A 72,089-nucleotide genomic window follows, 5' to 3' on the forward strand; every position below is an offset into this window, starting at 1 on the left:
TTACCACAGATAACACTGCTACTCCTACTGCTCTCTCCTCGTCTGACTACGTGTTCTCGCATACCCCTAGAGCATCGAGCCAGCGGGGTGGTGGCACTGGAATCCTCATCTCTCCCAAGTGGACATTCTCTCTTTCTCCCCTGACCCATCTGTCTATCTCCTCATTTGAGTTCCATGCTGTCACAGTTACCAGCCCTTTCAAGCTTAACATCCTTATCATTTATCGCCCTCCAGGTTCCCTTGGAGAGTTCATCAATGAGCTTGACGCCTTGATAAGTTCCTTTCCTGAGGATGGCTCATCTCTCACAGTTCTGGGTGACTTTAACCTCCCCACGTCTACCTTCGACTCATTCCTCTCTGCCTCCTTCTTTCCACTCCTCTCCTCTTTCGACCTCACCCTCTCACCTTCCCCCCCTACTCACAAGGCAGGCAATACGCTTGACCTCATCTTTACTAGATGCTGTTCTTCCACTAATCTCATTGCAACTCCCCTCCAAGTCTCCGACCACTACCTTGTATCCTTTTCCCTCTCGCTCTCATCCAACACTTCTCACTCTCCCCCTACTCGGATGGTATTGCGCCGTCCCAACCTTCGCTCTCTCTCTCCCGCTACTCTCTCCTCTTCCATCCTATCATCTCTTCCCTCTGCTCAAACCTTCTCCAACCTATCTCCTGATTCTGCCTCCTCAACCCTCCTCTCCTCCCTCTCTGCATCCTTTGATTTCCTCTGTCCCCTATCCTCCAGGCCGGCTCGGTCCTCCCCTCCTGCTCCGTGGCTCGACGACTCACTGCGAGCTCACAGAACAGGGCTCCGGGCAGCCGAGCGGAAATGGAGGAAAACTCGCCTCCCCTGCGGACCTGGCATCCTTTCACTCCCTCCTCTCTACATTTTCCTCTTCTGTCTCTGCTGCTAAAGCCACTTTCTACCACTCTAAACTCCAAGCATCTGCCTCTAACCCTAGGAAGCTCTTTGCTACCTTCTCCTCCCTCCTGAATCCTCCTCTCCCTCCCCCCCCCCTCCTCCCTCTCTGCGGATGACTTCGTCAACCATTTTGAAAAGAAGGTTGACGACATCCGATCCTCGTTGCTAAGTCAAACGACACTGCTGGTCCTGCTCACACTGCCCTACCCTGTGCTTTGACCTCTTTCTCCCCTCTCTCTCCAGATGAAATCTCGCGTCTTGTGACGGCCGGCCGCCCAACAACCTGCCCACTTGACCCTATCCCCTCCTCTCTTCTCCAGACCATTTCCGGAGACCTTCTCCCCTACCTCACCTCGCTCATCAACTCATCCTTGACCGCTGGCTACGTCCCTTCCGTCTTCAAGAGAGCGAGAGTTGCACCCCTTCTGAAAAAACCTACACTCGATCCCTCCGATGTCAACAACTACAGACCAGTATCCCTTCTTTCCTTTCTCTCCAAAACTCTTGAACGCGCCGTCCTTGGCCAGCTCTCTTGCTATCTCTCTCAGAATGACCTTCTTGATCCTAATCAGTCAGGTTTCAAGACTGGGCATTCAACTGAGACTGCTCTTCTCTGTGTCACGGAGGCTCTCCGCACTGCTAAAGCTAACTCTCGCTCCTCTGCTCTCATCCTTCTAGACCTATCTGCTGCCTTTGATACCGTGAACCATCAGATCCTCCTCTCCACCCTCTCTGAGCTGGGCATCTCCGGCACCGCGCACGCTTGGATTGCGTCCTACCTGACAGGTCGCTCCTACCAGGTGGCGTGGCGAGAATCTGTCTCCGCACCACGTGCTCTCACCACTGGTGTCCCCCAGGGCTCTGTTCTTGGCCCACTCCTATTCTCGCTATACACCAAGTCACTTGGCTCTGTCATATCCTCACATGGTCTCTCATATCATTGCTATGCAGATGACACACAATTAATCTTCTCCTTTCCCCCTTCTGACAACCAGGTGGCGAATCGCATCTCTGCATGTCTGGCAGACATATCAGTGTGGATGACGGATCACCACCTCAAGCTGAACCTCGGCAAGACGGAGCTGCTCTTCCTCCCGGGGAAGGACTGCCCGTTCCATGATCTCGCCATCACGGTTGACAACTCCCTTGTGTCCTCCTCCCAGAGTGCTAAGAGCCTTGGCGTGACCCTGGACAACACCCTGTCGTTCTCCACCAACATCAAGGCGGTGACCCGATCCTGTAGGTTCATGCTCTACAACATTCGCAGAGTACGACCCTGCCTCACACAGGAAGCGGCGCAGGTCCTAATCCAGGCACTTGTCATCTCCCGTCTGGATTATTGCAACTCGCTGTTGGCTGGGCTCCCTGCCTGTGCCATTAAAGCCCTACAACTCATCCAGAACGCCGCAGCCCGTCTGGTGTTCAACCTTCCCAAGTTCTCTTACGTCACCCCGCTCCTCCGCTCTCTCCACTGGCTTCCAGTCGAAGCTCGCATCCGCTACAAGACCATGGTGCTTGCCTACGGAGCTGTGAGGGGAACGGCACCTCCGTACCTTCAGGCTCTGATCAGGCCCTACACCCAAACAAGGGCACTCCGTTCATCCACCTCTGGCCTGCTCGCCTCCCTACCTCTGAGGAAGCACAGTTCCCGCTCAGCCCAGTCAAAACTGTTCGCTGCTCTGGCACCCCAATGGTGGAACAAGCTCCCTCACGACGCCAGGACAGCGGAGTCAATCACCACCTTCCGGAGACACCTGAAACCCCACCTCTTCAAGGAATACCTGGGATAGGATAAAGTAATCCTTCTAACCCCCCCCCTTAAAAGATTTAGATGCACTATTGTAAAGTGGTTGTTCCACTGGATATTATAAGGTGAATGCACCAATTTGTAAGTCGCTCTGGATAAGAGCGTCTGCTAAATTACTAAAATGTAAATGTAAAATGTGTGTCTGTTCTGGACAAGACTTAACACGTTAACAGATGTAATGAACACGCTTGTCTTGGTTCACTTCGTAAAGTGAGATTCAGATAAGCTGGAAAAATAATGGCATCTATATTATAGAAACACTAGAATACAAATATCTGATGTAGTCAAAAGCTATTCACCTGGGCATTTTTACAATTCATGGCACATAATAGATTTTACGGACAGGTAAGGTTTATGACTAAAGGTTTACGGTGTGAAATGAAGTAGAAATTAAAATATATGCAATGTGATAAAAATCTATTATGTGCCATGAATTGTAAAAATGACATGCCAATATTTTCTCCCGATAAGTAACATTTCCATTTTCAATCAATAATTATTGCTTCGTTACAGATTAGTAACATACAATATTTATCTTTACCATTATATATATTTTAAGGAAGGACCATTTCAAATATTTCCAATTTATTTTAAATCAAAGGATGGTGACGCATTCCAAACATACATTCAGATTGGTCAATAAGCAGGGAATGTATGAATTAATATCATATTTTACCAAGATGTCAATACTATACAATAAACATATCACTGCAATCATCTACAATATCTGTCACGGTTGTTGTAAGAGACGGACCAAGGCGCAGCGTGAGTTGAGTTCCACATATTTATTTAAAGTGAAACTTCTTCAACAAAACAAATAACAAGCAACAAAACGTGACTATGTGGTGCAACAAGCACAAAACCAAACAATATCCCACAAACACAAGTGGGAGAAATGGCTACCTAAATATGATCCCCAATTAGAGGCAACGATTACCAGCCGACTCTAATTGGGAACCATACAAAACACCAACATATAAATATTGAACTACAACACCCCCTAGTCACGCCCTGACCTACTACACCATAGAGAACCAAGGGTCAGGGCGTGACAATAACGTATTTTGCAAAAACTTGAATTACCACCAGTTAACCGAATAAAATAAATTATCTGTAGCTCTGCACTTAATACCAATTTCAAAATGTATATTACTGTAAAATGTAAAGGTGTTAGTAAGAAATAACAATAAATAATAACAAACCAACCTCTGATAATGGCAGTTTCTTTAATCAACCTATAAAAGTGATACAATTATAACAACACACCTAATAATTGTAATAGTCAATAGCTATTGGTCCTGTCTAGGTTATGAGCACACAACCAGACGTAAGTGTGTCAGTAGAAACACCAGGAGATGAGCTGACTGAGATGGTTGGGTTGTTGTGAGTATTAACCACCTTGATATGTCTCCTGCTGTTCACACCCAGCCTGCACTACACCATAACTACCCAGCCTCCACTACACTGTAACTACCCAGCCTCCTCTACACTATAACTACCCAGCCTCCTCTACACTATAACTACCCAGCCCCCTCTACACTATAACTACCCAGCCTCCTCTCTCTACACTATAACTACCCAGCCTCCTCTCTCTTCACTATAACTACCCAGTCTCATCTACACTATAACCACCCAGCCCCCTCTACACTATAACTACCCAGCCTCCTCTCTCTACACTATAACTACCCAGGCTCATCTACACTATAACCACCCAGCCTCCTCTCTCTACACTATAACTACCCAGCCTCCTCTCTCTACACTATAACTACCCAGCCTCCTCTACTGTCATGGTTGTCATAGAGAGGAGTGGACCAAAGTGCCATTCCACATTTTATTTATACTGTGAAACTATGCAATACATAAATAAACTTAATGACAAAAACAACAAACCGTGACGCAGAGGTGAAACATACACTACTCAAAATTAATCTCCCACAAATCCAGGTGGGACAAACACCACCGCTGAAGACTCTGGACTATGGAACGTCTCGGGAGGTTCCGGACTGTAGGCCGTCACCGGAAGCTCTGGACTGGGAACTGTCGCCGGAAGCTCTGGACTGGGAACTGTTTCCGGAAGCTCTGGACTGGGAACTGTCTCCGGAAGCTCTGGACTGGGAACTGTCTCCGGAAGCTCTGGACTGGGAACTGTCTCTGGAAGCTCTGGACTGGGAACTGGGAATTGTCTCCGGAAGCTCTGGACTGGGAATGCGCACTGGAGGCCTGATGCGTGGGGCTGGCACAGGTGGCGCCAGACTAGTGACACGCATCTCAGGGCGAGTGCAGGGAGCAGGAACAGGGCGTAACAGGCTGGATAGCCTCCTCGGAGCCCGGGGACGTGGGGCAGGCACAGGATATACTGGACCGTGGAGGCACACTAGAGGCCTCGAGTGTAGAGCTGGCACAACCCGTCCTGGCTGGATGCTTACTTTCGCCCGGCAAACGCGGGGAGCGGGCACAGGACGCATTGGGATGTGTATGCGTACTGGCGACACAGTGCGCAGAGCCGGCGCAGGATATCCTGGACCGAGAAGGCGAACTGGAGACCAGGAGCGCTGAGCTGGCACCACCCATCCTGGCTGAATGCTCAACCAAGCTCGACAAATGCGGGGCGCGGGCACAGATCGCACCGGGCTGTGAATGCGCACTGGCAACACAGTGCGCATCACCGCATAACACGGTGCTTGCTTCTTCACTCACTCCCCACAGTAAGCACGGGGAGTTGGCTCAGGTCTCCACCCTGACTCTGCCAATCTCCCCGGCTGCCTCTCGTGCTTCCGTCGTTGCCGTGACTGTTCCTCGTAACGTTGCCATTCCTCCCTCGCTGTCTCCACCTGCTTCCATGGCAGGGTCTTGTCCCCTGCCATTACCTCCTCCCATGTCCAGGATGTCCTCCACTCTCTCCTTTCCCTGGCCCAGGATCCCTGCTCCTCCTGGGCACGCAGCTTGGTCCTTTTGTGGTGGGAGATTTTGTCGTAGAGAGGAGCGGACCAAAGTGCAGCGTGTGTGTCGTTCCAAATTGTATTTATACTGTGAAACTATGCAATACATAAATAAACGTAATGACAAAAACAACAAACCGTGACGAAGAGGTGAAACATACACTACTCAAAATTATTCTCCCACAAATCCATGTGGGACAAACATCAACTTAAATATGACCTCCAATTAGAGACAACGATGACCAGCTGCCTCTAATTGGAGATCATCCCAAACACAGTCCAACATAGACATACAAAACTAGAACAACCCAACATAGAAATACAAAACTAGAACATAACAACATAGAAAAACTAAACTAGAAAACCCCCCTGTCACGCCCTGACCTACTCTACCATAGAAAATAACAGCTTACTATGGTCAGGACGTGACATCTACCTACACTAGAACTACACAGTCTCCTCTACACTATCAATACCCAGCCTCCTCACTCTACACCACAAATACCCAGCCTCCTCTACAATATAACTACCTAGCCTCCTCTCTCTACACTAGAACTACCCATCCTCCTCTATCTATACTACAACTTCCCAGGCTTCTCTTTACAATAGAACTACACAGCCTCCTCTCTATATACTACAACTACCCAGCCTTCTCTTTACAATAGAACTATCCATCCTCCTCTCTCTATACTACAACTACCCAGACTCATCTCTTTACAATAGAATTACCCAGCCTCCTCTCTCTACACTAGAACTCCACAGCCTCCTCTCTCTACACTACAACTACCCAGCCTCCACAACATATACCATCCTTTCTCCTCTCTACAATAGAACTATGCAGCCTACCTCCTCTCTCTACACTAGAACTACCCAGCCTTTCTCCTCTCTCTACACTAGAACTACCCAGTCTTACTACTCATCTCTCTATACTAGAACTACCCAGCCTCCTCTCTCTACGCTAGAACTACCCAGCCTTTCTCCTCTTCTCTCTACACTAGAACTTCCCAGCCTTTCTCCTCTCTCTGTTCTAGAACAACCCAGCCTGCCTCCTCTGTCTACAATAGAACTATGCAGCCAACCTCCTCTCTCTACACTAGAACGACCCAGCCTTTCTCCTCTCTCTATACTACAACTACCCAGCCTCCTCTCTCTACACTAGAACTACCCAGCCTTTCTCCTCATCTCTTTATACTAGAACTACCCTACCTCCTCTCTGTACACTAGAACTACCCAGCCTTACTACTCATCTCTCTACACTAGAACTAGCCAGCCTCCTCTCTCTACACTAGAACTACCCAGTCTTACTACTCCTCTCTCTACACTAGAACTACCCAGCCTTACTACTCATCTCTCTACACTAGAACTAGCCAGCCTCCTCTCTCTACACTAGAACTACCCAGTCTTACTACTCCTCTCTCTACACTAGAACTAGCCAGCCTCCTCTCTCTACACTAGAACTACCCAGTCTTACTACTCCTCTCTCTACACTAGAACTACCCAGCCTCCTCTTTCTACACTAGAACTACCCAGCCTTTCTCCTCTCTCTATACTAGCACTTCCCAGCCTCCTCCTCTCTCTATTCTAGAACTACCCAGTCTTACTACTCATCTCTCTATACTAGAACTACCAAGCCTGCCTCCTCTCTCTACACTAGAACTACCCAGCCTTTCTCTTCTCTCTACACTAGAACTACCCAGCCTCCTCTCTCTACACTAGAACTACCCAGCCTTTCTCCTCTCTCTATACTAGAACTTCCCAGCCTCCTCCTCTCTCTATACTAGAACTACCCAGTCTTACTACTCATCTCTCTATACTAGAACTACCCAGCCTCCTCTCTCTATACTAGAACTACCCAGCCTGCCTCCTCTCTCTACAATAGAACTACCCAGCCTTTCTCCTCTCTCTAAATTAGAACTACCCAGCCTCCTCTCTCTATACTAGAACTACCCAGCCTTTCTCCTCTCTCCACACTAGAATTACCCAGTCTTTCTCCTCTCTCTACATTAGAACTACCCATCCTCATCTCTCTATACTAAAACTACCCAGCCTTCTCCTTCTACAGTAGAACTACCAGCCTCCTCTCTACACTAGAACTACCCAGCCTCCTCTCTCTACATTAGAACAACCCAGCCTTCTCTTTCTACAATAGAACTACCCAGCCTTCTCTTTCTACAATAGAACTACCCAGCCTTCTCTCTATATATTAAAATTACCCTTCCTCCTCTCTCTACACTATAACTACCCAGCGTTCTCTTTCTACAATAAAACTACCCAGCCTTCTCTCTCTATATTAAAATTACCTGTCCTCCTCTCTCTACACTATAACTACCCAGCCTCATCTCTCTACACTAGAACTACCCAGCCTCCTCTCTCTACACTAGAACTACCCAGCCTCTTCTCTCTACACTAACCTACCCAGCCTCCTCTCTCTACACTAGAACAACCCAGCCTTCTCTTTCTACAATAGAACTACCCAGCCTCCTCCCTCTACACTAGAACTACCCAGCCTCTTCTCTCTACACTAACCTACCCAGCCTCCTCTCTCTACACTAGAACAACCCAGCCTTCTCTTTCTACAATAGAACTACCCAGCCTCCTCTCTCTTCACTAGAACTTCCCAGCCTCCCTGGTCTCTATACAATAGAACTACCCAGCCTTACTCATCTCTCTACACTAGAACTACCAAGCCTCCTCACCTTATTTTGCAACTACCCTGCCTCCTCTCTTTATGCTTAAACTACCCAGCTGCTCCTCACTATAATAAGACTACCCAGCCTCCTCTCTCTATACAGTAACTACCCGGCCTCCAATCTCTGCACTAGAACTACCCAGCCTCCTCTACACTACAACTACCCAGCCTCCTCTCTCTACAATACAACTACCCCCTTCCTTTACACTATAACTTCCCAGCCTCCTTTACACTATAACTTCCCAGCCTCCTCACTGTACACCTCAAATACCCAGCCTCCTCTACACTACAACTACCCAGCCTTCTCTCTCTACACTACAACTACCCAGCCTCCTTTACACTATAACTACCCAGCCTCCTCACTGTACACCTAAAATACCCAGCATCCTATACACTATAACAACTCAGCCTCCTCTACACTATAATTACCCAGTCTTAGTCCTCATCTCTCTATACCAGAACTATCCAGCCTTTCTCCTCTCTCTACACTAGAACTACCCAGCCACCTCTCCCCACTCTAGAACTATACAGCCTCCTCGCTCTACACTAGATCAACCCAGCCTTCGATCTCTACACTAACCTACCCAGCCTCCTCTCTCTACACTAGAACTTCCCAGCCTCCTCTACACTACAACTACACATCCTCCTCTCTCTAAACTACAACTACCCAGACCCCTCTCTCTACAATAGAACTACCCAGCCTTCCTCCTCTTGCTACATTATAACTACCCAGCCTTCTCCTCTTTCTAAACTACAATTACCAATCCTCCTCTCTCTACACTAGAACTACCCAGCCTCTCTCCTCTCTCTACACTAGAACTACCCAGCCTCCTCTTTCTACACTAGAACAACCCAGCCTTTCTCCTCTCTCTACACTAGAACTACCCAGCCTCCTCTCCCCACTCTAGAACTACCCAGCCTCCTCTCTCTACACTAGAACTACCCAGCCTCCTCTCTCTACACTAGAACTACCCAGCCTGCCTCCTCTCGCTACACAAAAACGACCCAGCCTTCTCCTCTTTCTATTCTAGAATTACCCATCCTCCTCTCTCTACACTAGAACAACACAGGCTTTCTCCTCTCTCTATACTAGAACTATCCAGCCTTTCTCCTCTCTCTACACTAGAACTACCCAGCCTCCTCTCCCCACTCTAGAACTACCCAGCCTCCTCTCTCTACACTAGATCTACCCAGCCTCCTCTCTCTACACTAGAACTTCCCAGCCTCCACTACACTACAACTACACAGCCTCCTCTCTCTAAATTACAACTACCTAGCCTCCTCTCTCTACATTATACCTACCCACTCTTTCAACTCTCTCCACACTAGAACAACCCAGCCTTTCTCCTCTCTCTACAATAGAACTACCCAGCCTTCCTCCTCATGCTATATTAGAACTACCCATCCTCCTCTCTCTACACTAGAACTACCCAGCCTCCTCTTTCTACACTAGAACTAGCCAGACATTCTCCTCCCTCTACACTAGAACTACCCAGCCTCCCCTTTCTACACTAGAACTACCCAGCCTCCTCTTTCTACACTAGAACTACCCAGCCTCCTCTTTCTACACTAGAACTACCCAGCCTTTCTCCTCTCTCTACACTAGAACTACCCAGACATTCTCCTCCCTCTACACTAGAACTACCCAGCCTGCTCTTTCTACACTAGAACTACCCAGCCTCCTCTTTCTACACTAGAACTACCCAGCCTTCTCTCCCCACTCTAGAACTACCTAGCCTCCTCTCTCTACACTATACCTACCCAGCCTTTCAACTCTCTCCACACTAGAACAACCCAGCCTTTCTCCTCTCTCTACAATACAACTACCCAGCCTTCCTCCTCTCGCTATATTATAACTACCCAGCCTTCTCCTCTTTCTAAACTAGAATTACCCAGCCTCCTCTCGCTACACTAGAACTACCCAGCCTTTCTCCTCTCTCTACACTAGAACTACCCAGCCTCCTCTTTCTACACTAGAACTACCCAGCCTTTCTCCTCCCTCTACACTAGAACTACCCAGCCTCCTCTCCCCACTCTAGAACTACCCAGCCTCCTATCTCTACACTTGAACTACCCAGCCTCCTCTTTCTACACTAGAACTATCCAGCCTCCTCTCTCTACACTACAACTACCCAGCCTCCTCTCTCTACACTAGAACTACCCAGACTCCTCTCCTCACTCTAGAACTATCCAGCCTCCTCTCTTTACACTAGATCAACCCAGCCTTCTCTCTCTACACTAGAACTTCCCAGCCTCCTCTACACTACAACTACACAGCCTCCTCTCTCTAAACTACAACTACCTAGCCTCCTCTCTCTACACTATACCTACCCAGCCTTTCAACTCTCTCTACACTAGAACAACACAGCCTTCCTCCTCTCTCTACACTATAACTACCCAGCCTCCTCTTTCTACACTAGAACTACCCAGCCTCCTCTTTCTACACTAGAACTACCCAGCCTTTCTCCTCTCTCTACACTCGAACTACCCAGCCTCCTCTCCCCACTCTAGAACTACCCAGCCTCCTCTCTCTACACTAGAACTACCCAGCCTCCTCTCTCTAAACTAGAATTACCCATCCTCCTCTCGCTACACTATAACTACCCAGCCTTCTCCTCTTTCTATTCTAGAATTACCCATCCTCCTCTCTCTACACTAGACCTACCCAGTCTTTCTCCTCTCTCTACACTGGAACTACCCAGGCTTTCTCCTCTCTCTATACTAGAACTATCCAGCCTTTCTACTTTCTCTACACTAGAACTACCCAGCCTCCTCTCCCCACTCTAGAACTACCCAGCCTCCTATCTCTACACTAGATCTACCCAGCCTCCTCTCTCTACACTAGAACTTCCCAGCCTCCTTTATACTACAACTACCTAGCCTCCTCTCTCTACACTATACCAACCCAGCCTTTCAACTCTCTCTACACTAGAACTACCCAGCTATTCTCCTCTCTCTACAATAGAACTACCCAGCCTGCCTCCTCTCGCTACACTATAACTACCCAGCCTCCTCTCTCCACACTAGAATTACCCAGCCTTCTCCTCTTTCTATACTAGAATTACCCATCCTCCTCTCTCTATGCTAGAACTACCCAGCCTTTCTCCTCTTTCTATACTAGAATTATCCATCCTCCTCTCTCTATGCTAGAACTACCCAGCCTTTCTCCTCTCTCTACACTAGAACTACCCAGGCTTTCTCCTCTCTCTACACCAGAAATACCCAGCCTGCCTCCTTTCTGTACACGAGAACTACACAGCCTCCTCTCTCTACACTATGCAAACCCAGCCTTTTAAATCTCTCTACACTAGGACTACCCAGCCTCCTCTCTCTACACTAAAACTACCCAGCCTCTTCTCTCTACACTAGAACTACCCAGCCTTTCTTCACTCTCTACAATAGAACAACCCAGCTATTTTCATCTCTCTACACTAGAGCTACCCAGCCTCCTCTCTCTACACTAGAACTACACAGCCTTTCTCCTCTCTCTGCACTAGAACTACCCAGCCTTTCCCCTCTCTCTGTACTAGAACTACCCAGCCTCCCCTCTCTATACTATAACTACCCAGCCTTCAATTTCTATAATAGAACTACCCAGCCTCCTCTCTCTATACTAGAACTACCCATCCTCCTCTCTCTACACTAGAACTACCCATCCTCCTCTCTCTATACTATAACTACCCAGCCTCATCTCTCTACACTAGAATTACCCAGCCTCCTCTCTCTACACTAGAACGTCCCAGCCTTTCTCGTCTCTCTGCAACAGAACTACCCAGCATGCCTCCTCTCTCTACACTGAACTACCCAGGCTTTCTCCTCTCTCTACACTGGATCTTCCCAGCAACCCTGCTCTCTATACAATAGAACTACCTGCCTAATCTTTCTACACTACAATTACCCAGCCTCCTCTCCCTATATTGTAACTACCCAGTATCCTCTCTCTATACTTATACTACCCAGCTTCTCCTCGCTATAATACAACTACCCAGCCTCCTCTCTCTTCACTACAACTACCCAGTCTCCTCTCTCTTCACTACAACTACCCAGCCTCCTCTCTCTACACTAGAACAACTCAGCCTCCTCCCTCTACAATAGAACTCCACAGCCTCCTCTCTCTACACTAGAACTACCCAGCCTCCTCTCTCTACACTAGATCTACCCAGCCTCCTCTCTCTACACTAAAACTACCCAGCCTTTCTCCTATCTCTACAATAGAACTACACAGCCTTCTCTCTCTACGCTAGAACTCCACAACCTCCTCTCTCTACACTAAAACTACCCAGTCTTTCTCCTATCTCTACAATAGAACTACCCAGCCTCCTCACTCCACACAATTACTACCCAGTCTCCTCTCTCTACAATATAACTACCCAGCCTCATCTACACTATAGCTATCCAGCCTCCTCTCTCTACACTATAACTATGCAGCCTCTTCTACACTATAACTACCCAGCCTCCTCTCTCTACACTACAACTACCCAGCCTCCTTTACACTATAACTACCCAGCCTCCTCTCTCTACACTATAACTACACACCCTCCTCTCTCTACACCACAACTACCCGGCCTCTTTTACACTATAATTACCCAGCCTCCTCTCTCTACACTATAACTACCCAGCCTCCTTTACACTATAACTGCCCAGCCTCCTCACTGTACACCACAAATACCCAGCCTTCTCTACACTATAATTCCCCATCTCCTCTCTCTACACTATAACTACACAGACTCCTCTCTCTATACTAGAACTACCCAGACTCGACTCTCTAATCTATAAACACCCAGCCTCCTCTCTCTACACTAGAACTACCCAGACTTTCTCCTCTCTCTGCAATAGAACAACCCAGCATGCCTCCTCTCTCTGCACTATAACTACCCAGCCTTTCTCCGCTCTCTACACCATAACTACCCAGCCTGCCTGCTTTCTATACTCTAGAACTAACCAGCCTTTCGCCTCATCTCTCTATACTAGAACTACCCAGCCGTTCTCCTCTCTCTGCAATAGAACTACCCAGCCTGCCTCCTCTCTCTACACTAGAATTACCCAGCCTTTATCCTCTCTCTACACTAGAACTACACAGCCGTTCTCCTCTCTCTGCAATATAACTACCCAGCCTGCCTTGTCTCTCTACACTAGAACTACCCAACCTCCTCTCTCTATACTAGAATTACCCAGCCTTTCTCCTCTCTCTACAATAGAACTACCCAGCCTGCCTCCTCGCTCTACAATATAACTACCCAGCCTTTCTCCTCTCTCTACAATAGAACTACCCAGCCTGCCTCCTCGCTCTACAATATAACTACCCAGCCTTTCTCCTCTCTCTACACACAACCTACCCAGCCTTTCTCCTCTCTCTACACACAAACTACCCAGCCTTTCTCCTCTCTCTACACTAGAACTACTAAATCAAATCAAATCAAAGTTTATTTGTCACGTGCGCTGAATATAGCAGGTGTAGACCTTACAGTGAAATGCTTACTTACAGGCTCTAACCAACAGTGCAATTTTTAAGTTAAAAAAAGGTATTAGGTGAACAATAGATAAGTAAAGAAATAAAAACAACAGTAAAAAGACAGTGAAAAATAACAGTAGCGAGGCTATAACAGTAGCGAGGCTATATACAGGCACCGGTTAGTCAGGCTGATTGAGGTAGTATGTACATGTAGGTATGGTTAAAGTGACTATGCATATATGATAAACAGAGAGTAGAAGTAGGGTAAAAGAGGGGTTGGCGGGTGGTGGGTAGCGGGACACAATGCAGATTGTCCAGGTAGCCAATGTGTGGGGGCACCGGTTAGTCGGGCTAATTGAGGTAGTATGTACATGAATGTATAGTTAAAGTGACAATGCATATATGATAAACAGAGAGTAGCAGCAGCGTAAAAGAGGGGTTGGGGGCACACAATGCAAATAGTGTGGGTAGCCATTTGATTACCTGATCAGGAGTCTTATGGCTTGGGGGTAAAAACTATTGAGAAGCCTTTTTGTCCTAGACTTGGCACTCCGGTATCGCTTGCCATGCAGTAGTAGAGAGAACAGTCTATCACTGGGGTGGCTGGGGTCTTTGACAATTTTTAGGGCCTTCCTCTGACCGCCTGGTGTAGAGGTCCTGGATGGCAGGCAGCTTAGCCCCAGTGATGTACTGGGCCGTACGCACTACCCTCTGTAGTGCCTTGCAGTCGGAGGCCAAGCAGTTGCCGTACCAGGCAGTGATGCAACCAGTCAGGATGCTCTTGATGTTGCAGCTGTAGAACCTTTTGAGGATCTAAGGACCCATGCCAAATCTTTTTAGTTTCCTGAGGGGGAATATGCTTTGTCATGGCCTCTTCACGACTGTCTTGGTGTGTTTGGACCATTCTAGTTTGTTGGTGATGTGGACACCAAGGAACTTGAAGCTCTCAACCTGCTCCACTACAGCCCCGTCGATGAGAATGGGGGTGTGCTCAGTCCTCCTTTTCCTGTAGTCCACAATCATCTCCTTAGTCTTGGTTGCGTTGAGGGATAGGTTGTTATTCTGACACCACCCGGCCAGGTCTCTGACCTCCTCCCTATAGGCTGTCTCGTCATTGTCGGTGATCAGGCCTACCACTGTTGTGTCGTCTGCAAACTTAAAGATGGTGTTGGAGTCGTGCCTGGCCACGCAGTCGTGGGTGAACAGGGAGTACAGGAGGGGACTGAGCACGCACCCCTGAGGGGCTCCAGTGTTGAGGATCAGCTTGGCAGATGTGTTGCTACCTACCCTCACCACCTGGGGGCGGCCCGTCAGGAAGTCCAGGATCCAGTTGCAGAGAGAGGTGTTTAGTCCCAGGATCCTTAGCTTACTGATGAGCTTTGAGGGTACTATGGTGTTGAACGCTAGCTGTAGTCAATGAATAGCATTGTCCCGTAGGTGTTCCTTTTGTCCTTGTGAGGAAGAGCAGTGTGGAGTGCAATAGAGATTCCATCATCTGTGGATCTGTTTGGGTGGTATACAAATTGGAGTGGTTCTAGGATTTCTGGGATAATGGTGTTGATGTGAGCCATTGCCAACCTTTCAAAGCACTTCATGGCTACAGACGTGAGTGCTACAGGTCTGTAGTCATTTAGGCAGGTTGCCTTAGTGTTTTTGGGCACAGGGACTATGGTGGTCTGCTTGAAACATGTTGGTATTACAGACTCAATCAGTGAAGACACCTGCCATTTGGTCAGCCCATGCCCGGAGCACAAGTCCTGGTAATCCATCTAGCCCTGCAGCCTTGTGAATGTTGACCTGTTTAAAGGTCTTACTCACATCAGCTATGGAGAGCGTGATCACACAGTCGTCCAGAACAGCTGATGCTCTCATGCATGCCTCAGTGTTGCTTGCCTCGAAGCGAGCATAGAAGTGATTTAGCTCGTCTGGTAGGCTTGTGTCACTGGGCAACTCCCGGCTGTGCTTCCCTTTGTAGTCTGTAATAGTTTGCAAGCCCTGCCACATAAGACGAGTGTCGGAGCCGGTGTAGTACGATTCAATCTTAGCCCTGTATTGACGCATTTCCTGTTTGATGGTTCGTCGGAGGGCATAGCAGGATTTCTTATAAGCTATTTATTTTCTTATAAGAGTCCCGCACCTTGAAAGCGGCAGCTCTACCCTTTAGCTCAGTGCGAATGTTGCCTGTACTGCATGGCTTTTGGTTGGGGTATGTACGTCAATGTGGGGACGACATCCTCAATGCACTTATTGATAAAGCCAGTGACTGATGTGGTGTACTCCTCAATGCCATCGGAAGAATCCCGGAATATGTTCCAGTCTGTGATAGCAGAAACAGTCCTGTAGCTTAGCATCTGCTTCATCTGATCACTTTTTTATAGACCGAGTCACTGGTGCTTCCTGCTTTAATTTTTACTTGTAAGCAGGAATCAGGAGGATAGAATTGTGGTCAGATTTACCAAATGGAGGGCGAGCGAGAGCTTTGTACTCATCTCTGTGTGTGTACAGGTGAGTACAGGTGATCTAGAATTGTTTTCCTTCTGGTTGCACATTTAACATGTTGATAGAAATTAGGTAGAACTGATTTAAGTACCTGCGGCCACTAGGATGGCACCTCTGGGTGAGCGGTTTCCTGTTTGCTTATTTCCTTATACAGCTGACTGAGTGCAGTCTTAGTGCCAGAATCTGTCTGTGGTTGTAAATAAACAGCCATGAAAAGTATAGATAAAAACTCTCTTGACAAATAGTGTGGTCTACAGTTTATCATAAGATACTCTACTTCAGGTGAGCAAAATCTAGAGACTTCCTTAGATTTCGTGCACCAGCTGTTGTTTACAAATATGCACAGACTGCCCCCCCCCTCGTCTTACCGGAATGTGCTGTTCTATCTAGCCGGTGCAGCGTATATCCCGCTAGCTGAATATCCATGTCATCATTCAACCACGATTCCGTGAAACTTAAGATGTTACAGTTTTCGATGTCCCGTTGGTAGGATATTCGTGATTGTACGTCATCTAAATTATTGTCCAATGATTGCACGTTGGCGAGTAATATTGACGGTAACGGCAGCTTTCCCACTCGCCTTCTGCGGATCCTTACGAGGCTCCCCGCTCTGCGTCCTCTGTACCTGAGTCTCTTCCTCTTGCCAACAACTTGGATGTTGGCCATGTCGGGTGTTTGGAGAATGTCCTGTGCCTCCTGCTTGTTGAAGAAAAAAATCTTTGTCTAATCTGATGTGAGTGATCGATGTCCTGATATCCAGAAGCTCTTTTTTGCCGTAAGATACAGTTGCAGAAACATTATGTACAAAATAAGTTACAAATAACGTGAAAAAAACACATAATAGCACAATTGGTTGGGCGCCCATAAAACTGCTGCCATTTCTTCCATCCACCATTTTATATGATCACTACCCAGCCTTTCTCCTCATCTATCTACACTAGAACTAGCCAGCCTCCTCTCTCTACACTAGAACTACAGCCACACTGTCTGACTAAAGGACTATGGGGCTACAGGACTACAGCACTACAGGAGTACATGACTACATGACTACAGGACTACATGACTAGAGGACTACAGAACTACAGGACTACAGGACCACATGGCTACGGGACTACATGACTATAGGACTAGAGGACTACATGACTAGAGGACTACAGGATTACGGGACTACAGAACTACCGGACTATACCCCACCCGGGGTTGGGAACTGGGGGGATTACCAGACAGACAGACAGACAGACAGACAGACAGACAGACAGACAGACAGACAGACAGACAGACAGACAGACAGACAGACAGACAGACAGACAGACAGACAGACAGACAGACAGACAGACAGACAGACAGACAGACAGACAGACAGACAGACAGACAGACAGACAGACAGACAGACAGACAGACAGACAAAGACCAAACAGACTCACTATCAACCTGCAGCAGGTGAGTAACTACAGTAGATGATCAAGGAAGCGGCTAGACCCCAGCATGTTGTGCTCCACGGTGTCGTTGGTGTATGCTTGAACCTGAACCTGGCTAAATGTGTCTTCTCTAAACATTTAAGAGTGGTGAAAAACAACCCATTAGAGGAAGTGCAGGTAAACAAAATAGGACTCCGGCGGGAACAAGCCTTGTTGAAGGGTTAGGCAGAAGGGGTTTGCTTTGAAGTGGCTCGGCACGGCAGTATTCCCCATGGCACCACACAGATACTTTATTTGAATAATGTTGCAGATTCACCCCAGTAAGCAGCAAGCACTGAGCTGTGTACGGTTGGGAAGATGACAGGTTTTAATTTTCACTTCTACTGAGACGAATGGAGAGAGAGGGGGAAAGGGGGCGAAGAGGGGTGTGAGAGCGAGAGAATGAGAGAGAAAGAAAGAAAGAAAGAAAGAAAGAAAGAAAGAAAGAAAGAAAGAAAGAAAGATGGAGAGAGACAGAAAGACAGAGAGACAGAGAAAGAGAAGTAAATTGGCTTTCCTTAAAAACATTTTGACACTTTAAACCCTGGATAGTTTCCACAGCAGTAAATAAAGAGGCTAGGATCAATAGCAGTCAGCAATAAGAAGATAAAACAGATAAATATGAAATACAGCCGTACAAAATGGTATGGATTTCCTATGAGGCCACGTGACACAAGCTGCTTTGAAATGCAAATAGCAACTTATGCACATTGTCCTTTTCAGGTGCAGGCACCTATTGATCGGCTAAAACAAATTCTATTGATCATTGAATATTTAATGGGGATAATTAAATCCAGCGCCGAGGTACTTACACCCATTTCCAGGTTTCAGCGTGTCTCTCGGGAGACCTGGCGTTGACTTGCTAATGCTTCAGGATCCTTCTCCGAGATATGGCACCATGGTTCATTACAGTAAAATTTGATATTGAGAGTTCATGTTCAGGATATTTCACAATGTCTTTCACCTCCATGACGTGAATGTTCTCTGTGCTCTGGTTGAACAAAGAGAAGGTTTATTTGTTTAATAATCAAACACAAATCATAACATGAAATAGTTATGTATATCTGTATACCCTTGTGGCCTATCAGTTAGGGCTGTTGCCTTCATAACACATGGCAACAACAACAAAAAATGTACAGACATACATTAAACTCAAAGTGAGGAGGGCCTAGTTTCTCCAGTGACATCAGCATGTCAGCCTGTGAGAGAAGACTAGTACTAGAGAGCACACAGGAAGCAGGAAGTCACTGTGGAACAGGAACAGGATGTTGTTTCAGACATTTCTGTTCTGTGTGATACACCACAAACAACCACAGAGTGCGTTGATCACTATCAGCTCTCAGGTCCATGTTCTCAACTGTTTGAGGACCTCCATCGCCTCAAAATCCTCTCTGCATTCATTCAGGAAAATCAGAGGAAAGAAGAGGAAGAAAAATCTCCCTAATCGACTGACATAATTTATGACATTAAGAAAGAGGGGAACAGGAAATTGTTGCTGTAGGAATAGCATTAGAGGGCAGGGCAAACCACACGGGCCAGTGTTAAACAAAGTGCCAATCAATAGCCCTTTTATTAGTAGTCACAATCAATACACTGGTGACGGAGCGGCCAATTAACACTATCGACCCACCGGCTGAGTGAGAAAGGGAAGGAGGGAGGGGTTATGAGAAAGAAGTGAGGATGAGGAGGAAGAGGAAGAGGAGGAGGAGGGGGAGGAAGGGGAACGAGGAGGAGGAAGAGGAAGGGGAAGATGAGGAGGAGGAAGAGGAGCACTCTTTCCCCTCAGGCCTGGTTTTCATTCATCTCGACTGAGGGGAAAGCAGCAGCGGGGAGAGAAAGAAAGCAGGAGGGTTGTGAGGAGAGAGAAAGAAAGCAGGAGGGCTGTGTGGAGAAAGAAAGAAAGCAGGAGGGTTGTGAGGAGAAAGAAAGCAGGAGGGTTGTGAGGAGAGAGAAAGAAAGCAGGAGGTCTGTGTGGAGAAAGAAAGAAAGCAGGAGGGTTGTGAGGAGAAAGAAAGCAGGAGGGCTGTGTGGAGAGAGAAAGAAAGCAGGAGGGTTGTGTGGAAAGAGAAAGAAAGCAGGAGGGTTGTGTGGAAAGAGAAAGAAAGCAGGAGGGCTGTGTGGAGAGAGAAAGAAAGCAGGAGGGCTGTGTGGAGAGAGAAAGAAAGCAGGAGGGCTGTGTGGAGAAAGAAAGAAAGCAGGAGGGTTGTGAGGAGAAAGAAAGCAGGAGGGTTGTGTGGAAAGAGAAAGAAAGCAGGAGGGTTGTGTGGAAAGAGAAAGAAAGCAGGAGGGCTGTGTGGAGAGAGAAAGAAAGCAGGAGGGCTGTGTGGAGAGAGAAAGAAAGCAGGAGGGCTGTGTGGAGAGAGAAAGAAAGCAGGAGGGCTGTGAGGAGAGAGAAAGAAAGCAGGAGGGCTGTGTGGAGAGAGAAAGAGAAGGCAGGATTCCCACCGTGGCGGGCATCCCAGGGGTCTGGTGTGGAGGTCTGGAAGACACCCTGACAGTTACCAGAGGTCTGGCTATCTCCCTGGAGGAAGTGTGGGTCAGGGGAGGCCACTGGCCTCTGTCTCCCAACATCCACATCTCCTGACTGGCCTGACTGTGTGGAGAGCCTTGCTCGGTCCAGTGTGTGTGTGTGTGTGTGTTGAGGGTGACATGTCTGTCCTGCATTGGAAAGGCGCTGTGCCTCCTCTTCTCACCATTGGGTCAGAATGACAATGAGATCACAGCACTAAGGTCCCCTCTATGTGGCCCTGCGCCCCAGGAGGCTGGCGTGTGAGGGGGGTTAGAAGTGGCGGCCATGCCTTCTCCAAAGACATTCATTCTGATATTGTGGGTAATATGGCTGGGGGGAGATGGTGGGTAAACGTTTTTAAATACCTTGTTAGGGTTAAGAGTGTACAATATAAAATGTTTCAACAACACCACTGCCATTGGCAAAGTCACAAAAACAGACTAGCAGCTCAAAATGCCTCACTACATCTTCCAGTCATTTACCTCAGCTCATATGTGTGTTTTGCAGCATCACATCACACCTTCCCAGGGACCGTCCAGTGTTGACAGTTAGCCCCCCCGTCTTTCCTGTTCCCTTTCCCCGTTCCCAAGGAGATAGGGTCAGAATGACATCTGGTCCATGTCAGCTGGCGGGGCAGAACTCGGTAGAGGTTATCATACACGGCAGAGGTTATCACAGCCCTGCTCTCTGACCACAGTTGGAACACAGACCCCTAACACACACACCAAACCAGCGTGCAGACAGCACAATGAGGAAGAGGTGTGACGGGGGGATGAGAAGGAGGGTGAGGGGGTTCAGGAAGCGACAGTCAGAGCAAACAGCGTGTGAAGTGATAAGCCTGGGGCAAGGACCCCCACACCCTAAGGGGGACCAGGGGCTATGAGGCTACTGTCTCAGCCTCAGACCCAGCTCTGTCCCCAATGACTATCCACCAATGGTCTGAAACACATACAGAAGCACACGCAGGCATACATGCATGCTTGCAAGGACATATGCACACGCACACACGCGCGCACACACACACAGGACACAAAACGGGGCTATTTGACACTTCAACATTAACCATCTCATCATTAGTCCTGTCTACTGTGCACCAAGTGCTTGGTTTCCGGTTACCTTCGATTCAGGTTCAAAGGAAGACACACTTCCTCAGTAACATCTCCTGCTATCTGACAGCTAAAAGAAAAGAAGGAACAGGGATCCACAGGCTCAGAGGCCTTTATTACACTATTTCCATAGACTTTTAACACGACTGATAAACTCACTGAGTCAAGTGTATTGAGGGGGAAAGTACTTCAAGTCCTCAGTACTTTATTGATATTAAAATGTCAAATTGAGTAAGTGATTGAGGCTCTTGCATAATTAGTGAAGTGAGTGAGAGACATGTAGTTGGTTTCCACAATCCTCTGGGCTGTGAGTCTGATATACCTGTCAGTGAAACATCTGAGGAATGGCTGTCTATATCTCAGTTAACACAACGATAACTACAGGAACATGGACCGTAAGATATTAGGGATAACCCCAACAATTACCACAAGAGTCATTGATCATCACTATCTACCGTCCTGACCATTCATGTTCAAGTGATGATGTTCAAAACATAATGAATTTCTGACCAGACCAGCCAATATGAGTTTTCAAAAATGTGTCTCTGTTTGTCAGTCTGTCTGCCTGTCAATCTGTCTGTATGTGTCTGTCTGTCTGCCTTTCTAACCCCCTATCTGTCTACACATCTCTCCTTATTCACCCTCCATTAAAGATTAACCAGCCCTTTCATGTAAAGGCCTGCTTTGATGAATTAAAGACTGTTGGGGTACACAAGGTGGGTAGGTTTCTCTCGGTCCACTGTGGTGTAAAATATTCACAGGCTGGGATGGGATCTCCTTCCTAGTTCTTCTGTAAGGCTTCATCTGTCCTCTCCTCTGCCCCGTCAGCCTAACAAAGAGCTGCTCTGTAATCTCAGACTGGAGTCCCAGTCCTCTAAAGAAAAATCTTTACATCTTAGAATTACGCTTCCCTTTACTTATTGATCATGTGGAGGCCTTTTCTGCGATGAGGGAGGGTGGATGGGAGGAGGAAGTAATTCCCCAGCAGCAGAGAACAAACTAGACATGCAACACACTGCTTGACCAGACCAGACAGAAATAATGGGATTTTCAGATTGATTCTCCCCATGTGATGAAACCACAGAGTAACACACTGGTCAGTATTCCTACAATGGATAAAACTCAGATTCATGTCTGTTGCTCATTTCACAGATTGAAGTTCCAGCCATATTACAACCCATAAAATACAATCCAAAAATGTTATACTGTGGCTAGTGTTCATAAAACTGTACATACATACAGTATGTGTGACTCAATCAAATGAACATGTGGATCTCTGTTAGAGTCATGAACCAAATACAGAACCAAGAGTGGACTGATTCACAGTGAATAGAGGCCAGGCCAGGCTAAACACACACAGAGACAGTCTAGTCTTGCTGAACACACACAGAGGCCAGACCAGGCTAAACACACACAGAGACAGTCTAGTCTTGCTGAACACACACAGAGGCCAGACCAGGCTAAACACACACAGAGACAGTCTAGTCTTGCTGAACACACACAGAGGCCAGGCTAAACACACACAGAGACAGTCTAGTCTTGCTGAACACACACAGAGGCCAGACCAGGCTAAACACACACAGAGACAGTCTAGTCTTGCTGAACACACACAGAGGCCAGGCTAAACACACACAGAGACAGTCTAGTCTTGCTGAACACACACAGAGGCCAGACCAGGCTAAACACACACAGAGACAGTCTAATCTTGCTGAACACACACAGAGGCCAGGCTAAACACACACAGGGACCTTCTAGCCTAGCTGAACCCACACAGAGGCCAGGCAAGGCTAAACTAAACATACTCAGAGACAGTCTAGTCTGGCTGAACACACACAGTGGCCAGGCTAAACACACACAGAGACCTTCTAGCCTAGCTGAACCCACACAGAGACCAGGCTAAACACACACAGAGACAGTCTAGCCTAGCTGAACCCACACAGAGGCCAGGCAAGGCTAAACTAAACATACACAGAGACAGTCTAGTCTGGCTGAACCCACACAGAGGCCAGGCTAAATACACACAGAGACCTTCTAGCCTAGCTGAACCCACACAGAGGCCAGGCAAGGCTAAACTAAACATACACAGAGACAGTCTAGTCTGGCTGAACCCACACAGAGGCCAGGCCAGTATAAAAGCACACAGAGTACAGTCTCTAGGCTGAGTGGGGTCAGTGCCAGGAGTGTGTGATGAGGGAGCTTGAGATGTAGTGAAGCACAGCAAGCTCCAAAGCCCGGGCTAAGTGAACAGATTAGAGGACCGCACAGCACAGTGGTGCAGCTCTCCTCTCCTCTCCCTCTGCCTCTGCACTCACATTGACAGAGGTCAAACACACTCACACATACACACATGTACCATGCACAGAGAGAGACACACACACACCGTACCACAGTCAGCACACAATGAACACTCCAGACATACTGAGCAGCATCCCACCAAGGAGAGACATAGACAGACTATAGTCAGCATAGAACATAAATCTCAGTCAAGTAAAAAGTCCATGGTAAGATCCGACATAGACACAGGGGGACCATGTGCAGAACACAGCAGAACACAGGACATAGTGTTACCAGCTAGTTCCTGACTCCACTTTCTGCTAGAACCCTGGTCTATGTCCCAAATAGCACCCTATGCCTATATGTAGTGCACTACAGGGCCCACAGGGCTCTGGGCAAAAGGGATGTATTATACAGGGGATAGGGTGCTATTTGCAACACAGCCCTGGTGATACACTCTTTTGTTGCTGAGGATTTTTCTGCAATGCAGGAAATGCACATTGGTAGCATATTTGAGTTTTAAAAAGGTGTCATTTCCACTTTGAAATTTCAGACTTGGTTTTCCCTAACAAAAAATGTATCAACCCCTTCACAAATGTCCATTAATTATAATCAACATAATAATTCACATTTTCTGTTGCTGAACGATTCTTTTAGAAAATGTCCCAGTCTGTCAGTGTGATGCGTGTTATGGTGAAACATGTCTACATCATGGGTGTGTGTCGTGTTCCCCCTACCAAGTAGCCCCAAGGTAACTCTATCTGTTTACTCTCAAAACCTCTGGGTGACAGTGGTGTTTGACACTTGGAATTTAAGCAGGGTACCAAAGAGGTGTTCTACAACCTCCACTGACTCAGACTGTGTCTGCTTGTTTTCCCATAAGCTAGGTAAACATGGCACTTGTTGAAGGAACTTCATTCACCATATATTTCAGAGGAATGCTAGGTACTCTCCCTTGTGCCTCTCTCCCTCTCTCCATTCATCTTTTCTTCTCTCTCCCTACCTCTCTCTCTTCCTCATCTCTCCTTCGCTCTCTCTCTCCTCCCTCTCTGCTTCTCTCTCTCTCTATCTCTCCTCCCTCTCTGCTTCTCTCTCCCTCATTCTCTCTCTCTCTCCCTCCTCTCTCTCCTCTCTCTCTCCCTCCTTCTCTCTCTCCCTCCCTCATTCTCTCTCTCCTTCTCTCTCTCCTCCCTCCTCTCTCCCTCCCTCCTTCTCTCTCTCCTCCCTCCTTCTCTCTCCCTCCCTCCTTCTCTCTCTCCTCCCTCCTTTTCTTTCTCTCTCTCTCTCTCTCCTTCTCTATCTCTGTCCACCCAAGAGTTGTCCACTAATATGCTCTTATCCTTGAGATAAATGGACAGAAATGTCTACAATCTAGATCTCTTAACTTCAGAAGAGAAAATATCTTGAACAGAATAACATGTTAAAAGCAGCGGTATTGCATTTCAAGGAGACTCCTCTTATTTGGATACAGCCATTGCAAATAAAGGCGGGGGGCCTTGAGATCCGATCCAACCCCTGCCCTCTCCAAACTAAGCTTGACAATCTGCAAATCAGAAATTAGCACTAACAACCAAAAGCTGAAGCTGGTTTTGAAATCTGATGATGTATTCGCTGTGAGGCCAAGGTCAGAGTTCAGGCTAGAAACCGATGTTCAGAAACTACTTTACAATAACCAGCAACCCCGGCATCAAAGGGATATGATTTCACCTTTCTTACATTTAGCAAGACCTTTTGATGTTGGCAGCTACGTAACATCTGCTTCTAAGTTGGATGGATTTAAAGGAGCCCTCCATTTTAGGCAGATCCAGATTTAACAAAGAGTGCAGGGAGCGAAATAACTTTGGTCAGGCCTTGTTGTAGACAGCGCATGTGATTTGAATGGAAAAATGTAACTGAAATGAAATAACCATGTCCAAGTGGCAATCTGACTGAACTGTAGCAGAGACTGGGAAAGGGAAAATGCATAACATTGTTCTGAGACAAAGGAATGACAGTCCTGCTGGATTTCATTAGCATAGAACCATGCCAGCATTCTGTTCAGAATTAGACAGAATTGGCCTACTCTCCCTGCTAACCTCCAGCTAGACACATTGGGCATGTGGAGTGATATGCAAACTGGTGTCATTTTATGGCAAGAAGTTCTCACTTTTGTCTGAACATTTAAATGCATGAGGTTTAGAGTGACTCTTTTAGTAACAATAAAACTGTACTGGTAGACGTTAAAAAAATTGAAATTCAGGCTTCGTTTCCAAACCATGCCAGTTGAGCAGAGCACATGTGATTAGCTCATCCCAGATGTCAGCCATGATATAAATCACAGACTACTATAGACAGCAGATCAGGTTGTCTTGGAGAGGAATGGAGATCATGTCAGACACAAGTGGGTAAAGATCCTAAAGACCAGACCCATTAGCTTATAGGGGGGGACAAGAGCAGGAAGTCAGGCCTTTGTCAAAAAACATGGAAATAAAGCATCATTAAGTTCTGTGGGTTGACATGACATGGGGGGAGACAAGCAGGAGACAAAGAGGAACAAATGTGTGGAGGAGCAGAGGAGGGAATATTTTTAGCACCATCTGGATCGAGTTTGAAGTCAACCATGGAGGAACCTCCTGTGCCTGTGTGCAGCAAACCAGGACCAGAGGCTTGGCCGATTCAACTGTCATTGGTATAGGGCTAGGGCTAAGTGTAGGGCTGGGGCTAAGTATAGGGCTAGGACTGAGTATAGTGTTGGGGCTGAGTATAGTGCTGGGGCTGGGGTATATGTCTGGGGCTGAGTATAGGGCTAAGGCTGAGTATAGTGCTGGGGCTGAGTATAGGGCTAGGCTGAGTATAGGGCTGGAGGTGAGGACAGGGCTGGGGCTGAGTATAGTGTTGGGGCTGGGGATTAGGTCTGGGGCTGAGTATAGGGCTAGGGCTGAGTATAGGTCTGGGGTATAGGTCTGAGGTCTGGGGCTGGGGTTTAAGGCTGATGCTGGGGGTGGAGCTTGGGTGTCTACATAGGGCCTACACAGGACTCTGTTGGTCTGGTAGCAGTTAGCCCTGAGCCGGCACACTTACCTGCACATGAAAGCAGTCAGGTCAGTTTTCTCAGACCTGTAAAATAACCACAGCAAAGTGATGATGACTACCAATTGGGTGTCTTGTACTTTTTTTTAAAACCACAACCAAAAATCAAAACGAAAATGTGTGTTGTGATAATGGAAGATAAATCTCTGCCTACATGTTTCTCCGGTGTAACTCAAGCCTAATTCACATCACTACATAACTCTGCCTACATGTTTCTCTTGTGTAACACAAGCCTAATTCACATCACTACATAACTCTGTGTTTTCCTTCCTTTGGTGTGTCTTTAACCTCAAAACCAAAATCAAAGAAAAGAAGGGATCAGAACTCTCTTTTAGGAAAATCATTTTTTTTCTTACATTGCCCTAACCTTTTTTATGGAAGTTTCTAGCATGTGTTAAAGTACCTCTATGGGATCGGTGTCCACCCACGGGACGGTTGAGCTGACGTAGGCTAATGGAATTAGCATGAGGTTGTAAGTAACAAAAAAAAATATCACAGAACATAGACATATCTGAGATGGGTAGAAAGCTTAAATTCTTGTTAATTTAACTGCACTGTCCAGTTTACAGTAGCTATTACAGTGAAAGAATACCATGCTATTGTTTGAGGAGAGTGCACAATTATAAACTTGAAAATGTATTAATAACCCAATTAGGGACACTTGGGCAGTCTTGATACAACATTTTGAACAGATATGCAATGGTTAATTGGATCAGTCTAAAACTTTGCACATACACTGCTGCCATCTAGTGTCTAAAATTGAAATTGCGCCTGGGCTGGAATAATGCATTTTGGCCTTTCTCTTGCATTTCAAAGATGATGGTAAAAAAAATATTAAAAAAGACATCTTTTACCAGATCTAATGTGTTATATTCTCCTACATTAATTTCACATTTCCACAAACTTCAAAGTGTTTCCTTTCAAATGGTATCAAGAAATGGTATGAGTTTCCCCTCAGGAGACTGAAAAGATTTGGCATGGGTCCCCAGATCCTCAAAAAGTTCAACAGCTGCACCATCGAGAGCATCCTGACCGGTTGCATCACCGCTTGGTATGGCAACTGCTCGGCATCTGACCGCAAGGCGCTACAGAGGGTTCCTGCAATCCAGGACCTATATAATAGGCGGTGTCAGAGGAAAGCCCATAAAATTGTCAGAGACTCCAGTCACCCAAGTCATAGACTGTTTTCTCTGCTATCGCATGGCAAGCGGTACAGGAGCGCCAAGTCGAGGACCAAAAGGCTCCTCAACAGCTTCTACCCCCAAGCCATAAGACTGCCGAACAGTTAATCAAATGGCCACAGGACTATTACATTGACCCCCCCCCCCCCATTTGTTTTGTACACTGCTGCTATTCGCTGTTTATTATCTATGCATAGTCACTTCACCCCTTATTTTTTACTTTAGTTTATTTGGTAAATACTTTCTTAACTCTTCTTGAACTGCACTATTGGTTAAGGGCTTGTAAGTAAGCATTTCACGGTAAGGTCTACACTTGTTGTACTCGGTGCATGTGACAAATAAAGTTGAATGATTTTAGATTTGAATATGCATATCCTTGCTTCAGGTCCTGAGCTACAGGCAGTTAGATTTGAGTTTGTCATTTTAGGTGAACATTGAAAAAAGGGGTTGGATCCTTAATAAGAGGTTTTTAAAGTACGTCAGTGATGTTATTGAAGCAAACACTGCCTCACTGCATGATAAGAGAATGAGTCGATCAGTGTCTATTGTCACGTCCCACATTCTAAACACACACAGCCTCTTCTGAAGAGTTCACGGTCCATCTCTTCCTGGAACCAGACGAATGAAGAAACCCAAAACAATATTTCTGAAAAAAGAAGAGTCTCAAAACTAACTGTCAGCTCAAGCGAGGATTATTTCCCCTCAGGCGGCTTGCCACTTTTCCTTGGTAATCTGCCCCAAAACTCCTAGTGAAGCCTTTCAAAACTATTTATGCAAACAAACATCATGCACAGCTATTTATATTGGCACCACTTCTCACTTAACCACCCTCAACCAGGACCAGATGGGGCCCCACTCTCTGTCAGTGGAGCAGAGGCAGCTGCAGAGGAATAGGGAGTTTAGTTCAGTAGGCACAGCAAACCAACGAGACCCAGCCCTGGCCAGACTGCACTGAACTACCTCCACTCATCCCATCTCATCATACTCCTGATGGAAGTACTGGACAGAGGACAGAGGTAAACAGCTCACCCCATGAGCTTCACCTTCAAAGAAGGATACGATAGAATTCATATCTTTGAGCAGGAAAGTGACAATTTTATATGTCTGTTGTACCTAAATGTAGATACAGTAACAGATTCCATCAATATACTCCTGTAATTTATCACGTTCCGTAGATTCTCTGAAATATTGACATTCAAAAAGTAAAAGATAGAAACAACTTTAATATGTACCATGCCTCCTATAGTGTTAACAGCCGTGGCTGTAGTGTGAAGGTTAATAGGAGTGACAGCAATGAGAAGCGTCTCCCTGCCTTCCTCAGTGGGCCAGAGAGCTGGACCATGATGCACTTCTCCTTCCTGGCTGCTGCTGGCCCTCTGCCGCGGGGGAAAGTTCATTCCAGAGCCAGCAGCCATCTTAGGAGAGAACACACCAGAGGAGGCTGGTGGGAGGAGCTATAGGAGGACAGGCTCATTGTAATGTCTAGAATGGAATAAATTGAACGTTATCAAACAGCTCAGTCATATGCAAACCACATGTTTGATCCATTCTATTGATTCCATTCCAGCCATCACAATGAGCCTGTCCTCCTATAGCGCCTTCCACCAGCCTCCTCTGGACCACACATACACAACCACATGAATAGCAACAGAGATGCAGCTACACTTGGCCAATAAGGACATGCACTGCACACGATGTGTGGACAAAAATAGATGGAACATATGCGGTATGCCCAAACATGAACGTTAGGAAATTTACGGAGATACACACACACACAATGCCACCACAGAAGCACTGGCACACCCAATATAGACATGTACTGTATACACCCTCCGAAAACAAACACACAAGACAGCCAGGGGCCCTAAGAAGTAAAGACGCTATATGACGTATACCAACTTCCACACACACACACACACACACACACACACACACACACACACACACAACCACAACCTTACGTAGACACAGCCAGATACCTCAAGGACAAAGTAAACACACAAACTGCACTGAGCAAGGCTCTCCATAAGCAGTTCTTTCCCAGAGTCACAGGAAGCTCTCTTAGTGACAAGCTACAAATCCCTGACACCACCACTGATGATAGCTTTATACAGCACAGCCTCCAGAGGCCTCTGCCAGGCCCAGGCAGCCTACACACTCAAACACACAGACACACTCTCACACTCACACACTCTCTCTCACACACACACACACATACACACACACACACACACACTCACACACACACACACACACTCTCTCTCACACACACACACATACATACACACACACACACACACATACACACTCACACACACACATACACTCACTCACACACACATACACTCACTCAAACACACAGACACACACATACACACACACACACTCACACACACAGTCCCAGGAGCACCAGAGTAGTGACTTGGGTTATTGGGATGTGCAGTTTATAGTACTGCTATACTAGTGACTGCAAAGACATGGATCCCCATCCAAAAGAACGTTCTTGCAGAGGTTATATGGTGTTTTGTAGTGGGACAGAGGGAGTGTCTGTAGCATCTGGGCAGCCCTTACTGGGCCTATTCTTACAATCACACAGACAACAACCGTGTGTGTCTCTTCTCTACCTAGGTATATCTTCTATATTGCTATATCTATATTGGGTTAATAAAGATTGAATGATTCCCACTGTGTGCCGGTAAATTTGTTCACTAGGCCCTCTAGATGTTTGTTTTAGATTTAACTGGGCACTGGTGTGTATGGCCACATCCCTGATCATCTGACCACTTCTCATTAGAATATTTATGACTTTTCTTTCCATTTTGGATAATTTAGCAGTAGTAATAACACATCCTGGATCAAATCAAATCAAATCAAATGTATTTTTATATAGCCCTTCGTACATCAGCTGATATTCTCAAAGTGCTGTACAGAAACCCAGCCTAAAACCCCAAACAGCAAGCAAAGCATGTGAAAGAAGCACGGTGGCTAGGAAAAACTCCCTAGGAAAAACTCCCTAGAAAGGCCAAAAACCTAGGAAGAAACCTAGAGAGGAACCAGGCTATGAGGGGTGGCCAGTCCTCTTCTGGCTGTGCAGGGTGGATATTATAACAGAACATGGTCAAGATGTTAAAATGTTAAAATGTTCATAAATGACCAGCATGGTCAAATAATAATAATCATAGTAGTTGTCGAGGGTGCAACAAGCACGTCCGGTGAACAGGTCAGGGTTCCATAGCCGCAGGCAGAACAGTTGAAACTGGAGCAGCAGCACGGCCAGGTGGACTGGGGACAGCAAGGAGTCATCATACCAGGTAGTCCTGAGGCATGGTCCTAGGGCTCAGGTCCTCCGAGAGAAAGACAGAAAGAGAGAAAGAGAGAATTAGAGAGAGCATATTTAAATACACACAGGACACCGGATAAGACAAGAGAAATACTCCAGATGTAACAGACTGACCCTAGCCCCCGACACATAAACTACTGCAGCATAAATACTGGAGGCTGAGACAGGAGGGATCAGAAGACACTGTGGCCCCATCCGATGATACCCCCGGACAGGGCCAAACAGGCAGGATATAACCCCACCCACTTTGCCAAAGCACAGCCCCCACACCACTAGAGGGATGTCTCCAACCACCAACTTACCGTCCTAAGACAAGGCCGAGTATAGCCCACAACGATCTCCGCCATGGCACAACCCAAGGGGGGGGCGCCAACCCAGACAGGAAGACCACGTCAGTGACTCAACCCACTCAAGTGACGCACCCCTCCCATGGACGGCATGGAAGAACACCAGTAGGCCAGTGACTCAGCCCCTGTAAAAGGGTTAGAGGCAGAGAATCCCAGTGGAAAGAGGGGAACCGGCAAGGCAGAGACAGCAAGGGCGGTTCATTGCTCTAGCCTTTCCGTTCACCTTCACACTCCTGGGCCAGACTATACTTAATCATAGGACCTACTGAAGAGATAAGTCTTCAGTAAAGACTTAAAGGTTGAGACTGAGTCTGCGTCTCTCACATTGGTAGGCAGACCATTCCATAAAAATGGAGCTCTATAGGAGAAAGCCCTACCTCCAGCCGTTTGCTTAGAAATTCTAGGGACAATTAGGAGGCCTGCGTCTTGTGACCGTAGCGTACGTGTAGGTATGTACGGCAGGACCAAATCGGAAAGATAGGTAGGAGCAAGCCCATGTAATGCTTTGTAGGTTAGCAGTAAAACCTTGAAATCAGCCCTTGCCTTAACAGGAAGCCAGTGTAGGGAGGCTAGCACTGGAGTAATATGATCCAATTTTTTGGTTCTAGTCAGGATTCTAGCAGCCGTATTTAGCACTAACTGAAGTTTATTTAGTGCTTTATCCGGGTAGCCGGAAAGTAGAGCATTGCAGTAGTCCAGCCTAGAAGTAACAAAAGCATGGATTAATTTTTCTGCGTCATTTTTGGACAGAAAATTTCTGATTTTTGCAATATTACGTAGATGGAAAAAAGCTGTCCTTGAAACAGTCTTGATATGTTCTTCAAAAGAGAGATCAGGGTCCAGAGTAACGCCGAGGTCCTTCACAGTTTTATTTGAGACGACTGTACAACCATCCAGATTAATTGTCAGATTCAACAGAATTTTTGTTTCTTGGGACCTAGAACAAGCATCTCTGTTTTGTCCGAGTTTAAAAGTAGAAAGTTTGCAGCCATCCACTTCTTTATGTCTGAAACACAGGCTTCTAGCGAGGGCAATTTTGGGGCTTCACCATGTTTCATTGAAATGTACAGCTGTGTGTCGTCCGCATAGCAGTGAAATTTAACATTATGTTTTCGAATGACATCCCCAAGAGGTAAAATATATAGTGAAAACAATAGTGGTCCTAAAACGGAACCTTGAGGAACACCGAAATTTACAATTGATTTGTCAGAGGACAAACCATTCACAGAGACAAACTGATATCTTTCCGACAGATAACATCTAAACCAGGCCAGAACTTGTCCATGTAGACCAATTTGGGCTTCCAATCTCTCCAAAAGAATGTGGTGATCGATGGTATCAAAAGCGGCACTAAGATCTAGGAGCACAAGGACAGATGCAGAGCCTCGGTCTGACGTCATTAAAAGGTCATTTACCACCTTCACAAGTGCAGTCTCAGTGCTATGATGGGGTCTAAAACCAGACTGAAGCGTTTCGTATACATTGTTTGTCTTCAGGAAGGCAGTGAGTTGCTGTGCAACAGCTTTTTCTAAAATTTTTGAGAGGAATGGAAGATTCGATATAGGCCGATAGTTTTTTATAATTTCTGGATCAAGATTCGGCTTTTTCAAGAGAGGCTTTATTACTGCCACTTTTAGTGAGCTGAGGATGAGGTGTGGGTGTAATAATTCAGGATAGGATCACTAGTGAGTGGGGTGTGGATTCATGGGGCTATATCAATCCACCTTAATGAGATTGCTCACCTCTACGTTTGTGCTCTCATCCCTTCCCCAGGTTCTCCCTCTCTCCATCTGTCTGGCCTTATTACCATTTCATAAAAAACTGAAATATCTTATGAAAACCCAGCAAAGCTTTGTGAGCTTCATTAAATCAGCATAAGAAATGTATTAAGTGAGAAGAGACGTCTTGGAGGCTTGGAGGCATGGTGTATAGCCCCCTGTGTTGACTTAACCTTTATCTTAGTGTTCTGTCTGATCCTGATGGGAAGAGGAACTGGAACTCAAACAGTCTGCTTAGTGCTTACCACAGGAACCAGGCTGAAATAACCAGAGCATCTTCTGCATAGCCTACAGTACATCCTTGGATATCTACTTTGTCCCTTAAGGGCTACTGTAGACATCTACCATGGATGAAGGAGATGAATGTAGTCTGTACACTAAATATTCTGAAGATGTTAATACAGGGACCATTCTACTGTACATCCCTAAGAGATTCAATCAGGGACCAAAACAATCCTACAGAGAGGAAATGGAGTGGATGGGTTTGTGTTAACAGCTCATTTGAACTCTGATTAAATTTCAAGGTGCTTCTCCAGACTGGAGGCTGAAATCGGACAGGACATGGTGGACTGATGTCTCTACAGCAAAGTAATGTTGTTGCTGTGTCAGCACCTGAGCTAATGCTCATGTCCTGTAAAATCAAACATGTCATCACAGGTAAAATAGGCAAAGAGTGGAACGTAACACACATTTACCTGACAAGCAACGTGAACAAAACAGTCAGACGTGGGATTCAAGTTGTTTACAATCCCCTGACAAAGATACAAAATTCCCATTGGAAATTGTAAAGGAAATAGGTTAATAGATACTCAGTTCAAAACATGTCTAAATGAACATGAAGATGGGGCGGTTTTAAAGAGTCGTTGCAAACTGGCCAGTTAGGTTTGCCATTAGAATTAGTGTTGATTTGGACCTGATGCAGTGAGATCTACAGTGACTGTTCCTAATACATTATGTATGAGGCTGTCTATATGCACTTGGGCCATCATGCATGCCCTTGTGAAAAGCACAGACCACAGCAAAGCAATCTACATGTCCTGCCCCCCTTACGTACACATATTCCTCTGTAACGGAGGAGGAATAACAACCTCCCATCTCCACAAGATTTAATTTCTTAAAGATAATAATTCATTTATAGCACAATAAATTGAGTATGAAACACAAATGTGATATGTATAAAAATGATATTAGTAATTGTGTATTACTATTAAGAACAGTAGGCCTGGAGTTACAGTTCTATTTTAAAGGACTATTGGTCCTTCTCTTATCAAGGAGAGCATCTTTATCCATCTCATCTACATAATGTTGTCATGACCACTGCTTCTTCAGTCAACACTCAATACTCATACAGTGGTCAACGTGCAGCCAGATACAATTGACCATTCCCACTACCCGTGTACCATCTGTAAAGGTATCCAAGGGCAATTCGACCACTGTGTCCATTGCCAACATACTTTATCTCCTTGGAGAATCTCTGAAGGGATCACAATCCATCTTTACTCGCGGCTCTCTGGCGCCACTCGAAGAGAAAGCCCGTAATCGCAGACGCATCTCCAGGGACAAAACACGCAATTACATTTGAGTGGAGAGGCATTGAAATATCCCTCTCATATCAACCATGACAACAACGAGCATATCCAAGATAGAAGGGAATGAAGCCGATCGCATTTGGTTGGTGACAGCGGGAGTCGTCACTCTTGTTATGGTCAATAGGAAATAGTTTGAACTTAAATCAATAAATAGTTATATATTTAGCTATTCGATGTATGTGTGTGTGTGTGTGTGTGTGTGTGTGTGTGTGTGTGTGTGTGTGTGTGTGTGTGTGTGTGTGTGTGTGTGTGTGTGTGTGTGTGTGTGTGTGTGTGTGTGTGTGTGTGTGTGTGTGCGTGTGCGTGTGTGTGTAAATGCTTGCGATAATTACATTTAATTGGGACTTGCGCGTGTGCGAAGGACAGAGAAAGAGAGAGAAATTCATGAACTTCCTTATTCTAATAAACCTTACAATTATTTATCATTTTATTCTCAGCGAGGGAGCTATATTTCTTCCACAACTTTCAACTGAGCATCATTCAATTAAAATGCAATCTCGTCGCCCGCTTTCCACTGGTATTTAATTAGAGTTGAGAGCGCAGGGTTTTCCACGTCGTTTTTTCCACACAGCTCTCGGGTTTTACCTCAAAGGCATAGTTTCACTGTGTTTGCGTCCCACCCTGTTCCCTATATAGTGCACAACTTTTGACCAGTGGCGGTTCTAAGCCATTTCAACTGGGGGGGGCCAAGCTGGGGCCAGTTGTACTGTTAGAGGGGCCAGTTACATTAGACGTTATTGTTGTCATATCGTTTTCTTCACTGCATTGCAGGCATTAGCAGGCAAAATACCATGTTCATAATCATCATCGTTGCCACTGTCTAATAACGGATGTAAAAAAAGAACGATAGCAAAAATGTGTTATGTAAAAATTATTTCATACTCATAGTGGGGCCACAAGGGGTCCCCCACCCAGAACCGCTATTAGCCCTGTTCAAAAGTAGTGCACTATATAGGGCATATGGTGCCATTTCAGACTCAGAAACTGTGTAACTTGCTGGTTAAACAAGGGCATGTATCCATTTGTTAATTGATGCAATTACGCATTACGCGTAATGGTCACGTAGGTCTCCAGGCACGCATCAATCACTCGTCTATTGACCTGCCAAAGCCTTTCCATCCGCTCCTACTGGGACCGATCCTCTCTTCCTGATTCACCCCCCCTCTCTCTCTAATAGAAAAGATGGGAAGATCATCGTCATTAAGTCGGTCTTACACCTCTGACCGGACAGATAGAGGCGCACAGAGGTCGTAAAACGCGTTAAATCCACGACTTTTTTCACTTTTAAATATTCATAATCCCAAAATCCCAATGTAAAAAAGACAGAATAAGTGAGTGAGGTATAGTGTCTTCAAATTAAGATTTTTTTGGTTTGGATAAATATGTATTATTGTTCAAGTGAGCACATGAGACTAACTAACTAAAATGATTATTTTATGATGAAGATGCTGATAAGAAATAGCAAAGAATCAGATATCCCAAATGAAAGAAAACAACTGAAGGCTTTCAGTTCAAATATTGTCCAAATAAATATGTATTATTCTACGCATAATAATAACAAAATATGCTTGGTGGTCATTTCAGTTGGTATTATTTTATAATTGGACATGATACGCATCAAGAGCCTTGATCTATCTGACAGTTCCATAACTGTACCAAAACAACCCCTTTCCTTTATACTCTTATCAGTGAAGCAAGTGAAGAAGACTACTGCACAAAGCCGAGGGGACACGGGGAGTGCACAGAACACCTTAAGAAAACGCGATGTTAGATGTGATTGGCAAAGACATTATTCTATCCTTGCTGTCCTGTCGTTCCGGGATTACAATGACGTCACACTGATACCCTTGCATGGGTGAATGCTAAAGAACTATAGAGGCACAAATAATAGCACAAGCAGAGTCCATATCTTGCAAGTCTTACGTTATCCTTTAAGCCTTCTTCAGCTAATACAACAACAATTTTTGTACTTAATGACGCTTAATTTCATTTTCTTATCATTTCCTTCGGGGGATTATTCATATATAAAACTATCTGCAGCTTTTGGTATCAGCCTCAACTCTCCCTCCTAAGTGCAATCATCTATTATTGAGCGAGAGGCCGTGCGTGGAAATGTGTGTAAGAAGGTGGATTTGAAGTAGAATTGGTTACAATCGATCAAGGGTGAAGAATATTCCTGATGTTAACAAAAGAAGCAGCTATGTCTTTCTCTCAGTTTGGATATCCTTACAATGCAACTTCACAGGTAAGACAATATCAACATGCTTTTTTCTCTCTCAATTTCAATGTGACAAATATGTAAACAAACTAGCATTATTTTAATTTGAACAGCTCGCTCTATAATCTAGATGCAGCACTGAATGGTTGCTTTCAAAATATTGACAGCTATTTTCAGGTGACGCTTTTGTTTAATCAAAATATCGACAGACATAAACACAGGTCCAATTTAATTGAATTATGAATGTACTCACGTGTTGTTTTGATCTGACAAAAGACCTGTGTTTATTACTACGCTATAGCTCCGTTGTGTAGCCTAATTGCGCTTTGAAGTTAACAGTGAACCTTCCAAACTTTCTCTTTCAATCAGAGATCTCTGAATTTGGTATTGACAATAACTATTATTTAGAAAACGTGAAGTAGCCGTTCGGATTTATCATTTAAATATATTTGTTTGGGGACAACTGGACAAATGTATGCAATAAAAGTTCTCAGAACTTTCATTCAACTAGAAATAAGTTATTTTCCTGTAAAAGTATTAAAAGTTTTAGATCCTTTGCTTTCATCAAATTTCAGTAGCCTACAATAGCTTAGTCAGGCAGTGTATGAATACTTTGGGAATTCCTTTTCTATAAAATAAAAAAGCTAAATTAACTGAAACACATTATTTCCAAAATGGTACCTTATGATTTCACCTGGATATTATGTAAAATGCGATTCTAAAACTGTTAATCAAATTAGGCAGACACACAGCACGCGTTTATATCTAGTCTCCATCTTACCTGAATTGTCCTGTATCTCAAAACTGTATATCAAAATATATTCTAGATATGAAGATAACAGAGCTCATGCGTCAAACACGAATGACATGTCTATCCTCCACAATTCTCTTCATGCAGTTTTTCGTGTCGGCAAACCCCAGTACGACTTGCTGCGATTCGATTTCCAGGTCGGTCTCTGACGGGACGAGCAGTACCCAGACTCCTGCTACCTTCTGCTGCCCTTCCTACGAGAACCGGCTCCTGGCCAGCACACGGACGGAGCTCAACGCGGCACTAGGGATGTATAGCTCGCCCTACGCTGCCGCGGCCGCCGCCAGCCAGAACTATGCCAGCTACTTCCCCTACAGCGCCGAGCCCTCCGCTGCTATCTACTCATCTCTGGTACATCCCGTTTCATCTAATAGTGGATGGGGGTGGCTGGGATGCGATCGATCAAGATGGATGCTGATCAAAATTACTCTCCAAGTATTTCGTTATTGAAATGACTTTGAGTAGCCTGCCTGCCTGATAGATGGGTCGAATAGACTTTGCAGTTTTAAAAATACTAATATTTAGGCTACCAGTAGCCTATTATGTTTCAATTTGGAAGGGAGTAAAGTAGCACACAATTTACATCAACTTTGTTTCCAATATTTAGAAACAAATAAAGTTACCTAAGTGCTTCATAAAGTTGTTTTCTTATTTCAGAATCCACAGTATGAAATGAAGGATGGCACAGGCACTCTGCATTCTGGCATAACTCAACCTGCCACCTACTATCCTTATGACCACTCACTGGGCCAGTACCAATATGACAGGTATGGTACCCCACACATTCCTTATCTGTAGTGCATCAGCTCAGCTATTCCTTGTTAGTGTAATAAGGCCATATAGCACCCTATCATGCATGAGTAATAACTTACATTCAAGGACTCTCACACCTCCAGAGCAAAAGTCACAATCTATGCAGCTCTATACTGCTAGATAGAGCAGAGCTGTATAGTCTATTTTTCAGACAACACTCCAGGAGTGCCATGGGCCTGGGTGAATAGTTTATGAGCTTATATGCTAATGTTGCTAATGGCTAATGTGTTGTCTGCTATTACGACCAGGTATGGGACTATGGACTTTAATGGGTCAGCCAGGAGGAAGAATGCCACACGTGAGACCACCAGTACCCTGAAGACATGGCTGTACGAGCACAGGAAAAACCCCTACCCCACCAAGGGGGAGAAGATCATGCTGGCCATCATCACCAAAATGACCCTCACCCAAGTTTCCACCTGGTTCGCCAACGCCAGGAGGAGGCTAAAGAAGGAGAACAAGATGACCTGGTCACCAAAGAATAAGGCTGGGGACGACAGGAAGGACGACCTGGATAAAAGTGACCAAGACTGTGTCACCAAAGGTACACATCCTCTCTTCCCTCTTCCGTCTAGCAAAGCACATAAAAAAACAACATCTTAAGAGTTTTGCACAATGATTTACAGTAGCTTGCTTCCTCTTAAACTTATCCACATCACCTACAATAACAAAAAATTTGAATTGATCAAAATGACAGCTTCTGCTCCTGAATATCACTACTATTCCACATATCATGTTGTGTGTATTTGACAATTCAGATTCCAGTGAATATGATACTGCTTCTACTCCTAATATCACCAGTAATATTCCTGTATATTTCATCATTCAGATTCCAGTGAATATGATACTGCTTCTACTCCTAATATCACCAGTAATATTCCTGTATATTTCATCATTCAGATTCCAGTGAATATGATACTGCTTCTACTCCTAATATCACCAGTAATATTCCTGTATATTTCATCATTCAGATTCCAGTGAATATGATACTGCTTCTACTCCTAATATCACCAGTAATATTCCTGTATATTTCATCATTCAGATTCCAGTGAGTGTAAAGATGAGAAAGACCTTCATCTGAGTGACCTGGAGGACATGGAGGACGAGGACTGTGACAAGCTGGACAGTGACTGTGAGAAGATGGCCCCCAGGGGCCCTGAGGAACAGCAGGACCTCCACAGGGCCATGTCCGGTGGTGGTGTTGGCCCTGGAGGCCCTCCAAAGAGAGACTGCAGTTCAGAGCTCTCCCTCTCCTTGCCCAACAGCTTCCACCACTCATTCCCATGTGGTATCAAGAGCCTACCCGCCCTGCCCTCTCTACCTGCCATGTCCTCGGACTTCCTTGATCCACTGGTGACGTCCAAGCCCCCCTCCACCACTACCACCATCCCCACGGGCACTCACACTGTGTCCCTGTCACACTTCGAGGTGTCGGACCGGGACAAACCGAGGATCTGGTCTCTGGCGCGTACAGCGGCCACGGGGGTCATCCTGGGCTCTGCTCACCACGGGGCCCCAGAGCTCCGGACAGGGAGCATGCTGGGAGACTGCCAGCTACAGGGGACCAGGCTACCAGTGACTGGTACCGGACAGTGTGGGCCCCACAGGGTCCTCCAGGATCCTACTAACATATCCAATGCTGAGAACCCTTTCCAGGAGGGCCCCTTGTTGCAATCTAAGGTCTATAGTGCAGGCAGCTACAACCACAAGGCCCTCCAACTGCACTGTTCCTCCTATCCTGCGCTTTCAGACTCATGCCAGTACTCCACTATCGAAGGTATGTACGTGTTGTGACACTTGTGTTAAATTTAGAACGATTGTAATTGTGAAATTACCCATGTAAAGTTCTACAATATTGAAATGCGTTTCAGAAATGCCCATTTCTTTCACTACTATCAAAAATAATATTGACAAATAAATGGCTATACAATGCAATATTACCTGGCTGCAGCAAGTTTCTTACAGTGTGATTTCTGTTGTTGTCTAGGATTCTCCAGTGGGAAGGCAGAGACAGAGCCCTCGGAAATCAGTGACACATGTGTGACCCTGCAGGATGACAAGGTCACTGCCTTCAGACCTGTGATGAAGAGGTGAGGAAGGTGAGCCTTACACACACACACACATTCAACTTGTATATCATTCAACCTAACCATCATCTGCTAATCCAATCATTTGGATTCCACCAGTTGTACTGAAACGTTTCTATACTAACACAGGTTGTTGGTATTACATATGTGATCTTGTCTATAAAGTGAATATGTTATTGGATTACCTGAAGCCATATGTTAGTCTATAGTTAAGCAAATACTTCTACATTTGACTAATTATTTTATATTAGAAGGTATGTTCCTTTACAAGGCTTGATATTGTAATGGATATCAATAAATAACGAGCTTTTCTTTTTTCTCTCTCTTCCCGTTAGGTTGATGGACACGCAGTTATTACACAGTGGGACTTTTATTTAGCCGGTATTAGGCTATGCACTATAAAGACTTGGGATGACGACGAGCATCGGACATCCTACCTACCTTACACCTGGGAACTGCGGAGCTCCGCAGTCAAAGCTCGATGAGCCCTGCCCAAACTGTGGAAGCTGCCATGATTTTGCACAACGTTGTTTTTATGGTGTTGACGATTACTTTATGCAAGACTTTGAAATGCAACGGTATGGGAACTGACGGTGAATTCATCATGTATGCAATGGGCAATCGTAGCGTAGCAATGTTATTTATTTATTTGTGTATTTATTATTTGATTCCTCATCTGTTCATTTATTTATTTCGTATGTGTCATTTAAATACTTTGTTACATGTATGTATTGTTTCAACTGTGGTTGTGTGCTATTTCTAACTGATTTAACGGAGAAATACTTAGCTTGTTGTTGGTCTTTCTGTTTGCTAAAAAGTGGGATTTATTGAGTTGGGATCGTAATTGTCTATTGCGTGTGTCGACCTGGAGAAATTGTTGATTGTGTTGTGTTCATCTCAAAGATAATTGTGAGCTTATTCTGTGTTTGCCATTCATGAAATATTTTATAAGAATGAATTTTTTCAAGAACTCCTCGTTTTTGTGTAAATATTATTTCCAGAACATTAACATTGGTTTAATCGGCCAATTAAAACCTTTGAGACTGTTGCACTAGATCAAAGTTTATCTTCTTAGCGTGGAGAATAATACTGGAACATTGTTGGAAGGTCATAATTCAGTAGAGAACGTGAATGAACGTTACAAGGCCAGGAAGAAAGGGGACATCATCTCTCCATTGTAATTATCTAATCAGTTCTGGCATCAAACACTTTGTTACTGTTCAGACAAGCAACGAGGCAGGAATACGGGATGAATGCTGCTTTGTCCGCTCTGTAGGGAGCCGCTGCAATAACTTACTTGTGTTAATTGAAAGGTCATTTGTAGTATCAAACCCATAAGGGAACATTCACATGGTTTGTGTGGGTTAGACTTTGGTTCTACTGTTTTTGCCTGACCCTTTTCTTTCATAACTGATTGATATAACACATGAGTATTAGCACAAGTATCAGGCCTGTGAGTTAAACTAAGCAATTGGTCATCAAAACTACTAACACGTAAAACTACTAACACGAAAGCACTGGTTTCTTATTCCTTTCAACTTGAACTTTGAAGTCAGTTATTTTCAGAAAATTATGAGAAAGTTCGTAGATTATATTTTACATGATTATGGGCATGACATGTAGTATCGCATAGCATATTGCTCACTCCACAGTAGAAAAACTTTTAAACAAAATGTTGATGAAAACACTCAAATGCAATGCAGAAATGTGGGCCTAGTCTGAGATGGATATTGTTCAGACTTTATTAAAAGAAAATGCTACCTCATAAACCAAAATAACGGTGTGACCTGCTGCGAATGACCCGCTGCGAATGACCCACAGCTTAGAGGCATGCAAATGAAGCCATCAACAGATAAACGTTATTGCAGGATTTGGAGGATTAGAGCTTGTAATAAGAGTATTAGGTCTCGTAGGTCTATTGAAAGGAGCTGTGGTCAACGTTGTAGGCCCGGCCTATGGATGGGGATGGGGACCCCTCAGTAATGCATGCAATGGTGTGACTTCAATGTAACAGGGTTCGGCGTAATTCCCTAGGAAATATCGTGATGAGGAATTATGATGACAATAATAACATAATATTTAGAGATCTTTAATTCCAATCGTCTCCTCTCAGTCTCTTATGAATTAAGCTGGTATGGTCTTTACAATGGACTTTGCATTTAGTAATCAAATTATACACATACAGGTAGACCTAGAGCTATTGTGTTGTCCACACATAACAAAATAGACCTACATAGAGGCCTGCGTAATAACAATGTTGTTACGTTTCTATCTGTTTTATCGACTATGAGTGAGAATTTTAAATAACATAAAACCTCCTCTGTAACTTATAGATAAGCAGAAGACACACGTTTTGATCAACTCTTATAAAACACTTTTAGAAAATCTAATACGTGTCATCAAATGGGCCTACTTTGCCACACTATTCAGGACAATTCATCTATTTCCATCTCTTCATATAGACAACCTTCCCTTCAGAAGAAATGAAAGGGACTTTTTGCCCACGAGGCCAGATAGAATGAAGGTGCGTGATGAACATCTGCTGACAGTTCAGATACGTGTTTTATTTTTATTAAAGGTCAACCGACCGTGATTTCAGATTATCCATCCAGATCACCAACTCAATGCAATCTGTCCATACAGCCAGGATAGATATGTTTCGGCAAATCTCTCTAAATATAATCTTGGGGAATCATATTCCGAATACTCTTTTGATTAAACAAATCTGAGCCTGGGCATGATGGGCGAATAACATGGACACAAATTTAAAGATCCCGGTATTAATGTTTGATGAAAAAAAAGTGGGTTTTGCAAATTCATTGTGCTGCCAAGATAATATTGCGTCATGTTTTGTGAGCGTCATGGATGACAACTCTCTGCTAGGACTACTAGGCTATTATGTGTGATTTTTCTCCGTTATAGATTCATATAGACCTCAAGTCGTTAACAAAAACAACATGCGTCCATTAGGCTATATGAGCGAGGACATTAAGACAATATTATCTCCCTAGTCTCGTTTAATAATACGTCTATTACTTACCATATAGACACGCGTCTCACCGATCGATCCCTATACATTAAGATGTGGGCTATAGCTGTGTATTAAATATTTTGCGGAAAGTTAATTAAAACGGGGGTTGTAAAGAAAAGCTGCCAAACATTATTGAAGGTAATGATGCATGGGCAATGGGATTACCACTATACCGGTATACCTCAGGGAAAGCAAAGCATGGATAATGACGTGGACTCAACTCATCCAGCGTCTGTCTTCTCTTCTGCAGCTAACAGATCAATTAGTCAGTTTTACACACTGTTTACACGCTGCTAACCCAGGACGACTAGAGGAGGCCTCACTGTGGCCTAAATGAGGCGTGTTGAAGTTTCAGGTTGGATTCTGACATAATAAAAGAACAAAAAATGTATGTTTTTCACAAATACATACAAATATGTTTTGAGGGGAAGCAATGCGTGTGAAGCTATAGGCCAATGCAAAACAAATTCCCCAAATAGCTAAAGCAAAATATTATTTGATTTCGGATGTGAGTATTAGGCGAATATGAGAGGGATGTTTGTGCAACATCATTAATCTTTGAGTAGACATATTTATTCAAATGAAATATATGTCCTTGTAAACAATGTTCCTTAGGTAGCCTATATGCACATCTAAATCGCCTTAATACATCTCATAATACACTTGTTCCTCCCACCCTCCCGATTACTTTTTCATTTGGGGAGGGGTCAGTTCTAGCCTAGGCCTCTTCCATAATCCAAAACAGATTTTGGGTAGCCTGATCTCTAATGATAATGGGAAAAAATGAAAAACAAGATTCAGAGTAAACAAGAATACTTAAATAGGTTTGACAAAATGAGCGTCTTATCTTCGGCTCAGAGATATGAGAAATCATCACTTAATGCCACAAGCATCTCTTATTAGAGTAGCGTTTCCCAAACTCGGTCCTGGGGACCCCAAGGGGTGCAGCTTTTGTTTTTTTCCATAGCACTACACAGCTGGTTCAAGTAATCAAAGCTTTATGAGGAGTTGCTTATTTGAATCATCTGTGTAGTGCTAGGGCAAAAAACAAAGTGTGCACACCTTGGGGTCCCCAGGACTGAGTTTGGGAAACGCTGTATGAGTGAGAGACATCCTGCGGTGTCACGAGAGTCGCAGGGCAGGCTGCGCGCTGTGCATGTAGAGCGCAGGCCTCACTTGGTGACCAGCTTACATAAAACACTTGATTTATCCACAAGTGTGCAGTCAGTCTAACCTCCTGCTGTCAAGCTTTCTCCTACTGAAGGCCTTTTCTAGGCCAACGGCCTTTTGGACATTGGCTTCAGTCTTTTCAAGTCTTAGCTGGCCCCTGGAAAATAACAAATATGAATGCAAAGGACAATATAATTTGGATTTATTATAGCTCTTTTTTTTTGCTTTTCAATATAGCCTTTTAAAATGTGATTATAGGGGAGAGTGGGGTAAGTTGAGCCATCTTTTACATTCAGATTCACTCTCTCAAGGGAAATATAGTATTATTTCTAACAAATATATTTACATATATTGCAGGATGTTGTGTATCCCTGGAAATAATCAGAATTCATGTAAAAATTACAGTTTTGAAAACATATCTTGTTCCATAAAAGTGGCCTCTTGGCACAATTTACACCGGGTATGTGGGAAGTTAAGCCACTGGACAGGGTATGTTAAAGCCCCCTACACATGTCTGTATATGCAGTGCATTTGGAAGGTATTCAGACCCCTTGACTTTTTCCCCATTCTGTTACATTACAGCCTTTTTCGATTTTTTTTTTTTTTTTTTTTAATCCTCAGCAATCTGTACACAATACCCCATAATAACAAAGTGAAAACAGGGTTTTCGAAATGTTTGCAAATTTATGCAAACATAAGACAGTTAATACCTTTTTCACATAAGTATTCAGACCCTTTGCTATGAGACTCAAAATTGAGCTCAGGTAAATCCGGTTTCCATTGATCATCCTTGAGATGTTTCTACAACTTGATTGGAGTCCACCTGTGGTAAATTCAATTGACTGGACATGATTTGGAAAGGCACACACTTGTCTATATAAGGTCCCACAGTTAACAGTGCATGTCAGAGCAAAAACCAAGCCATGCGGTCAAAGGAATTGTCCATAGAGCTCCGAGACAGGATTGGGTCGAGGAACAGATCTGGGGAAAGGTACCAAAACATTTCTGCAGCATTGAAAATCCTCAGGAACACAGTGGCCTCCATCATTCTTAATGATGAGCTGGCCGCCTGGACAAACTGAGCAATCGGGGGAGAAGGGCCTTGGTCAGGGAAGTGACTAAGAAACCGATGGTCACTCTAACAGAGCTCCAGAGATGGGAGAACCTTCCAGAAGGACAACCATCTCTGCAGCACTCCACCAATCAGGCTTTTATGATAGAGTGGCCGGACGGAAGACCTCCTCAGTAAAACGCACATGACAGCCCGCTTGGAGTTTGCCAAAAGGCAATCTAAGGACTCTCAGACCATGAGAAACAAGATTCTCTGGTCTGATGAAACAAAGATTGAACTCTTTGGCCTGAATGCCAAGCATCACGTGTGGAGGAAACCTGGCACCTACAGTGAAGCATGATGGTGGCAGCATCATGCTGTGGGATGTTTTTCGGCTTCAGGGACTGGGAGACTAGTCAGGATCGAGGGAAAGATGAACAGAGCAATGTACAGAAAACCCGCTCCAGAGCATTCAGGACCTCAGACTGGGGCAAAGGTTCACCTTCCAACAGGACTATGACCCTAAGCACACAGTCAAAACAATGCAGGAGTGGCTTTGGGAAAAGTCTCTGGATGTCCTTGAGTGGCCCAGCCAGAGCCCGGACTTGAACCCAATCGAACATCTCTGGAGAGACCTGAAAATAGCTGTGAAGCGACGCTCCCCATCAAACCTGACAGAGCTTGAGAGGATCTGCTGAGAAGAATGGAGGAAGCTCCCAAAATTTAGGTGTGCCAAGCTTGTAGTGTCATGCCCAAGAAGACTCGAGGCTGTAATCGCTGCCAAAGGTACTTCAACAAAGTACTGACTAACGGGTCTGAATACTTATGTAAATGGGATATTTCATTTTTTTTTTAATACATTTGCAAAAATGTCTAAAAACCTGTTTTTGCTTTGTCATTATGGAGTAGTATGTGTAGATTGATGAGGGAGAAACAATATTTAATCAATTTTAGAATAAGGCTGTAAGGTAACAAAATTTGGAAAAAGTCAAGGGGTCTGAATACTTTCTGAATGCACTGTATATATAATTTCTGAAATATGACCACTACCTTTTAAAACCATGTCTATCTTTGTTTCCCTAACACAATTCAACACATTCACAATAGCTTTTTTTGTCTTTTAATCATTGGAATCATCTTTTAACGTAAGCTTAACACCTAACAAAGACTTTGTACTTTTTAAAACAATTTTAACATAGGCCAGGCCCTGTTGTTACCTCATATCCCAGCAATAATGCCTTGCATTAGGCCGGGGATGAAAACAGTTCAATTTGCTCAACTTCCCATTGGCTCAAAAATTGGCTCAATTTACGCCATCGATAATGGCTCAACTTACTCCAAGGCAAACATTTGGACTATATTACCCCACACAGCTACAAGGATGCACTTTCATGTTAGGTTTAGGACCTCATATTGAAGCTTATAGAGACCCCAACTGATGTACAATCTTAAAATGATCTACTTTGGTATAGATACAAGCCTAATGAAACCTTTAACACAATACATTTATTTGACTTGGTGAAAATCCGTTTTTTGGACCTAACTTGCTTGCCACTTTTTCCATGTGATTTCTTCCTTCACATACTCCATGAAATGATTACCTCTTCCTAAATATTTCGTCAAATTATACATTTTGTGTATGGTTTCCTAGAAACAAGGGTGGCACAAGTTACCCCTTTTGCTCAACTATACCATTCAAAAATGCATCTTACGGTCCTATTGTAGATAAATATCTTGGAAAGAGAAGGCTCTGGTAAGTTATCTATTTTTGGACTGAGAGAAGAGGAAGGGATGTGTTAGGCTAGTTTTAGCACTTCTTTCATATGGGTTCAAGGACAAGTCCTTTGGATTATCTACATGGGTACACGTTTTCTATTTCCCTTGAAGTTACAGTCTATTTCTGTCTACAGTCAGAGTGCTATCCACAGGTTCATTACGTTGCAGATAGCATTAGAGTCAATTTAGACTGAAAGGTCAAAGTATTTATATGCTATCTCATTCAGTAGGTTCTTAGCAAGCCGTGCAAATATTCTACCTGAGTTTTATTATTAATTTTCCTGTCACAACTCAGTCCACTTAATGATTATAACAGGGACAAACCTCTCTAACAATGCCTGTCATTCTAGTCTGTTATGCTGGCTATGATACCAAAGGTCAACGCAGGGTTAACTTGCGTAGAAAGTGGGCTATCAGGGTTTTCCATCCATCCCATCCATCCATCCATCGGCACATCACATGAGCGTCCCCTCAATGAGCTATGTTTCTCTCTGTACTGGGAGGAAGGATGTTTTTAGATGGGGCGGCAGGTAGCCTAGTGGTTAGAGCATTGGGCCAGTAACTGAAGGGTTGCTGGATCGAATCTCTGAGCTGACAAGGTAAAGATCTGTCGTTCTGCCCCTGAACAAGGCAATTAGCCCACTGTTCCCCAGTAGGCTGTGATTGTAAATAAGAATTTGTTCTTAACTGACTTGCCTAGTAAAATAAAGATTTGTATCCCAAACCAGTTTTTAGAAAATCATGATGAAAGTGACCATTTCACGACCCCTTTTTAGACCTATACATGCCTTCTGTAAGACCCTATGATCTGTGAACTGTACATGATACAGACAACATCTTGGTGTCATTATACTGTAAAACCCTATGATCTGTGAACTGTACATGATACAGACAACATCTTGGTGTCCTTATACTGTAAAACCCTATGATCTGTGAACTGTACATGATACAGACAACATCTTGGTGTCATTATACTGTAAAACCTTATGATCTGTGAACTGTACATGATACAGACAACATCTTGGTGTCATTATACTGTAAAACCCTATGATCTGTGAACTGTACATGATACAGACAACATCTTGCTGTCATTATACTGTAAAACCCTATGATCTGTGAACTGTACATGATACAGACAACATCTTGGTGTCATTATACTGTAAAACCTTATGATCTGTGAACTGTACATGATACAGACAACATCTTGCTGTCATTATACTGTAAAACCTTATGATCTGTGAACTGTACATGATACAGACAACATCTTGGTGTCATTATACTGTAAAACCCTATGATCTGTGAACTGTACATGATACAGACAACATCTTGGTGTCATTATACTGTAAAACCCTATGATCTGTGAACTGTACATGATACAGACAACATCTTGGTTAATTATACTGTAAAACCCTATGATCTGTGAACTGTACATGATACAGACAACATCTTGGTGTCATTATACTGTAAAACCCTATGATCTGTGAACTGTACATGATACAGACAACATCTTGGTGTCATTATACTGTAAAACCCTATGATCTGTGAACTGTACATGATACAGACAACATCTTGGTGTCATTATACTGTAAAACCCTATGATCTGTGAACTGTACATGATACAGACAACATCTTGGTTAATTATACTTCTTATAGTGTTATCTCAAATATGGAGTATGTCTAGATTCTGAAATACAAATGTTCACATTCATTTAGTCAACATTAAAATTATTAATATAAATATCTCAAATGTACCCTTTTTGATAAATTTTTAGACATTGTTTTAAACAATTTACTCTACAAGTACATCAAACGTACACAGTGGGTGCTCTCCTACTACTGAAGTTGTGATACATTTTATGACCACCAACACAGTGAATTGGAAAATGGATTCAAAGGAATGCGCTCTGCTGGTGATTTGCTGAATTTAGTATTTATTTTTATTAACTTTTACTTATTCGAGTAGCCCAATTGAGACCATGGTCCCATCCCCAATGGTGCCCTGAGTACAAACTTTTTGTCACAACAGGAAGAACAATATACATTACAATTAAAACAAGAAGAATACAAATAGGCATAACTTCAACAACACAATTTCAACAAAGAAAACACTACAATCAATCGAAACAACTGCAATCCTCAATGAACTCATTCAACACTGCCCTAGCGGCACCAGGGAATCAAGATGCAAAGAATTTTGTAGGTTATTCCAACAATCGGGGGCATTAAAACTAAAGGAGGATTTACCAGAGGGACCTCAAGAGTTAACCAATACTGCGAGCAGGTTTGGTAGCTCATTCTTTTATACGTTAGCAATGAAGTTAGGTAAATTAGAAGCTTGTGTAGCAGATCTTTGTAAACAAACAGGGAGTAATGAATTGATCTACGGGACTTTAATGAGGGCCAGCCAACCTTTGATACAAGATGCAGTGGTAAGTATTAACACTGTCACCAGTGATAAAACAAATGGTGCTATGGTAGACGTCATCCAAAGGTTTAAGAGTAGTGGCTGCTGAAATCTGGTAAATGGTGTCACCATGAATGTGATTGGTTAATTACCTAGAATGTCAATTTCTATGTATAAATTGGGTCACATCTTCAAAAGTAGCAAAGAGCCCACTATGGAAAGTGTATATTCTTCCAAACAATATGTCTAAATATAAGCTAAATCAAAAAGGGTACATTTGAGATATTTATATTAATAATTTTAATGTTGACTAAATGAATGTGAACATTTGTATTTCAGAATCTAGACATACTCCATATTTGAGATAACACTATAAGAAGTATAATTAACCAAGATGTTGTCTGTATCATGTACAGTTCACAGATCATAGGGTTTTACAGTATAATGACACCAAGATGTTGTCTGTATCATGTACAGTTCACAGATCATAGGGTTTTACAGTATAATGACACCAAGATGTTGTCTGTATCATGTACAGTTCACAGATCATAGGGTTTTACAGTATAATGACACCAAGATGTTGTCTGTATCATGTACAGTTCACAGATCATAGGGTTTTACAGTATAATGACACCAAGATGTTGTCTGTATCATGTACAGTTCACAGATCATAGGGTTTTAAGGTATAATGACACCAGGATGTTGTCTGTATCATGTACAGTTCACAGATCATAAGGTTTTACAGGAGGCATGTATAGGTCTAAAAAGGGGTCCTAAACTGGTCACGTTCATCATGATTTTCTAAAAACTGGTTTGTGATATAGATCTATAAGGCGTATCAAACATCCTTCCTCCCAAATAGGTTTCTATGAGAATTGCCAGAACAATCTGAGACACCAAAAATATTTTCGGGTCTTCCTGGCTTGGAATCACCCTATGGAAGATGAATCAAACTGACATGACAGCAATGGCCAATTCATACTAACAAGACCCATAATAACAATAACATCCAGAACAACAATTTGTCCCTGGGCCTGACAAAAGAGCCAAAGTGGAGGTGCCATTTGATGTGTCCCACGCTGGGCTCGGAGGGCTCATAAACAAAGTCTTTGTGCTGATGGCTCAGGGTTCAAATGTTGATGAGGGGGACAATATGCACACTTCATTACATTTTGTCAAAGGGCGCCATGAAATGTGTGTGGGACATTGTTTCGGTGCATGTCCTCCCTCCATGAAATTCCTGGTCGCCGATGTCGCTACAAGGTCTCTGCTAATGAGTTTTGTCAAAGATAATTATGGGGCTCGGCGGAGTGGCCAGAGCCAGGGATGAAAAGCTGGCATTGTGCGGCTCAGGAATAGACGTTGCATCGCGACCCCTGCTACATCCTATGCCCCCTGGGTGACCTGCACCTCTCCTGGCCCATGTCCACTCACTACCCACTGCTCCATGCTGGTCTAAAACTCAGGCAACCGAGACCTCTGATCCACTCCACCATCGTCAGACCCAGGGCTGTCCTTTGGGTACACTGGCCTACTAGGACACCCCTCTGCCCCCTTCTTCAGTGTCCTTGTTCTGATCCTAATTTAACCAAATGGAACTTGGCAAAAGGTTATGCCAATACAGTAGGTTCCCAGGGACAGGCTCCGTGTCCCAAATGGCACTCTATTCCCTATATAGTGCACTACTTTTAACCAGGGCCCATAGGGAATAGAGGGTCATATGGAACTTACCCAGGGTCCTCAGGTCTGGTGGCCTTCCGCTCGGCCTCCCCTCTGAGACCGGGAACAGGGGTTTGAAGAGTCCTCTGACCTGACACATAGTGTAACTCTATAGGAATATAGGCCTCCTCTGTGGCTGGGTACAATACAGTAGGCCCTGTTCACTCCTCTCATCTCTCATCTCTCTGCTCAGTTCAGCTAGCCAGCTTCTGGGTCATTGTGAATGGGAGAACAGTGATACTATATGGAGAGTCACCCTGTAACTAGGCCTAATAACGGTGCTTTCATAACTCTGAATGCCTGTGTTGCATACTGATGCAATGACAGGGCCCGGCTGGGCTACAAAGAGTGGCCTAGATGTAAACTGGGGATTGGGGTCTTTATGCACAAGAGAAACATTGTTTTATTTTGGTATTAAACTACAGCACCTAAAGGGTCTGTTTTAAATGCCTTCTTAGATCATCCTCACACTCTAGATGGTTCTATATGGCCAGGTCAGCAAGGTTCTCAAATGCCACATTGGCTGTAATGTGTTGAAAGGCTGCACTGGTGATGGACTACATACGGTAATAGAAACAGTCAAGAAGTCCCAATCACAAGATATGAGAAGAACACAAAGGGAAACATTGGAAAAGAAAACCCCATGGAGGGATAGAACAAGAACAAGATAATCTCTCATTTGGAGAGGCTGGATCGCCACATTGTACCTGCTTCAAACACAGTGTTAGTCCCTAATGGCACCCTATTCCCTATGTAGGGCACTGCTTTTGACCACAGACCTATGGGCCCTATATAGGCAATAGAGTGCACTATATATGGAGTAGGCTGCAATGTGGGACACAGCCAGAGTCTCTTTCTCCTTCCTGTTGTCTTGATGTTCTTTTCTGTTTGTCTCCTTCCTGTTGTCTTGATGTTCTTTTCTGTTTGTCTCCTTCCTGTTGTCTTGATGTTCTTTTCTGTTTGTCTCCTTCCTGTTGTCTTGATGTTCTTTTCTGTTTGTCTCCTTCCTGTTGTCTTGATGTTCTTTTCTGTTTGTCTCCTTCCTGTTGTCTTGATGTTCTTTTCTGTTTGTCTCCTTCCTGTTGTCTTGATGTTCTTTTCTGTTTGTCTCCTTCCTGTTGTCTTGATGTTCTTTTCTGTTTGTCTCCTTCCTGTTGTCTTGATGTTCTTTTCTGTTTGTCTCCTTCCTGTTGTCTTGATGTTCTTTTCTGTTTGTCTCCTTCCTGTTGTCTTGATGTTCTTTTCTGTTTGTCTCCTTCCTGTTGTCTTGATGTTCTTTTCTGTTTGTCTCCTTCCTGTTGTCTTGATGTTCTTTTCTGTTTGTCTCCTGAAGTGGCAATTCTCAGCCAGTTGGTGACCTTGAGCAGACTGTCTCTGGCTGGCTGCTGCCTGCCGATGTCGGAATAATCTTCTGTGTCATTTTAATGCCTTTCAATAATCCCCCCATCTCTTATTTAATCTCCCCCTCTACTTCTGTTTTCTTCTCCTTTATGTCAGTCGTCTGTTGGGCTTGAAGGCCTGCTGTTGAGTCTCCATTTGACAAGCACGCAGGGTGTATCATGTCACAGCTCTCACCACAATCCCAGTACTATGTCTCTGTGCTCCTACGACTCAGGAGAAAGCCCCCTTGTTGTCTCATATCTAGTACACCATGGTAAAGCCTGCCAGGAACAGATACAAAACAATGTCCAGAGGAGAGGAGACAATCACGGTTATATAGGGGTACATGCACTAACAAGGTATTAACAACATACAACTAGTAATGTATTGAATAGGGCATTAGGCCGGGGGTGGAGTGACGTAATGTTGCTTTTATTAACCTGACTTATGAACGATCATACATTTGTGTGGCATGTTATATTCAAGGTAGAAATATATAAATATATAAATATATAATATACTGCTCAAAAAAATTAAGGGAACACTAAAATAACACATCCTAGATCTGAATGAATGAAATAATCTTATTAAATACTTTTTTCTTTACATAGTTGAATGTGCTGACAACAAAATCACACAAAAATAATCAATGGAAATCCAATTTATCAACCCATGGAGGTCTGGATTTGGAGTCACACTCAAAATTAAAGTGGAAAACCACACTACAGGCTGATCCAACTTTGATGTAATGTCCTTAAAACAAGTCAAAATGAGGCTCAGTAGTGTGTGTGGCCTCCACGTGCCTGTATGACCTCCCTACAACGCCTGGGCATGCTCCTGATGAGGTGGCGGATGGTCTCCTGAGGGATTTCCTCCCAGACCTGGACTAAAGCATCCGCCAACTCCTGGACAGTCTGTGGTGCAACGTGGCGTTGGTGGATGGAGCGAGACATGATGTCCCAGATGTGCTCAATTGGATTCAGGTCTGGGGAACGGGCGGGCCAGTCCATAGCATCAATGCCTTCCTCTTGCAGGAACTGCTGACAAACTCCAGCCACATGAGGTCTAGCATTGTCTTGCATTAGGAGGAACCCAGGGCCAATCGCACCAGCATATGGTCTCACAAGGGGTCTGAGGATCTCATCTCGGTACCTAAAGGCAGTCAGGCTACCTCTGGCGAGCACATGGAGGGCTGTGCGGCCCCCCAAAGAAATGCCACCTCACACCATGACTGACCCACCGCCAAACTGGTCATGCTGGAGGATGTTGCAGGCAGCAGAACATTCCCCACGGCGTCTCCAGACTCTGTCACGTCTGTCACGTGCTCAGTGTGAACCTGCTTCATCTGTGAAGAGCACAGGGCGTCAGTGGCGAATTTGCCAATCTTGGTGTTCTCTGGCAAATGCCAAACGTCCTGCATGGTGTTGGGTTGTAAGCACAACCCCCAACTGTGGACGTCGGGCCCTCATACCACCCTCATGGAGTCTGTTTCTGACCGTTTGAGAAGACACATGCACATTTGTGGCCTGCTGGAGGTCATTTTGCAGGGCTCTGGCAGTGCTCCTCCTGCTCCTCCTTGCACAAAGGCGGAGGTAGCGGTCCTGCTGCTGGGTTGTTGCCCTCCTTCGGCCTCCTCCACGTCTCCTGATGTACTGGCCTGTCTCCTGGTAGCGCCTCCATGCTCTGGACACTATGCTGACAGACACAGCAAACCTTCTTGCCACAGCTCGCATTGATGTGCCATCCTGGATAAGCTGCACTACCTGAGCCACTTGTGTGGGTTGTAGACTCCGTCTCATGCTACCACTAGAGTGAAAGCACCGCCAGCATTCAAAAGTGACCAAAATATCAGCCAGGAAGCATAAGAACTGAGAAGTGGTCTGTGGTCACCACCTGCCGAACCACTCCTTTATTGGGGGTGTCTTGCTAATTGCCTATAATTTCCACCTGTTGTCAATTCCATTTGCACAACAGCATGTGAAATTTATTGTCAATCAGTGTTGCTTCCTAAGTGGACAGTTTGATTTCACAGAAGTGTGATTGACTTGGAGTTACATTGTGTTGTTTAAGTGTTCCCTTTATTTTTTTGAGCAGTGTATATAACTTCAAACAGGCAAAATATGTCATTCTCAATTTGACTATCACTTTCCAAGGAATAATTTATCGAGTAAATCTAATGATGAGCTCTGTAATCGTTAAGATACTGTAGGGCCTATGTTTCTGATGTTATTGCACCTTTAGAAACATCATCTCTGAGGACATTGTAGCATACCGTACATAAAGTGTGCTGCTGATTTAAACGTCAGTCAGGTGAAGATCTCTCTATTAGATGGAACAATCATTTGACTTGCACCCCAGTGTCTAATCCTGGAGCCGGGGCTTCACACAGAGAGTTTCACACAGAGAGGCAGGCCCCAAGCCGAGACAGAGGAGAGGAGCGTGTTGAAGACATACTGTAACACAGCCCTGCTGTGACCATCAGTCAACCTCCTTATTCCCCCCACCTTCCTACATGCCAAACAAAACTAATGGAGTGGAAATACGTTCTGCTCAGGTGGGGATTCCATGTGTATTCTAGCAATGCTACTGTTGGTACGTTTGATTATTCTACACATCAGATAGCTGAGAGATACTACAATGATTGGCATATTTGGTTTGATATTGGCTGGAAAGGAGGAAACTGTGGTAGTAATCTTCAAGCGTATTATGTTAAATATGTAGGTGCCTTTGACTTTGACTTGTAAAATTATCATCAGGCCATCAGCACTGAAAAACATCACTGCTTGCAGCTACCACACAAAAACCAGGGTTCTCACAGAGCAAGAAATACTAAACAACCTCACAACAACAACAACAACAACAACAACTACGGTGGAAGAAAAATAATCAGGCGTTGTCATGGTAGCACGCCTGTAGTCATGACACAGTGTTGGAACCATCCACCTCCAGCCCTGAGAGGCATCTAAGATGGATTGTCACGACACGCTGCACATTCTAAAGGAGCAAGGTAAACAGCTAGCTCCTCACACACACACTGCTGGGGCCTAGGGGGGAGGAGAGGGGGAGAAGAGGGGGAGGAGGAGGGAGGGAGGTGACATACAGACAGACCACACATTGTCAGAGTTCGCTCTTAAACACAGCCTCAGCTCCTCATAAAAATCAGGTCCCATTATTCGCGGGTGGGATTTTCTCTCTCTCTCTCTCTCTCTCTCTCTCTCTCTCTCTCTCTCTCTCTTTCTCCCTCTTTCTCTGTGTGTGTGTCTCTCTCTCTCTGCACACACAGCTAAACAGGCCCAAAAGGACCCCGGGGCTGCGTCCAATGACGGAGCATCATAATTACACCTCCTTTTTTATTGGCCCTCTTATTCCAGCTATGACTGATGCGGCTCCCAACCTCTAAGCGTTTCCATTTGCCCCTTCATGTGGTAAGTGAGCAGAGAAGAAAAAGCCACGGCTCGCCTGCCTTTCAAAGGTGGCTGACAAATATTTACGGCCTGACTTTAAGTCACTTTTAATCAGTGCTCATGACCTGTTCCTGAGGAATCTGGTCCTGGAAGGAACAGTAACACATCATTATCTCCTCCATTATCAATGAGCCTTCAAAGTCCCACTGTGCCCCTTCATGTGGTCGTCTAAGAATATTAAGGGACACATTTCTTTGGAATTATTCATAATCAAGGAAGGACTAGGCTTTCAGAAGGCACAAGGCAAATGCTGCTGCCTTTCTGTGTTAAAAAAGGCAGAAATAAATCAATCATCTCCCTCTACTGGTCAGCGTGAGAACTACACTACAAATGACCTGCTCTCTCCCTCAGAAGTACTAGCAAAGGGTAAGACACACAGTACAAACACACAGAGGAGTGTTTTGAAGAAATATGTGGATAGCATAGTTGATCAAGGCAAACATATTTGCTAATGATGAAATTTTAGACAGGGATTTCTTAACGTGTATTCTCTGTCAGTCAGAACATGCTCGAATTTTATTTCCAAATAAATAAAACTTTAGCACGCATAAGAAAACATTTACGCTTTGCTGGGCTATAAAAACATACAGGGGCTGAGGGTGAAGGATAAATGTTTGAGTTTGACCACCTCAAAAGGTTTTGGTAACAGATCTACCACTGACAAAATCCAAATTCAAACATCATCGAATCATTCCCTACAAACATATAAATCATTAAATACATTCATTCAATTCTCACTCACTCACACTATAAACTCCAAAGAAAACTCATGCATATATCAGATATATTTAATAAACAGAAGACGATATGATTGATGATTTGGGCAATGGTACACAGAACAAAAAGGAAACAAGAGATCTGAAAATAAAGCACTGTTAATAAAATAAATTACTTAAACAGTATTAAACCAAACTTACTGTCTTAATATCAAAGCTAGAGTAACATCTAATCCCTCTGTTTCGTTTCTCTCATTCACAATTGGTCCTTCGGTAATCTCGCTGTGTGTTTTAAGCTGTCTAGTTTGAAATGTAGATTTATTGCACCAATATGTTTTTTTCCATGCTTTAACAGCCTATAAGGCGTTATGGGAGGGCCGCGTTACTGAAAACACACATTTACCCTGTATTAGGAGTTATGGTGGATAGTGATCCTTAAAATGAAAGCCATAAATCATATTTCCCAGCTATTATGTCATTAACAGGAGCATGGTTCTGTCATTTAGGTCATGCTAATAGTTTGGGGTAGCTGAGGTTGTGGTCATGCCGTCGGGATAAGGGGGATAGGGGAGAGGAAAACGAGCTTGGAGCAATGAAATGGGGACGTGTTCCCTTCTTCTCTTCCAAGTGAGGAAGGAACATATTGTGTGATCTGAGGCTCAGACGGCTTGTATTGTGTTGGTGGTCCTGGGTTAGCTATAGTCCCACTGCCCCCCCCCCCCCTCTCTCTCTTTCTCTTTGGATGTCATCTGCTCTGCATTTCACTGCTCTTTTTTCCTGTCTTTCAATTGACTTTCTAAACTCTGCTTCAGTCATTGTGGTCTTCCAAAGAGACCCCGCGACAATCTATCGGCACATTTTTGAACAGTGCCGAGGCCCCTCCGATGCCAGTGCAGAGCATATTAAATTTGTTACTAATTTTAATCCTGGCATGGCGGTCCGTGTATTCTCCACTAGCTTACTGAAGGCAGGCGGGTTCTGGGTTCAACCCCAACGCAACCACAACCACAACACAAACAAAGCATGAGGAACAGCAGCTCCCAGTGTTCTCCTGACAGTAAATGTTTAGAAAAGGGACTTTTAAAAATAACTCCATCGTAATAGAATTAGTGGGAAACTGGAGAAGCCCTGGTTGGCTACAGGATCTGCAGGATTCATGTTTTCCTTTTTTAAACTACTGTACCAGATTAAAACAGAGTTTTGAAAAAACATGACAAAATTGAGGGATGGGTGGATGGATGGATGAGACTTCTTTTGTATTTTAAAGATATTTTTTATTTTATTTCACCTTTCTTTTACCTCTTGTGAACTGTCAATGGGTGTATAATTCTAAAGAAATATTGTACCTAAGAAAAGTCCATGAAAGTGCTGTGAAATTTGAATATAGATACTGGCCAATGGTAAGAGTGAGAAATTCAGCTGCCTGCCGCAGAGGAAAAGACAGTGTTTCAATAAAAGGCCAGCTGACTTCCTCTTCCAATGTGCCTCTTAATATGAGCTTCATGAACCCACACCACTGATCCTGAAGCAGTGAGACTGGTTACACACTCCCTTCCAACCTCCCCCTTCTCTCATTGAGACCTGAGCTGGAGCCAGGTGCATTCTAGGTGTGTAAAAACCTCCACCGTTCAACCCAAGCAGCACTAGTTCATTTAGATTCCACTGATCTCAGAAGCAGCTTCTCCCCTGAATCTGGTGACAAGGTCAGAGGGTGGGGGAGTATGATCTGCGTGGCTGGCCAGTGGCCACCACTTGACAGTATTTTGTGGAAACACATTGGCTCTCTTTTTTCTCTCTCCTCTTTTCCCCTCTCCCCTCATCCCTCTCTATTGTCTAAGTGGCTGTGTTAGAGTGTGTGTGTGCGGTGTGCTGGCTGTGGCGGCCCCAGCTGTGTCTGTCACCCATGGAACTCCAGTGACCTCTAGAGACCGCTCCCTCCACGTACAATATGGAGGTTCAGTGACAGGTTTGGCACAGGGCAGGAGGGATGACAGCAGTGTGATTACAGCCAGGTTGAGACTGTAGACTGTTCTGCTGCTGGAGGCCAGAGACTGGATAGTGGATATGCCGTCACACACACAGACACTGCGTGCACACACACAACACACACACACACCACACACACGCACGAACACATGCAGACACTTACAGAGAAACGCATGTACATGTACACATACAGACGCGCGCACACACACACATTGTGGAGAGCATGGGCCACCCGGGTGCGTTGCTGAGCAGAGCAGAGTGAGAGAGCTGAGGTCTGATCTAATGTCTTTAGCAAACAGTCATTTATTTTGCCTGTTCCATAACACCACCCAGCCTGTGTTTATGAGCATGGTTCCGCTCAGTTCATCTGTAGTTCATCTCAGCTCAAACTTTTGAAACACACACAGAAATACACACACATGCATGCACGCCCACACGCAGTGAAACATACACACACACACACACACACACACACACACACACACACACACACACACACACACACACACACACACACACACACACACACACACACACACACACACACACACACACACACACACACACACACAGAGAGAAATATACACAAGCAAGAATTGACACACACACACGCAGAAACACAAACATTTATGTAGAATGAATTTATACCCTGATGTTTGATTGTTTGATGTTGCTGTCCATAAGCGTGAACTGAGACAATTCTCCTCAATATTAAATCAGAACTGCAGCCATTTTAGCAGTTTAGCATGACTCTGAAAGCCAAGTCAAAAGGCTATTGGAGCCACATGAATCAAATAGGAAAAGGTTGATTTTAAATCATATTTTCATACTAAATATTACCGTCTAGGGATGCCAGTTAAAACCTGTGACATTCTGTTGCACTAGGAGAGAGGCCAAATTATATTTTCTCTTTTTCCTTTCCGCAAATATGAAATGTTTTGATAAGCAAGCAGATAGATATACACACATTTCCTGCTAATGTAAATGCTAGAGAGAGAGAGAGAGAGAGAGGGAGAGAGAGAGACAGAGAGAGAGAGAGAGAGAGAGAGAGAGAGAAAGAGAGAGGGAGAGAGAGAGAGAGAGAGCGAGAGAGAGCGAGAGAGAGAGCGAGAGAGAGAGAGAGAGAGAGAGAGGAGAGAGAAAGAGAGAGAGAGAGAGAGAAAGGGAAAGAGAGAAAGAGAGAGGGGGGAGAGAGAGAGAGATTTACTAAACCATTATAGAACACTACCCTGTATGTACTGTACAGTACCTACATCATGTACCATGTAATGGAACTGCAGCAAAATCGCAACATATAAAACATCCTGAACAGGCTATATTTGACCAAAATCCCTGTATTAGATATATACGTTTCATTCCAGAGAATACTGTAAAACTCTGCTCTTGCCCTTTACGTCTGCAGAGAAACATTCAGTGTCTCATTCAGGCCCACATGTTGTAAAGGTATTTTATATGGTAGTTATTATTGTTATCATCATTATCATTCCGTATGTGCTATTAAAGACGGATGATGGAGGATGTATGAAGGAGCACAGCCATAAATAAGGGTTGTGGCTGCAGCCCTAAACCTGTCTCACTCCTCTGTGGGAGACTAAATAAAAATGAGCACCTCACCTTTCAGAGAACATTTACACCAGCATCAGGTCTGACTTCTCCTCCTGGTCGTATGCAGTCAGACAGAGGAGGAGTACAGGTCTGACTTCTCCTCCTGGTCGTATTCAGTCAGACAGAGGAGGAGTACAAGTCTGACTTCTCCTCCTGGTCGTATGCAGTCAGACAGAGGAGGATTACAGGTCTGACTTCTCCTCCTGGTCGTATGCAGTCAGACAGAGGAGGAGGAGTACAGGTCTGACTTCTCCTCCTGGTCGTATGCAGTCAGACAGAGGAGGAGTACAGGTCTGACTTCTCCTCCTGGTCGTATGCAGTCAGACAGAGGAGGAGTACAAGTCTGACTTCTCCTCCTGGTCATATGCAGTCAGACAGAGGAGGATAACAGGTCTGACTTCTCCTCCTGGTCATATGCAGTCAGACAGAGGAGGAGTACAAGTCTGACTTCTCCTCCTGGTTGTATGCAGTCAGACAGAGGAGGAGAACAGGTCTGACTTCTCCTGGTCATATGCAGTCAGACAGAGGAGGAGTACAGGTCTGACTTCTCCTCCTGGTCGTATGCAGTCAGACAGAGGAGGATAACAGGTCTGACTTCTCCTCCTGGTCGTATGCAGTCAGACAGAGGAGGAGTACAGGTCTGACTTCTCCTGGTCATATGCAGTCAGACAGAGGAGGAGTACAGGTCTGACTTCTCCTCCTGGTCGTATGCAGTCAGACAGAGGAGGATAACAGGTCTGACTTCTCCTCCTGGTCGTATGCAGTCAGACAGAGGAGGAGTACAGGTCTGACTTCTCCTCCTGGTCGTATGCAGTCAGACAGAGGAGGAGGAGTAGAGGTCTGACTTCTCCTCCTGGTCGTATGCAGTCAGACAGAGGAGGAGAACAGGTCTGACTTCTCCTCCTGGTCGTATGCAGTCAGACAGAGGAGGAGGAGTAGAGGTCTGACTTCTCCTCCTGGTCGTATGCAGTCAGACAGAGGAGGAGTACAGGTCTGGTGTGTTTAAGAGACAAAGTAGAATGTGAGTGAATAATATTTTTCCCTAACCATAATGAAATGACCTCAACACAAGGTAAAGGAACTCCTTTAACAACTATATGGAAACTGAATAAGATTCACAAACGCACACACGGGGCCATGCATATGCGCGCACACACACACACAAAGACATTACATTGCCCCCACACACACAAGTCCCCAATCGTCCCTCCCTGGCAAACTGTTTTGACTCTGTTCCGTCAGGTCCATTATTGACACCCTTGATAAAGATGAGCAAAAAAGACAGTAAAAAATAAATGTTACAAATGCTGAGCCTCCCCAGGTGAGGATAACGTCACTGAGCCTAGTTCTAAAAGGTTTTATGAGATTGGAGAACACGTTGGGAATGATCTTAGAACATTCCTCCATACAGAATCTTTCCAGATCCTTGATATCCTTCATCTGCTCTTATGGACGGCCCTCTTCAATTCAAACCACAGGTTTTCAATGAGGTTCAAGTGTGGAGACTTATTGTCTTGCTGGAAGATCCTTTGTGGCCAAGTGTCAATCTCCTTGCAGAGGCAAACAAGTTTTGGGCTAAAATGTCCAGGTACTGGGTAAACTTCATGATGCTGTTGACCTTACAAGGGCCCCAGGACTAGTGGAAGCAAAATAACCCCATAACATCAATGATCCACCACCATATTTTACCATAGGTACGAGGTACTTTTCTGCATATGGTTGTTTTTCAATGCCAAACCCACCACTGGTGTGAGTAGCCAAAGAGCTCTATGTTCGTGTCATCTGACCATAGCACCAGTTCCAATCCAAGTGCCAACGCCGTTTATCAAACTGCAGGCGGTGCTATGGTCAGATTACATGAAAATAGAGCTCTCTTAATTGTATTGGTATAAATTAATATAATTTCCACACAAAAATGGAGCATACAATATAGCTCAATATATCAGTGTTTTTTGCTCATCTTTATCAAGGGTGTCAATAATGATGGTCCTGGCAGTGTATCTCAGTATATACTGTATGTGGTTTCTATTAGCCAAATACTGTACACTTCATCAGACCACAGATGTCCAGTACAGTGCCATACGGCCGGTGGCTCATTAAAGCCCAGATCTAATGCATGAATCAAAGGGTGGAGGGGAGGAAACGATCAATCAGCCTAATGGGAATCCCCTGTGTGAGGAGCGTGGGCCGGGCTGTGGGGCCGGGCTGTGGAGCCGGGCTGTGGGGCCGGGCTGTGGAGCCTGGTGGTGGTGGTAGACCCAGCTGTAGTCTCTCAGTGTGAACTCCCAGACTTAAACACACACCAGCCACCAACGTGTCTGGAACGTCACTGTGTTAAGATACACTACTGAGACTCTGAGAACTACAAGGCTGTGTAGCACACACACAATAAAGACAGACACACAGACATGTGCGCCACACACACAGCCTGTGTGTGTGTGTGTGTGTGTGTGTGTGTGTGTGTGTGTGTGTGTGTGTGTGTGTGTGTGTGTGTGTGTGTGTGTGTGTGTGTGTGTGTGTGTTGATGTGGTTTCCAGAACAGGCTTAGAAGACCTGGCGTATCCCACGTGGCAGATGGAGCTGCCTGGGTCCTCAGAGTAGAGCGTCGCCAGGCTAGCTGCAGTCCCCACATGTGGCGGCCATATTCATCACGCCAGGCCAGGAAAGACCCTTGCTTAGTGCTTGATGTGGGGGACCATCAAAGAGGTGATAGGGACGAGATTTATTGGCCAACGGCGATTTTGGTTTGAGTCTGTGTTATGCATTGAGAGGATTGTATGTTTAGTTTATTCTAAGTGTGTGAGCTTGTGACCAGGCTCCATGGCTGGTATCCTGTGGTGTAGAATAACCTCAACTAAATGGGGTCAAGGTAAGGTTTGACACCCAAAGTCCAGTCCCTTCCTAGTCTCTCCAGACAGCTCTTTAATGCTTTGATCTCTTACAGTTCCCATATTGACACACACACACAGGCAAACACACACACACACACACGAGAAACACACACACAGAGACACACTACACACACCAATCCCTCTTGAAACACTACTTATCTATTCAGCGCTGGATTGCCGGCAGCCCGTTAAGAATCGAGTTATGCTAAACAGAGGTTGATTTAAACCAGGGGTTGACCTTTGAACTGGGCTTAGAGGATAATGTCTCAGGCAAGGAGAGCAAAGTCCTGTTACCAACCATGAATCAGGACCAGCCGACATTATTTCAAAATTGCTTAGTTGCATGGAACTCCCTTTAGTGCTGAACGGACTTTCAAAAAATTGATTTTCTGAGTACACCCTTTTAGTAGCTATAAGCTTGAAATATGAACCCTTCATTGCTGAAAGCATTTTATATTTTTCCTTTCCTTTTGCCCTCCCTGTGTAACTAATGATCTGGGGAAGAAGTGTGTTTGAAATTCTCCTCAGCAGCCATTTCCATAATTAAACACTGCTAATTATAGAGCTTTGGCTGACTTTAAACAAACAAGGCTCGCTGAGGCGCGGAGTGGAGCTGAGCAGGAGTGAGGCTTGACGCCTGACGCCTTCCATTTGGAAATCTATGCAAATCAGACCCCTGGCTAATGTGTTTTCACAGATGAAACTACTGACAACATTTACACACATTGCTCATTCACACTTAGTACAGTAGATCTGACGGTGGAATGTATTAGGCATTTAGAGGGAGATTCAACGACGATATTAGCTTTCAGAGGGAGAATAATAGCTATGCTATTGATGGTTTTTATGAAATGGCTTTCATATTGAATATTGGCTATGATTACTTAGCTGTAAAATAAGAATCGAAAAATTGTATAAGCATGAATTGATCATATTCATATTTATGTAGAGTGTGTGTGCGCACGAGCGTGCATGCACGTGTGCATTAGTGTATTCATTCATTACTATGAGTACCCTCTATAGAGAACGCTGAAGAAGATTACGTTTTTTTCCTTTGTCTGTGTCTTGGCAACCCACACAGCAAAACATTTCCGCATTGTCGATTTCAGTGCTGTGAAAGTGGTTGTCAATTTATCACCCTTTGACAGCAAGCCACTAGAAGCCATTATATCAGAGAAATGAAAATTATATATGAAGATTAACATCAACTAATTTGTTATGAAGAAAATAACCCAATTGAACCAAGCACAGAAGACTGAGAGCTATGCTGCCAGTAATTCACACATCAACAGCATTTACATTATTAAAAAGATTGGAAATAATAATTGGCCATATATTTTCTCCCCATTCTTCTGCACCAAATAGCGTTGCCCGGGGTACTTGACATTCACCAGTGGTTTATAATGTAAATGACAGAACAGAATTTTCTCCCTATCTCAAACTGTGGATGGAGTGATTGACTACAGAATATTTATAGAAGCTTATAAGCAGCTATAGGTGGAGGTCAATTATCATTTGAATAATGGAGTCGAGACGTCGGCTGCCTAGCTGCCTCTGTGAAGTGTGACACATTTTTATCTCTATGCATTTCAATGAAGTCAGACTGGTACATAAAAGGTTATCACCTAGGAAACATATTTGCCTAAGCGCAAGTTAAACAGGCAAGTGAGATCGGCATAGATATTCAATTTAGCCAGTCAACCCTGACCTATAAATATTTCAACAAAACCCGATGAGGGAGTCCCCCCCCCTCCTCCTCTTTGATCCAATTCCATCTCAGCAGCAGGAGATATGAGGGAAGGAGGGGAGGAGATATGAGGGGAGGAAGGGAGGAGATACGAGGGGAGGAGTGGAGGAGATATGAGGGGAGGAGTGGAGGAGAAAGGGATGGGGGATGGGAGAGGGATGAAAAAAGAAAGTCAAGCATACTGTATCTTATCTATTAAGTGGGTTGTTTAATGCATCTGGCATCTCTTCACCCAGGGGAGGGGGTCCGGAGGGGAAGGGGGAGAGGAGAGATTTAACAATCCTGCACTATAGACACTGGAGGCACCAGTAGCTCCAAAAGTTCAGCAGACATAAAATAATCTATAGTTGTGAGCTGACAAATCTGACCTGACACACTGCTCTATGGTGGACGGTGGTGTGTGTGCATGTGTGTGTATGTGTGTGGTGGGCTGTACACTGGAGATGGGCATTAATCACAGTGTGTTTGCTGCTGCCGAGGATGCGGAGGGAGAGAGACCAGGCACACCGGGGACACCTCAAAGTGAGTTGGAGGTTATACAGGCATGGGGATTAATCAATAAGGATCCCCATAATAACATGGGGTCCTGGCGACTCTTAAACCACTCTGGTACAAACACACACACACACACACACACAGTACACACACACACACATACTCACACACACACACACACACACACACACACACACACACACACACACACACACACACACACACACACACACACACACACACACACACACACACACACACGCACACACACAATCAACAGTCCTCCTAACATAACCAAGCCTCAGTCAGCCTCAGAATGTGTATGTGTCTGTCTGCTACAGCGCCACACTGTGCTGCAATTACAGCAGTGCCGCCCAGATACAAGACTGATAAGCCGTCTCAGCTGGGAGTTACAGTACAGTATGGCTGCAGACACGCACACACACGCACACGCACGCACGCACGCACACGCACACACACACACACACACACACACACACACTCAAACACACCATAAACCAGGAGGAGTATCCCGTCCTGTAAAGGCTGAGCCCAGGCTGGGCACCCGGCTCTCGGGCCCCCTCTGTTGGAGCCCGCCACCCAGAGAGACCTGGATCAGCAGCCTCCCCTCCGCCTCCACCCGGCCCGGCCCGCTCTGACAGCAGATCTGTCACTCCCTTCATACAGTCAGCACCAACTGATTTAGCAGGAAGCAGACAGTGTGGCAGGAGGTGAAAACTCCAGCTATTTGTCAACGTGGCGCCCCATGTCAAAGTGTCAGGCCCAGGGACATTCCCCATACAGCTGGCCTGTTAGCTAAAGAGACAGGCCGTATGGTCTGAGCAGCTAGGAGGACTGTTGACACAGTGTGTATGTGTGTGTGTGTGTGTGTGTGTGTTTGTGTGTGTGTGGGGGTGTGCGTGTTAGAGTGTGTGTGTGTGTGTGCGTGTGCGTGTTAGAGTGTGTGTGTGTGTGTGTGTGTGTGTGTGTGTGTGTGTGGGGGGGGGGGTGCGTGTGAGTGTGTGTGTGTGTGTGTGTGCGTGTGTGTGTGTGTGTTGTTAGCTAAAGAGACAGGCCGTATGGTCGGAGTAGGAGCATGGTGCTGTCAAAGACCACTCAAAGCTGCTGGAGAGCTTCCTTCTCTCCCTCTCACTCTCTCTTTCATTTTCTTTCCCACCTGCTTCCTCTCATTGACTATTGGACTGTCTCAGTCTCTATATTCTGTTCCCTCATATCTGTCTCGCTCTCGATCTCTGTCTCTCATTTTTACTGGCTTCTCTTTCCCCTTTTTACATTATTTGAAAAATAATATAATAAACAGGAATTCTGAGGTCTGCAAAATGGAGGACCAGCAGTTTAGTGCTCAGAGACAGTGTAGATGCATGCACTAACATTCAAGAAATGGACTATGACACTATTCAACAATAATACCCCCAAATCTTATATATTCTGTGAGATTATCAAGACTAAAATATCTTCATGTTTACGCACCTCAATGCAAAACAACTATGTTTAAGTAAAAACAATTTCATGAAAATCCCCCCAAAAAATGAACAACAGTATAACCCATGTGGTTTTAATGTTATGTCTAAAAGCCATGACAAAATGCTACTTCCCTTTTACTCTGGAGAATTCAAACCCATAAAAGATGAAGTGTCAAAAATAACAATAACAGAAAAGCAAATCAAGGAGCATATGAACTGAAAAAAACAACATTAACTGTATTCATTCATTGAGAAACAAATTCATTTCTTTATCTTTTCTTAAGCTTCTTTAGCTTTGTGTTTACTACTGGGTAGAGAGGGTAGAGAGGGAGATTTATGAGCATACAAACAGGGTATTTATGGGTCAAACACAGCCTAGCTGGCTTTATGGACAGATTATGACCATTTTCACAAATTCATTTTGATAACATTTTGGTAACATTTTATAGCGTTTCATAAATAAACCTTATTAGGGGCACATTGGCACACTGCTAAAGGTTTGGTACAGGGGATTGAGGAGAAGGAGGGAGGGGGGCTTTTTCTTTTTGCCTCTAGTGACCATGATGCAATTGTTGTTGTTCTCTCTCTTCTCGCTCCTCTTTCTGTCCGTTTTGTTTCCCTGTCTTCTGAACCCCCTCCTAGGATCCATCTGGTACCTCTACTCCCCTTCAGAACACGGCCGGCCTGGTGGAATTCCCTGGACTAATTAATGAGTAGACAGTCACAGACGGCCAAAGGGCCGCACGTGTCTGTCTCCCTACACCTCCTTCCCCCTGGAGAGACTTTATTGAAAAGAGAAATACATGAGATGGGCTGGCCAGAATGTTTCAGTCATACAGCACCAAAACATCATGTCAGCAATAACTCAAGTTTGGGGCCTTGTTGTTATTTAGAGGTGTGAAACCCCCCTGAACTCAATATAATATATTGATGAAAATACTGGTTAAATACTAGTATAGTAGCTATACTGTATACACTGGGGAGTGGGAACCCCCCTTTCAGTTGTATTAATAATACTGTGGGTTGTTTTATGAATTGCCATATGAAATGTCAGCAATATAAAATGTCAGTAACCACTCAACTTAATATATATGAGGAGAGACTATTAGGGACTACAGCAGCAGGGATAGGGAGCCAGCCAGTCAGCCAGCTAGCCAGCCAGGTAGTCAGCCAGCCAGTCAGGTAGTCAGTCAGCCAGTCAGCCAGGTAGTCAGTCAGTCAGCCAGCCAGTCAGCCAGGTAGTCAGCCAGCCAGTCAGTCAGCCAACCAGCCAGCCAGCCAAGTATCAGCCAATCAGCAAGCCAGTCAGCCAGGTAGTCAGTCAGTCAGTCAGGTAGTCAGTCAGCCAGTCAGCCAGGTAGTCAGTCAGTCAGCCAGCCAGTCAGCCAGGTAGTCAGCCAGCCAGTCAGTCAGCCAGCCAGCCAAGTATCAGCCAATCAGCAAGCCAGTCAGCCAGGTAGTCAGTCAGTCAGCCAGGTAGTCAATCAGCCAGCCAGCCAGCCAGCCAGCCAGTGAGCCAGCCAGCCAGTCAGCCCACCCAGAGAGTCTACAGGAGGCTTAGGGTCTACGACATCATACCTCCTCTATACTGACAACAAGGGCCCTAAGCCAGAACAAACTACTAACTTACAGTACAGTATATACACAGTTTGCTGTGCCACAGTGGCCAATGAAGGGTACTGTACTGTTAGCATCCAAACTACTGCCAAACAGTGCTGGAGAGCTGCTCACAAGAGTGAGTGACATCTCAGAGGGAGTGCCATAACTACAGTACTGTACTGTACATGGGCCAAACTCACTGCTGGCTGGGAGAGAGAGAAAAAAAGAAAATTAACAAGATGATATGTTTTTAAATATGTTCCTTCTCTTGTGCAACTTTGAGTCTGGACATATTAGTGGCGCGGGGCATCAATCATGCAAGAGTTAATGGCACATCCAGCCTATGAATCTTTCACCAGCAAGTCCCTCTCTTCCCCCAACCAGGCTGGGTGGAGTGGGGCTCTTCCTGTTCAACAGCTGGTAGAACATGGCGCTGTGATGAGTATGAGGGCCCATGTGGATATGCCAGCCCCATCGCTTTGATCTATGCTTGTGGAACAGATAGCTGTGAGGTTCTGGGCCTGGTTCCTGGGCCTGGTTCTGCTTGCTTCTGCTCCATCCCTCCTCCACACAGACCTGGGTTCAAATACCACAAACCCTGCCATCTGGCACTCCATACAGACTAAAGCAAACACTGAAAGTATTTCAAAGATTTCAAAATATAATTTGAGCCCAGGTCTGCCTCCTCCATAGGCCTTTCCCAGGCAGGGAGGCAGTCTGAGCCAGGTTGGGCTGGGTACAACACAGGAACCGCCTGGTGTGTCCATGGTCCCTGAGGCTCCAGTGACACACTTTCCCTTTTAATGGGGCCACCTGCAGCCCTGCGTCGGGCCCCCGTCCGAACGCTGTCAGAGGGGAAAAGAGCAGGAGCTGGTTGGGCAGGCTTGCAGTGTGGTGGGCATCTGCAACTGGCATGGACTTTAAGAGGCCTCTCAGTTGTTCGTGTTGGAGAGAGAGTGCCATGGGCACCCATGCTGAACTGGCCACGGATACATGGGTTCAGGCCAGGAAGGGTACTGACACATGTCAGGAAATGCTTTCTCTGTGATCTGGGTCACAGGGAGTAACTTCATGCTCTGTCTGTATTGGTGATGTGTCAAGTAAGAGGGTAAGCATGGAAGCTAGCTGTGTAAATCCCCTGAAAATAACATATCAGCTAATGGGTGTGATCATGAACTCATATGGTAACAATGGATTATATATTATGTACTTGTATGCACTCTTCTGAATGCATTTCAGTCAATTATGTATCTCCTGGCATTGTTACCCATGTCTCTTCTAAACACTGGATAACTGAAATGCATTCACATAATATGGAGTCAATCATCTATACTTTATCTGCTGGGCCTGGCCTGTCTTAAAAAAAAAAGCAATATCCCAAGGATAAATACAGTAAAGTACACACACTAACTATGTTTTGAGCAAAGTAGTGTTTTTTAGACACAACTGCAAATGTCAAGTATTAGGACATTCAAGGAGTTGGTCTGATGGTGCCCGCTGATGTCATCGGCTGCCCTCTTGCTTGAGGAACAATAGAGGTCAGGAGGCACCTGAATCCCCTATTGGGATTTGCCTTTTGTTCAGTAAATCAGGTGTTAAATGAGGTGAAAAGGAGACTGGAGTAGGACTTTAACTTTGTTTATACTCCTTTAATAATGGGGGTTAATCAAAAAGGGGTTTTGTCTTCCTCTCATCTGATGATAAGGTCTTTTCATCTCAGTTAAATGTCTCCACTAAACTACTAACAGATCCATCTCCATAGCAACCCCCTGCTCCACTCCACTCCCTCAACTCCCCCTCACTCTGCTCTGAGCTAAAACATAATAATGCTGTTTTAATGTGTGTATTTAAAGCAATAATTACCCAAACAAAGCTCGCAGTAGGAATCGTTGGACAACAGTGATGAAAAGGGCATGAATTAGCATAGAGCCTGGAATATGCATCCCAAATGGCACCCTATTTCCTATACAGAGCCCTATGGACCCTTTATAGTGCACTTCAAAAGAAGTGCACTATAAAGGGAATAGGGTTCCATTTGGGACATACTGGGAGTGTGTGTCTAGTACCTGGGGTGTAATTTCCTTAACCGCCATCCTACCAGGCAGTTAAAGAGGGGCGTTAAAGAGAAACAGGGTGTCCACGATGCCTGGAGGCGCCTGCAGTGGGTACATTTATGGGTGCACTTTGCTCATTACACCAGGGGATAATCAGCCTTTAAACAAACCTGTCATTTCCTCCTGGGCCTCTGACGCCTCTGAAGTCCACAGCCAGTCAGCCAGCCAGCCAGTCAGCCAGCCAGCCAGCCAGACAGGCCTATTCATATCATTTAGCCTCATCGTCCCTTTGACAGATCCAGTCAGCCCACACACGCAGGTACACACACACACACACACACACACACACACACACACACACACACACACACACACACACACACACACACACAAACACAAACACAAACACAAACACAAACACACACATACACAGCTCACTGACCTTCTGCTACAATAATAATGCACTTATCAGAGAGCAACAGATTTATAGTGACAAGACACTTGGTTAGAGGGTGGTGTAGAGGCATTAGGGTGAGGAGGGGGGCTCATTCACTGACAGAACTGTAGAGGGGGGTTGACCACACACACACAGTTCATTAGGGTTTATGTGGGATCCAGAGGAACAGGTGA

General features: G+C 44.8%; 1 protein-coding gene across 3 annotated transcripts; it reads left to right on the forward strand.

The window, feature by feature from the left end:
- The first annotated feature begins 36,849 nt into the window (after window positions 1–36,849).
- Window positions 36,850–41,857, forward strand: LOC106587615 (iroquois-class homeodomain protein IRX-6). 3 transcript variants are annotated; one of them, XM_045708955.1, is made up of 7 exons: window positions 36,850–37,203; window positions 38,075–38,338; window positions 38,645–38,754; window positions 39,049–39,344; window positions 39,843–40,577; window positions 40,788–40,899; window positions 41,223–41,857. In XM_045708955.1, exons 1-6 carry the CDS (start codon window positions 37,138–37,140, stop codon window positions 40,892–40,894), a joined length of 1,578 nt encoding a protein of 525 aa, XP_045564911.1. In that variant the 5' UTR covers window positions 36,850–37,137; the 3' UTR covers window positions 40,895–40,899; window positions 41,223–41,857. The 3 variants fall into 3 exon arrangements, with proteins under 3 accessions (XP_045564911.1, XP_045564910.1, XP_045564912.1); XM_045708954.1 differs by having other exon boundaries at window positions 40,788–40,890; XM_045708956.1 differs by having other exon boundaries at window positions 38,125–38,338; window positions 40,788–40,890.
- The last annotated feature ends 30,232 nt before the right edge of the window (window positions 41,858–72,089 follow it).

The sequence above is a fragment of the Salmo salar genome, chromosome ssa26 (assembly GCF_905237065.1).
Source record: "Salmo salar chromosome ssa26, Ssal_v3.1, whole genome shotgun sequence".
Classification (NCBI taxonomy): Eukaryota; Metazoa; Chordata; class Actinopteri; order Salmoniformes; family Salmonidae; genus Salmo; species Salmo salar.

Bases quoted from the DNA above. Each gene is read 5' to 3' on its own strand.
- LOC106587615 (XM_045708954.1), top strand. From the start codon at position 37,138: ATGTTAACAAAAGAAGCAGCTATGTCTTTCTCTCAGTTTGGATATCCT. The intron at 38,339-38,644 runs GTACATCCCGTT...TTCTTATTTCAG, and splicing joins CTGCTATCTACTCATCTCTG to AATCCACAGTATGAAATGAA. The intron at 39,345-39,842 runs GTACACATCCTC...TTCATCATTCAG, and splicing joins CCAAGACTGTGTCACCAAAG to ATTCCAGTGAGTGTAAAGAT.